Below are 60948 nucleotides of genomic sequence, written 5' to 3'. Positions count from 1 at the left end.
CTCTCCCTCTCCCCTGCCCCTCACCCCAGCTCATGCATGTGCACTCTCGTGCTCTCTCTTAAAAAAAAAAAAATACTATTGGAAACCTTAGTAAGTATCCTATGAAGAAAGATTTCTTCAACACATAAAAATTGGAGGAAACTTAAGAAAAATTCGAGGAACCTTTTCTGACTGAGGGGTTCCTACAGCTAAAGAGATCCGTGAGGTGCACATTGGCTCTCTCTGTTGAATGATGCGACCAAATAGGACTGCCACCTTCCCTAAAACCATCAAACAATCAGAGAGGAAGAGTCAATGTCAACTTCTTGGTTTCATAAGAAGTAACTAAATTTTGGCCGAGGTCTTCTTGGCTTCGCCATCTCTGAACATCCTCCTTCCACCAGCGGCACTGAAGTTTTTGTTTGGTTTACTCTTGATTTATTTTTCTTCTTGGGTGCTAGACATCCATAAGATCTGAGGGGAATTCTCAGCCCCAACCTTCCTACCCATACACCTGATACTCTTCTCCTATGATTGTTCATTTAAGCACAAAGTGTAATGGAGCCAGAGTCCCTAACACGTGGTGTCTTTGCTAGACTAGTTCACTTCAGTGTGACTCACCTTCCTCATTTTCAGATCAGGACTGTTACCTGCTCGGAAAGAGTTGCCGGGAGGGTTGCATGGATGATCCGCGTGGCATAGGTAGACAGTGTCTGGCAGGAGACACGCACTCAGCCACCCAGACCACTGTTGTTGTTATTAAGGAAATGACTCCATGAGATTCTCAGACATTCTCTTGCTCTGGGTTCAATCATCGCTGGTTTTATCTTGCGCTTTATCTTGTAACAATAATTTTTAATATGCATTATAGCACTTTTACATAGAAAAGCCTTTTTAAAAAATAGTTTTTAGTATTTCAGCAGCAATTGGGTTGGTGTTTGATGATTTTCCCTGGTACCTCAATTGTTTTCTATCCATATTTTTTAATTCAATAGTTCAAAGGTCTATTCTGTTTAACTTTTCTTTTGGAGAAAAACCTGCCCATATATTTTATACCCACTATGAATTCAGAATGTATTTACTAGTGAGTAAGGTCCAAATTTCGCTTTCCCTGTATTGCTGCCCTCATTTTACTCAGTGTAGGTTGTCAAGTTTTTTTCTGCAGGAAGGAGGTATAGATATACTTTTGAGTACAAGGGAAGGAAGATTAGGCCAATCTTCCCTTTCTCATTCTTAGCCGCACAAAGTAAAATCACTAAAGAAGTAATACAACTTCTAGTCAAATTCTAAACCAGCACAGCCACTATGCAGCATGGAGTTTCCTCAAAAAATTGAAAACAGAACTACCATATGATTCAGCAATTCCACTTCTGGGTATTTCCCAAAGAAAATGAAAACACTGACTGGGAAAGATATAAGTGCCCTTATGTTCATTGCAACATTATTTACAATAGCCAAGATATGGAAACAACCTAAGTGTCCATTGATGGATGAATGGATAAGAACAATGTGGTATATAAATACAATGGAATATTACTCAGCTATAGAAAAGAAGGAAATCTTGTCATTTGCAACAACATGGATGGACCTTGAGGGCATTCTGCTAAGCAAAATAAGTCAGACAGAGAAACGCAAATACCATATGTTCTCACTCATATGCGGAACCTGAAAAGAAAAACAAAAAAGAAAAAAAAAACCACTGAACTCATAGATAGAGAGAGCAGATTGGTGGCTTGTGGTTGCCAGTGGTGGGGCGTTGGGGGGATGGGCAAAACAGGTGAAGGCTGTCAACACGTACAAACTTCCAGTTAAAAAATAAATAAGCCTTGATCATGTCATGGACAATGTGGTGACTTTAGTTAATAATACTGTATTGTATATTTGAAAGTTGCTAAGAGAGTCGATCTTAAAAATTCTCATCACAAGAGAAACATACATCATAAATATAAATGTACAATTCACTAAAAACTACTTCCAAAAACTTGAGTCAACAGAAATTATAATAACCTTCAAAGTAGAATCTAGGAGACACACTGTTAAATCATTGCGGTTTCCTTAATCACTATCGTGAGACTACCAAAAATAAAAACAAAATTGAAATGACCAATGACATTTGCCAAACATTATGCTCTTTCCTGTCATTCTCACCAAATAATATCAAGAATGATAGAACTTTATGAGTTTTAATGGTCATATCTGTGAAGCTAAGGACAGTGTATAAATTGCTGGCTTGTGGAAAGAGAGAAAACGTGAAATATCAAAACAGCTTGCTTGCTCTCTGTGAAGCTCCAGGGCTCTGGTCTCCATTGCTAGCAAATTTTTCACCAACTGCCTTTTTCTTCAGTCAGCACCATATCCGACACGTATTATCCTTGCTACCTAATAAAACAAATTTCACCAAGTTATTTTTTCTTCATTTCATTTACCAATGCTCCCTTTTTACAAGTTGACCTTCTCTGCTTCACGGACAATGGTCCGTACACTCAATGTGACCAGCTGTGGAGTCTTTGAGCTGCTCCGGCATTTGGGGGGCAAGAATTTTTCTTTTTTTTAATGATTCCTGTCAGTCATCTATTGGGCAAGTTCATGTCCTACTCACATGTGTAAGATACACGGCATCTCAAAATTGGAGCCCTGAGAATGCAGCCTCCCCCTCTTGTCATTCCCTCTGCCCTCCCCTCAAACAACGCGGTCAAGTGAAAAGACTGAGTTTGAACATCTCCAGACCTGGGAGGCAGCAGATTCCACTTCAGAACATTGCAAATTGTCAACAGAGTTTTCTCATCGTTGGTCAAATGTGAAATATGCATCCCTCCCCACTGCTCTGATAGACACTTTTCCAAAGCAGCTCTGATCGACTGCTGTCCAAGGGCGCCATTCACATTCGTCCTGCCTTTGGAAATGACCACCCCTATGGAGCAGTGCTGGGCACTGCTGGTTCTCTGACCCTCGGGAGCCAGGCACATAACATCAATATAAGAAGTATGCTGGTCCCATGGATTGGGAGAGCCTGTGAAAACTGTCCATTCCACCAAAAGACACCGCATCTTCTAAAAACACTGAATGACCATGCTGGCCACTTCCTTCCATGTGTGATTCCAGGCCCGACCTCAGGCAGTCCATGAAAACTCATGCAGCTAATCATACCCGGGTCCGTCCAGAAAAGGGGGTAGATCCATATGAACAAAGTGATTGCTCTAGTGATGACAAGACAGAAGTGTCACCCCCTTGTGTTAAGCTCCACCATCCAGCCAGCCAGTACTTAGCACTTTGGTGCTTTGGGAGACGCTAAATAAATCAGTAACGTCTTAAAGAGCTCAGGAGTGTAAATGCCAGCGCCAAAACAAGGCATAGACAACGTTCCTTCCCTAGAGTCTCCAGGATCTCCTGCGGCTCCGGGAAGAAGTACCACCCAGCTGGTCTAGCATGAACCATGTAAACTAGCAAAGGCTGGTCCTCTGACAAAGCAGCCCCGGCTTCCTTCTCCTTACCTGGCAGAAGCTTCCTACCTGAACTTCCGATGCCCCCATCACCATCTCCAACCTCTTTCCTCATCATGGGAAAGGATTTGACATTATGCTCACAATAAATTATGTGGGTTATTACGGTATTGTCTTAAGAGCACCTACATTTTAGTAATGCTCGCAAATCATAAACTCCAGATGGTAACCCCTAATTTTAGAAATTATCCACATTTAAATAGTAAGATGGAGTTTTTAGGGCAAAAAGGGAGATTATTCTCAGCACCCCTGAAGTTATAGGACTGGGAAGTTACTTAATCAGCCCAATATAGAAAGCCAGCCTTGCGCACGCGACATTTAACTTGTTAGACCAGTTAAGCAACTTTGAAATCGCTCAACACAGTACGAATCACTGGGAGTCAGGCAGATTCTGTCCTCTGTGCCCCCTTAGGGCGCCCCTAGCCCACAAGGTTTTACCACCCCATTCCCTGCCAGGGTCTCCTTCCAGAAGCACTGCACTATTATTATACCATACTCTTGTCACTTCCCACAATCGAAGTTAACCTAGTCTCAATCCAGTTCTTATAAAACATTTCTAATATAATTAATTCACAATAAATTGTTAACGGTTGAAAAATGCTCAATATGGGTTCTCTTCCCCCAAATACTAATGTGTTAGCAGGGGGCATCCAAGGAGAAAACAACTTAGCTCACAGAATAAATCTCTCATGGGCTGGAAGTCCAACTGTGCAGAACTTGGGTCCTAGCCTGTTTTAGTTACTAACACTTACCGACAACTGAATATTAACCATTCGGTGGGCACTGCCTGGGGAGATGTGGTAACCAGTAAGGCAGGCTACTGAATTCTTTGTCAAGAGCAACTAAAATGCAAAATCCACAAAGCCTTACAGTCAGAGCTTACCCCTGCGGTCCCACATGCAACTAAAATTAAATCGTGCGTGTGGGAAGCAGGGCATGCACCAGGGACCCTGGTAGAGGGGGAGGGGAGAGCAGTAACATCCTTTTGGTATTCAGCTTAGAAACTCTAATAGCCAATTGAAAAAAGGAACCACGTCTATGTGTCTCTCTCTCCCATACCTGTAATGATTATGTTGCCTTTATAGTTGAAAGCACATGAAAAGATCTCATCCGTGTGCCCTTCAAGAACCTGGAGGCACTGACCGGTCTGAACATCCCAGATTCTAGCTGTTTTGTCAGCGCTGCCAGTCAGAAGGCGATTCCCTTGGGGATTGAAAGAAATCTACAAGAGAGAAAGGAAAACGACAGGTTTGTGTAATTTGATTCCTGACGTATTTTTAATTGGCTAAAAGGGGACATGACTAAGCACCTGTCATCTTCCCAGCTTGGCATTTATTCTTACATAGAACAGTTCCTCCCTGAGGGGGGAAATTGTAGGGACTAATACATGAAGATTCAAGTCTAGACAGAAAAGTATAACTGGCCACCCCATCCCCACCCCACATTCTAAGAATCAAGACCAAACCTCCCTTCTAATTCAGGTATTCCCCACCTAGCTTCTTTCCAAAGACTCAAGATGCATACAAACAAATAGGCAGAGCCCTGGTGAGGATGAGTCCAGCTCCTTCAAACCCAAATCCCCATGTCGGGGCACCTGGGTGGCTCAATCGATTAAGAATCTGCCTTTGGCTCAGGTCATGATCCCAGCCAGGATCCTGGGATAGAGCCGGGAGTCAAGCTCCCTACTCAGTGGGGAGCCTGCTTCTCCCTCTCCTCCCTGCTCGTGCTGGCTCTCACTCTCTCTCTCAAATAAATGAATAAAATCTTAAAATATATATATATAATCCCTATAATCCAACTTTCTGTAATCAAAAGCATATAGATCCTCCTTCAATCTGTGAATGTCAGGGAGGACTTTCGTTCTACTGCCACGCAAAGTAAATTACGTTGTATAAATACGTCCTGAGTGCCTCCTATGTGCCAAGCATCGTCAAATGGTATCTGAGCGACTGTCAAAGGAAACAGTTCACTATTCCTTTGGGCGCCATGCTTACAACCCTCTCTAAATCATCATACGTAAGACAACAATTTGGGTCACGTCCTCTTTGACTGAAGGTTGGATGAAGGCAAGGCTCAAGGGCGTGGCTTTTTTTGTCCCTGTGTCCCTAGTACAATACCTAGCACAGGGAAAGCTCTCAAAAAGCATTTGCTGAATGAACGAATGAGTGAATGAATACCTTCACTTTGTATCCCATAGAAACGCCATTGCTGAATGGCAATTCAATAAGTAATGTATCACATAAGCCTAAAATGCAATAATGGAGTGTGCGAACTCTTTATATTCACACATACACAAAAATACGTGCGTTTGTTGCATGGACCACATCATGCATGTCAATGGTGATCAGATCCGTCACTCAGCAACATGGCCTGGGCTCTCTTCCCAGACTGTCTCCCACAGCCACACTTCCCTGTCTCCCTTCCTGCCAGGCCCTAGAGGCTCCTAGCCTACGGAAGAGAAGTGCTCTGTGCAGTCTCAGAGACCAACCTTGAAGGGCAGGGGCTCCTGACCACTAGCAGCAGGTGCAGAGGAGGGAGGGGGAGGGGGAGCACAGCAGGGGGTGGTTCCAGGGTCCAGGGCAGCCTTCCCGGACCTGAAGCCATCAAACTGTTCCTTTAAAAGCAAGGAGCAAATCTGATCTCAGGTATGAGACCAAGGAACTGGACTGCGCTGGGTGGGAGCTGAGAGTCACCAAGTCCCAGCCTTTGCGGAGCTTTTGGAGGACACAGCTAAACGTCAGATTACTGATCGGAAGGCCTGGCTCCGTGAATCAGCTTGTGGGAGGAGCTTAGCCAAAATCCTAAACTACAGCTTTGAAGTTTCAAAGTAGGTCATTTTAAGCTCTGTTAAGTGTTAAATATTTCCAGGAAATACTTTCTCAATTGCATCTAATTTACAAAACACTTGATACTTGCTGCACAGCGTGTTTTTTGCATAATATATACTTGTGTGTCTGCTAGGACCAGGAAAAGCACTTCATAAGTTTCTTAAAGAGCTTTAATAGGTATTTTCAGCTAACTCAGTCTTTTGCTGATGGCTGAGGAAAATGCTGTTTTATACTTTTTAAGAGGTTTTAGGAAGCATTTATTATGCTAAGTTTGAGGTCACACTTAAAAATATTGTTTTTAGGTAGCTGATTTCTAGAAAGAGCGAGATAATTGGACAAACCCTAGTGCCAACAGACCTATTTACACTAAGCATGCTATGTTTTTAAAACTAGATAAACTGCTCCAAATGAGAAAGCAACTCACCTTTGAAATTTCGCCTTCATGGCCTTCCAATGTGGTAATGCATTTTCTTGTGGCTGCACTGAAAACTCTTGCTGTCCCTTTTTGAAAGAGTGGAAATACATATAAATTCATCTGAAATACAGAACTTCGAGCCATGTGCCCTGAATTATGTAGTACCTATCCCTGTGACATAGGGACTCTGTGCTGCTTGTCTTCTTGCCTGCGGTGAGAGCCATCACCTAAAACTGCAAATGAAATCTGGCGCCACTGCAGGAGGAGAGGGGGAACAGGTGCCTCCCTAGCCCCGAGCTGATCAGAAGAAATGATGGGTTCCGAGGTAGAAAAGGTGGGGGAAAGAATCCAGAAAGAAAAAGTATTTTAGTGGGAAAAGGGAAAATCAAAACAAGTTTTGAGAGGCTGGTGATGAAATAAGCAGCCAGACCGGCATCACACACCAAATAGGAGTCTCAGGTTACAGAAGGTTCGAGAGGCCTTCCTGAAAAGGAGCAACAGCCACTACTCACTGGGCAAAGAACAGGCACCAGGGAAGCCTTTCTACAGAAAGAGCTGGTAGAACGGTTTGTTCCCCGTTGTATCTCCAGGGTCCAGAAATGCAAAGCTCCCAGGAGACACTCAATAGTGGATGATGGATGGATGGAGAGAGGGTGGGTGGAAGGAAGGAAGAAGTGGTATATGTATTTCCTTAGAATTAAGGAATGGAGGAGTTAAATAAATGTAAAAGGAGAAGAACAGCAGTAGTAAAATTGTCAGAAAAAAAGTTAAAATTTTTCCGGCCTGGTAGGGGTAAAGGCTGCTCTGTTATTGCAATTACAAAATTACATGGAGGCAAAATAGCAACAATAGGGAATTTGGGTTACTTAATTTTCATTGACAAGAGCAAAACATCTTAGTAAATTTTTTACTCGCCTTTCTGACAATGTCAACTTCAGGAAGAAGTAGATGAAAATTGCTATTTTACGATTAATATGACTAAAAATATAAAACTTGTTAGTAGGACATTTCAAAAGCCTTAAAGTGACCAATGTGCTTTAAGAATGTGTTAATAGGGCGCCTGGTGCCTCAGTAGGTTAAGCGTCTTCCTTCAGCTCAGGTCATGATCCTGGGGTCCTAGGATCGAGCCCCACGTCGGGCTCCCTGCTCAGCGGGGACCTTGTTTCTCCCCCTCCCTCTGCCGCTCCCCCTGCTCATGCTCTCTCTCTCAAATAAATAAAATCTTTTTTAAAATATGTGTTACTATCAGGGTCCCTGGGTGGTTCAGTCAGTTGAGCGTCCAACTCTTGATTTTGGCTCGGGTCATGATCTCAGGTCATGAGATCGAACCCCATGTTGGGCTCCATGCTCAGCAGGGAGTCTGCTTGGGATTCTCTCCCTCCGCCCCTCCCCCCACATGCTTGCTCTCTTTCTCTCTGTCTTTCAAATAAATAAATGAATCTTTAAAAAAAAAAAGAATGCGTCAATACAACAAAAACAAATATCTTGCATCCTGTAATTCTCCAAATTTCTCAAAAGCATTTTTAAACTTCAGAAAACACAGAAATAATATAGCCTGAAACAATACTTTTTAAAAGATAGAAATATGAATAAGACACCAAAAAATACTTCAGCCTTGAGCGTAATTCCACTGAGGAAGTAAAAGGTGATAAATATGAAGAAACAGGTGCAGCTTCACAGCTTCAACTAACCCTGTTGAATGGATCCAACTTTAAGGGAATAAGGGCAAGAACCAGAGTTAAGTATACACGATTTCTCTAAGCAGCAAGACTTCGTAGAGGGCGCAGAATGAGACGAGGTTTATAAAACACACCAAAAGGAAAAAAAAAAATTTTTTTTGAAGTAGTGTCTTATTATACAAGGAAAGAATGGAATCACTGCTAGGGGACATAAGAGAGCATAAAGAAAACAGAGGAATCATTGACCTTGCAGTTAATTCTCATCCATCCCTCAGGATCCTGATCCCCAACCCTGCTTGTTTCTCCCTCCATAGTGCTGACAATCTCCTAATATCTGACATTCTCTATATTCTAACATTCTATGGAAAACACATAACATGGTATTCTTCATTGTCTCCCTCTCCAAAATATAGCTCCCGGAGGAAAGGGATTCCTCTCTCTTTTGTTCATTGATATATCCCATGTTCCTAAAACAATTCCTGGCACAAAGTAGGTTCCCTATTCTCGTTGAATGGATTTCTTTTGGATAAGTGAGAATGATATTTAAAATGAAAAGGGTAGATTAATTACAGTTGAGGGATGATTTTAAAAAGCCAAGCTCTGTGAGAAGATGAAAAAGTAAGTAGTTACTTTGAAACATAGAGTTCTCCAAATTCAGGGCGTTTATATTCCAGGATATAGAAAGAACTTTATGTATGATCAAAGGATCACCTTTGAAAAGTCCTAGGCAGTAAAAGAACAGCATGCAAATGTAATTTTGAAAAGGGAGACGAAGGTGGAATAAAGACTCTGTAATTAAAATGAATCACTGGCAAAATTCTACAACTGATTATAACACAAAGGATAGGTGACTACTTAACAGTATGTTAGTCACAAGGAGCAAATTCAGGCAAACAAAGAACAAGTCATGTCTGAAAAAAGCATCCCATTTTGGCTAGAATTTCTTAAATGGCTGTTAAGAAGTTTACATGGACATTGAAGGAATTAGACATAATGAAACATCACGTGAGATTATCAAAGGTGTGACTTAGACACAGGGTAGGCTGATGTGTGCTGCCGCGGTGATGATATAATCATAGTACAGCATGATATGCACTCGTGGGGAGGTTCCGCGGATAGAATAGAGTGTCACAGGTGGTCATCACAGAGATGATGCAGACAGAACAGAGCATGATGTGTGGTTGTCAAGGAGATGAAAACACACAGCGTAGCATCATACATGACATCAAACCGATAATGGAGATGTTGTGTAGAGTCATCTGTGGACTACGGGAAGATGGCACATACCCAGTGTAGCAACATATGGGGTCACCAACAGATGGCACAGATAGATTGTAGCATCATATAAGGCATGATGGATATGACATATACTGTATCATCACACACAGTGGTCTGGGAGATGAGGTCACATGGTGCAGCACTCCACAGGGTCATCACAGAGATGACGTAAACACAGTAGAACATATACAGCATATATCCCTAGGACGTGGTCAAAGACATGAATAATGGCACGCCAGTATGTATCAATAGAAACATTCAGCAGTAATGACATACCATGACACATACTTAAAAGTTGATACAGAATGTGGCTTCATATGTTTTTGTCAAGGATATGACGCAGACATCTTGAAGCATCCTTCACTGTCATCAGGGAGCTTACCCATAGGACAGCATCATCCCTGGCTATCAGGACAGGGGGAAGTCACAGCGTAGCATCAGATAGAGCAGGTTAAAAGATGACACATAGTGTAGCGTGATATGCGGTTGTCAGAAAGATGATCTTAGCATAGATTCACATATGATTATCAGAGGCATGGCTCAGACATGTCACATCCTGGGATTTGCAAAGACAGAAGTCTTCAGGCAGAAGATGCAAACATGCTGTGGGTCATACATGGTGTTATGCACCAGGTTGTATCCCCCACCAAACTCCTGTGTTGAATTCCTAACCCCGAGTACCTTACACGTTGACTTACTTGGAGAGTGAGGCTTTAAAGAAGAAATAGGTTAACATGAAGTCATTAGAGTGGGCCCTCACCCAACATAGCCGGTGCCCTTATAAGAAGAAGAGATGAGGATACAGACACATGTGGAGGGAAGACCACGTGAAGACACAGGGAGAAAACTGCCACCTGCAGGCCTCAGAAGAAACCAAGGCTGCCAACACCTTGATCTCAAACTCGTAGCTTCCAGAATTGTGAGAAAAGAAAGTCCTGTTGTTTAAGTCGCTTAGTCTGTTGTACTGTTATGGCAAATGAATACAGTTATCCAGGAGATGATGCAGCCACGGTATAGCATTACATGTGTTGGCCACAGACACACTGTAGCATCGTACATGGTGGACCAGATGGCACAGACACTCACAGCATCACACGTGACTGCCAGGAGACCACCCATAATAGAGCATCATACAGGATTATCAGAAAAACATGCACACATAGCATCTAGTTTCCTCCGTTGTCAGAGACACGATGAGACGTAGTATAATTTCATACGTGGTTGCCAAGGAGATGACCCAGAAAGAGTGTAGCATCACTTTGGTTGTCAGGGAAATGATGCAAATATAGCACAGTGACATACATCATCAGGGAGATGACACCTAGTGTAGTGTCACACGTGGTCATCAGAGTGATGACATAGACATAATTTGTGTCAGATGTGGATATAATGGACTTGACACAGACATATGTCATAGGTGCTTATCAGGAATATGAGACAGATTGATTTCAGCATAAAAAAATAGGAAAATAACACAGAAATAATGTGTCATCATACTGTTTCCAAATGGCGCAGACATGGTGTGGAGTCCTACATGATTATCATGGACATGACACAGAAGTCGTCTAGTCACATCGACAGCATCTCTGAAACGTCTGGAACATTTCACATAACGTAGCACGGTTTTCTAGGATATGACGCATAAATTATGTGGCCTCGTGTGTGGGAATCGAGGAAACGCTCACAGTAGAGAGCATCATACGTGGTTTCAAGAAGAGGATGTAGGTGTTGTGAAGAACACGACACAGACATGGTGTAACACCGTACGTGTTTTTAAGGAGATAACACAGAAATAGCATAGCATCCTAATGATTGTCGGGGCGAGGATGTGGTTATCAGGATATGATACATGGTGTGGCATCATGAACGGCGGCCAGAGAGGTGAGGCAATCAGAGCATAGCATCATAAACGGAGGTCCGTGAAGTGACACACTTTAACATCACATGACCTCATTAATTGTGAGCACAGACAGCACAACATCTGAGCCCACCCTGGAGATGACACCCACTACAATATCACACATAGCACTCAAGGAGGTGACGTTAAAGGACTGTGGTAAGCAGACTTCAAAGATAGAATCCAGATATAATATGGAATCTTGTAGTTTCATAGATGAAGGGATCCAGACATAGCAGACCTTGAAGACGTGTTCGTCAAGGTGATGGGTTAGAAATATTACAGCGTCACACATACATTTCTAGGAAATGCTGAAGGTATGGTAGAGTATCATACATGCTTATAAAGGATTAGACGAAGGTACAGTGTAGCATCGTCCGTGATTTCAAGGAGAATGACGAGGACTGTAAATTAGAACACAGCAGTCAGGTCTATGACACAGACACAATACAGCATCATACATGGGCATTAGAGGGATAACGCAGACTCAGCGCAGCTCCGTACGTGACCATCAGGTGGATGACACAGGGCAGCCTTCAGGAAGAGGACACGCAGCATCATACTCTGCCATCAAGGACAGGACAGCATCGCACACGGTAGCTGTGCGTGCCAAGGAGATGGGGAGATAGAGCAGACATAGTATCACATGCGGTTGTCATGGATGTGACATAATGACATAATGACAGGGTGGCCAGCAAACGATGCAGAAGTTGCATAGCACCTTACATACTTGTCAGGAATACGAGGTTCCCGTGAAGATGACCTGTTGTTTACTATCATAAATTATCATCCAGGACACAGTGTATGCGTAGTGTACCAACACAGATGGGTGTCAGTGAGATGCTACAGACATCACACAGCATCGTATGATGACCCAGAATATACCACGATATACAGTTACCAAGGGGATGTGAAGACCCAGTGTAACCTCAGGTGTGGTTGTCAAGGAGATGACGCAGACATTGTAACCTGCGGTTGCCAAGAATATGATGCCGACATAGCGTATTGACTGACATCACAGGGACGAGAAAGATGCAGCTTCTCTCACAGCAGGTCATCAGGTGGACGATCAACCGCATAGAATTATACATGTTTATCCAACCAGTTAAATGGATGAACAGGTGACCTACCATCAGCTGAAGCAGTTGCAATAAGTTTTCCAGTGTAATCAAAACAGCTGTCTAGTATTTCGTCATCGTGGCCTGTTAGCGTTGCCACACATTTTCCATTTGTGGCATCCCACAGCTACAATAAAAAAAGAAGGTGACTATGACTTCCCGTCTGAAGTGCGAAAATGGGAAGAAGTAGTCTTTATGGCATGCTATGGCTAGCTGAGTAACCGTGCAAGGCTGTGTGTATCGTTTTCACGGGTTCCGTTAAGTTTACCTGGATTCATGACAAGAGACCACAGCCAGCCCTAACACAAGGCACACTTTGGACAAAGAGAAGACCGGAGACAGACATTTAGAGCAGGTACTGCAAATCTGCCACTATATTAGGAAAAATCTCAAAGTGCATGCTTCACTGATTGGAGTGGAAATGTCCTCTTTTCATAAGAAGGTCATCGAATGATAAGGAGCTTGATCTGAAACTAGAATGCTAGAGAGTGAAAAGTACATTAAGGTTATAATACAGCGGGTATGTAATCAAAGATTAATCCCAGAGCATAAGCTCGTAGCAATAGAAATTTAGAGGCAGGGAGACATTGTGTTGAGCCTCCTTGAGATTCACTCTAATCAAAGTTTAACAAATGAAAAGAGAGACATTAGAGAAAAATAAAATGCCTTTTAAAAAAGATCTTGTAATAGATTTGATTCAACTAACATGGTTTTACTCTTATCATCCTTCCTTTAAACTTGGGGGATCAGAAACTTAACATTTAAAAATACCAATTATTTATAAATTAACATCCTAATTTTACAGCACCTTTGAAATGTGGTAATGTTGCAATGAATATCTGACACAGTAAGAAGTGCACACAGGAGAACTGTAAGCAAAGATATTTCTTGAGCTCACCATGCAGGTTTTGTCCATAGAGCCAGTTAATATCAGAGAGCAATCCCAGTTGAATAAAGCACTGCTAATCTCAGCACAATGCCCAATTAGGGTATGCACCTTCCTACAAAATGGAAAGGATTCACACTGGTGAAAGGATATGTGCACAAACAATGACGTCAAGTCTATTGGTGTGAGAGTCAAAATTGCGGTTTTTACAAAATAGTATCTTTGATGACAAAACAATGATGGTTCTAGTATAGCTCAAAAGCAGTCAACGAGGCTACTAATTTCATTTCTGCAAAAATATATTTACATTTGAAGCACTCAAAAATAACAGTACTTAAGACTTCAGTAAGCCATGGGTAAAAATAATACAGTTGGTCTGAAATTCTGGAAGTATTCTGACACCAGATCAGTGGACCCCTTGGTGGTTCAGAAGCTGCCCACCAAATGTCTGAAGGGCCCTTCCTTCTCCCTCCTTTGTTGGCATATCCACCTTGACCTGCTACCCCTGGTCATTAGCCCCTCTACCAAGATGCAGACAAGTCCAAGGCGGAGCTTTCCAATGCAAATAGTCTAATTTAGTTAACTTCTTAGCAACTAGAACCCAAAATAATTAGGAAGGAAATTGAAGTTGTTGGACTAAATTAAATTTGGAAAATTAGCCATGATTTTATTTACTCATGATATCCATGCCTGCCACAATGACAAGCCATTGAAATTTGATTACACAGTACAGGGAACAAATAACAGCCATACACCCACGCTATTGTAAACATTTTCCTTCTATGTTCCAGTGTGGCATTATGTGCTCAGAATTCCAAGAAAGCATACATTTTTTTTCTGGATCAGAAATATCATTAAATAATGAATTAATTCATTAGTAATTCATTAGGTTCATCCTATTCCTAGAGTCCAAAGCATAGTTTAAATAGATATGAGAGTAAACTAACGAACAGCAAAGACGATCTTACACTGATCCAGATTTAAAAATCCTTAAAGACAGAGAATACCTTCCAGTATCAGCTTCCCACACTGCAACAGTATGGTCAAAAGACCCCGTGATGATTCTGTTTCCCGAGGTGTTAAAGGACAAAGAGATGATTTCAGCTGAATGTCCCTAGAAAGAGAGTGGATATCGTCATGCATTACCTGCAGGAAAACAATCTCAACAAATGCACAATGTCGTAGTTTAAAAGAAAATGCTAGAAAACACAAAACTCGATAGCGCGAAAACGTGGTTGGCTGGAGGGTGGGAATAGGGAGAGACTGCAAATGGGCACAGGTATCTTTGGGGAAATTCTGAAAACTAGAGTTTGGTGAAGGTTGCACAATTCTGTAAATTTACTAAACGTTGACTTCTACACTTAAATCAAGTCCATTTAACTTAGTAAAAGTAAGGAAAACTGGGTTTTGTTTGTTTGTTTAATGGGCAGGAAGAAGATATGATTTGGGAAAACGGAGGGCTTCTTTCACATTGTCTTGAAAACACTTTTTAAAAGTCTAAAGAAAAAAGAAAGAAGAAAAGAAAAGAAAGAAAAGAAAGAAAGAGGGAGGAAAAAGAAAAGTTAAAAAAAAAAAGGCTGGGGCGCCTGGGTGGTTCGATCAGTTAAGGTTAAATGTCCGACTCTTGATTTTGGCTCAGGTCATGGTCTCAGGGTCCAGGGATCCAGCCCTGCTTAGGGCTCCCGGCTCAGCAGGGAGTCTTCTTGTCACTCTGTCTCTCCTTCTCTCTGACCCTCCCTCTTCTTGCTTTCTCTCTGTCTCCCTCTCGCTCTAAAACAAATAAATAAATCTTTAAAAAAAGAAAGGCTCTATGCTTTTTGGGTTAATAATAGGTGATAGGTAAGCTTGTGAAATAAAGTTAATAACTTAAAAAAGGATATTCTTATGATGATTTTTTTAAAGATTTTATTTATTTGAGAGAGAGAGAGAGAGAGAAAGCAAGAGCAGGGTGGGGAGGGACAAAGAGAAAGGGAGAAGCAGGCTCCGTGCTGTGCAGGGAGTCCAACACACCGGGCTGGATCCCAAGACCCTGAAATCATGACCTGAGCCAAAGGCAGTCACTTAAATGACCGAGCCACCCAGGCGCCCCTCTTATGATGATTTAACATAAAAGAGGTTAATAAATATCTGGCCTTGGCCTGTCACTTAGTCACTGTCTAGGGCCGATGTATCAAACATTGAGACAACAGGAAGTTGCCCCTTTCTACGGCAGACCCTGCATGCTGTATACCCCTTGTTTCCCTAATTATTTTGGCAAATGAACATAGTTTTTTCAAGAGTGAAAAAGTCCATTTACAAATCAAATTACTGGTTGATTCCAAATGGCAAACATTAAATGTAGCTGAACATGAAAATTCTAGACACACAAGACGAATGTGTTGTCCGGTGCAGACAGCTGCAGGTGTGCCGAAGGAGAGGCATCCTCTCGAAGACTGTTAGGCATCGGTCTGAAAGAGGAGGTAGGGCAGAGGCAGAGACCCGTAGAGATGATGAGAATAAAGATCAAAAGAATATACTTACATTAATGTTGGCACTCTGAATTCAGAAAATCCCTTGGTGTTGGTTAAAAAGAGTGTTTTTACTCTCTCTTTCTATCCCATTTTTTAACTTTCTTGGAAAAAGCTCTCCTAGGAAAGGGGGTCCTAATTTGAAATCCATTTATAATTTGAAAGGATAAATATTGGATTTCCCACCCCACTGTTCCCACTGACTGGCACAGAGAATCACCCTGTGTACGGTAGTTTGGGCTCGGGTGGAGGAAGCAAAGGAAACAGGTGGGAGGAAGGTGCTGGGCGCGTGGTGGTGATGGACAGAGGCCCCCGTGGAGACAAACCACCAGCTCTTGCTCTCTGGGCAGTGCCCTTTGGCCTTTCTCCTCCTGCCACTTATCCCTTGTCATTTCAGTCTTTGTAATACAGGAGGCTTCTGAGACCAGGCGGTAGTGGAGGACGGTGTGAACCGTTGTCGTTTTAAGGACTCTTCTGGCAAGTGTCTCCAGTTCTGCCTCTTCCAGAAAGTGCCATCCTCCACCTATTCAGCTTTAAGCCAGATAGATGGCGCTAGCTTTCAAGCTATTGTTGGTATGGCTTACAGACGGAAGCGAGTCAAAATTAAAAAAGCCCATGTGGCCTCCCCAGCATCACAAAGTCTTTGGGAATAGCCAGCAAACCAAATGGGACAACACTTTTCGCTACAGTCTGAAAACCAATAGCTCAAAAATATCCTCTGACGTAGAGCTCATTTTGTAATAAGAATATGAATAAGAACAAAGTCAAGTAATAGGCTCATGCTCGGCAATGGCCAAGGAAAATGCACAACCCTGGAAGCTGGTGACATGGTGCACATACCCTTAAAGTGAACACTTCCTCTCCATTCTGAATGTCCCACAGTTTGGCTGTTGTGTCCATGCTCCCAGTAGCCACCAGCGTGCTTTGAGGATTGAATGATAAACACACCTGAATTACAGGAAATGGAAGAGATTTTAGAAAGATAGAGTTTTGAATTGTGAATTTTGTATAGAAAAGCTTCAAGATGAACCGCCTTAGTTTCAGCCTAATTCTCTGTAAAACACGCCGTGAGATGCCGGGTGGCGTATGGGTGGCCTGCTTTCTGCAGGTTGAATCTTGAAGAAGAAGCTGCTTTGCTCTCAGGTGGGCAGGGGCACTGGCACGCCTTGCCACCTCCAGACCACAGGAGAACAAAAATACAAGCAAACCCATCTCCTTAGAGCTTCACGCTCTCTGGCTCCCACCTTCCTTGTTAATTTCACAGTCCTTTCCAATCTGCCCCCTCACCTGCCAACGACTTTGGCTATTGGCTCACGGTCTCAATTCCAAGTCCTCGGTGGCCTTCATGTGAGCCATCAATCCAGGAGCCCAGACCCATGACCCCGCACTCCCTTTCATAATCACTCCTGTGGCCACACCCTGGACCTCAAGGTCACTTTTTCTAGAAAATTCACTACCGATACATCCATCTCTCAGGACAATTTCCCAAAGCTTCCACTTTCTTCCTTACCAAGCCACCCCCAGGATATCTTCCATCTCATTGAGTCCCCTGCCTCTTGCTGCCCCCCCCATTCAACTGACACCCAGGAAGCATCACTCCTGCCAGCATCCCAGTACCTTCACTCCTTGTCTTTCCCCAGCACCATCCATAAGACTCCTAACAACTGTATCAAGCTGGCATTTCACCCACTCAGTGGCCCTCCGCCATCACTCAGCTTGAGAAAACCGCCTGGCAGATTACAGGTGCCGCTCATTCGTGCCTTCTGTCCTCAGCTGCACCCTCAGCACCGTTGCGTCCCTACTGGAAGGTTCCTCTGGCTCCGTACTTTCTCCCTTCCCCCACTCTTGTCCCCAGTGTGTCCTCATCCCTCCCCCACAGATAACCTGGCCTCCTCCTACTTCCCTGAGAAAACTCGCCTAAGGGGGGACCTCCCTCACCTGGCCCTCACTTCCTTTCCCTTTGTTGTCAGGTGCAGAGGGATCCCTACACCCCTCTGAGACACCCTCTTCCCTGCAATCCTAGAGGAGACGTGCCCACTAATTTTTCCCTCCGTCTAGACTGGATGTCCCCCAGTAGCCTATAAACAGGCTTGAGCTCTTCCCACGTAAAGATAAACCCTCCTTTGACTCTAGGTACCCCTTTTTTTAGCTGCCTTTTTTTTCCTTTCACAACCAAAATCCTTGGAAAAATCGTGTACCATCACCACTGCCTGTCCATCCCCCGCTACTTCAACTCCCCTGGAACCACTCTGGTTAAATCATTGGAAGGCTCTGTGGGTCACCCCATTAAGCTCCCTGAGGCCTGCAGTGTTGACTCCTTTGTTCTCTGTATTTCCTTCCTTCTTAATGTTTTGACAGTGCTCTGCTTTTCTTCTTTTACCTCCTACATCTTTTTTTTTTTTTTAATCTTTTGGAGGATTCTTCTCTTCTCCAGCTCCTCAAGATGCCATCACACTTCTCCCCATGCTGACCCTCTTCCTTTCAGAAATTGCGATTCTCAGTGGTTCCCACGGCAAACCCCATTGCCAGTGACTCACACACCCACATCTCCTTCCCCGACCTTGTACTCAGTTCAGCCCCAAAGGGCCTCTGTGTGGACATCACACAGGGAGCTTGGATCAATCTAAGACACCCAAGTCATATGATCACAAACCTGCTTGTCCTTTTAGATAAAGAATTGGCGAATGGTCCTGCCATTGTTTGAAGTCAGGGAATGACCCTGGCGCCCTTCTTCTCCTTCACGCCTCACATCTTCCTGGTAACCCAGTCCTCCTCCTCCCCTCCAGCCTCTCTCGCATTCTCTTCACCTGCCTCATGACAGGCCTCCGTTGTCTTTGCTTGGACTGCAACGAGACAACCAGCTGGCCCCTACTTCTGATCGTACGTCACGCTGCCACAAGAAGGATCTTCCCAAAGAGTAAAAATGACCATGCTATCTCCCACCTAAAAAGTCTCAACAGTTATCCACAGGAAAAAGTCCAAATTCCTTAGCACGGCATATGAACCACTCCTATGGCCTTGCCAGCCTCCCGCACTCCAATCACACTCACCGTGTGACACGGCTTTGAACGGGTGCAGGTGCACAAGACATGGTGCCTTTACCCCAGGCAGCAGGGCAGCACCAGGCACCCTCGGCCGGCACCTCTGACCACGGGCAGCAGGCAGCTCCCCCCACCAGTGTGTTGACCTATTGTGCGCATGTCATCACGGGGGAAGGTTGGCAAGTGCCGCTCCGGCCACATGGAGCCCTCTGAGTCTGCAAGCACCCACCACTGTTGCACGCCTCCCCGGGCCTTGGCCAGTGCAGCTCCCGCTGCCCGGACAACGTGCTACCTCTCTGCACAGCCTTTCCTTAACACCCAACGCACCCCGCAGGGTGCGCCCCTCTATGACCGCACTAACCCTCCCAAACTGCTAGCACAGCTACAACAGCTACAACACGTGTCTGGACTTAGTTATTGATGCTTCTATTCCGTCCACTGAGCTACAGAATCCCTGCAGGACAAGAACCACGTGCGATTCTATTTGGTACGCCAAGCACACAGGCCAGGGCTTCACACACAGTCGATGTTTAGTAAATATTTATTGGATTGATGTTGTTGACTATGAAAAATGTCAAAGTCTTCCTCGGAACTATATATAAAGAGAACTTTCAAAATTCCAAGGGAGTACGAGAGTGAGGATAACGTCTTTCATACGACTTTGGACAAGTTACTTACTCTCTGCCTTGGCGTCTTCAACTGTAAAATGGGGAAAGATCTAGCTCTTAGGGTTGTGACGAGGTGCCACTAAGCTAATACATGTGAAGGGCTTATATATTAGCACAAAGTTGTCTTTTGTGCACATTGAGTGCCATTTAATGGGTCGGTTATAATTTTGCACTGCAGTATCCTCCAGTGTCTGGAAAATATTAAACATAGCATGAGCCCTTATTGGATGAATACACATGAATCCAAAGGATAAATATAAATAAATTTTACTCCTAAAATAAGCAGGCTGTTTATTTTTAAAAGCTATCATTTGTCCCATGGGGTGCCAATTATCTCACTAATTGTTATAAAATGTAACACAGAATTGGCCAAGGGCAAGGTCTTCCCAATAGCAAAAGCTATTTAGAGTATCAAACTATTTATGCAAATTTTGGTTCTAATGATATCCAGAAAACGACCAGCCTAAATATTTCACATGATATAAAAAAGTTACTTTAAAAGCTATTTTAAGAATTTTATCAACCCTCTTCAAGTCAGTCCTTTAAAAGTAAGTCAATGAAAAAGAAAAAGTGAAGGTGGATATTATACTCAAATGTTTATCATATTACACATCTTCTTAATCAATGTAGGATATGGGTCTTTGACAACTGCAAGATATAAAAACTCAGTTTATAAATTACACGAATGCTTCCATATAAAATACATACAAACTAAAAATACTGGTTATAATTACAAAATTAATCATAAAGTTAGAACCACTACTTGTATAATGGACTACCAAAAAGAAATAACAATAATGTGTTGACGTAGGTCCATCGATTGCAACAAATGTACAGGTTTGGTGGGGGATGTTGATAATGGGACATGCTTGGGGCAGAGCAGGGAGTAAATGGGGAATCACTATACCTTGCACTCAGTTTTGCTATGAATCTAAAATTGCTCTAAAAAATAAAGTCTATTTAAAAAAGAGAGAAAGAGAAAAGGAGAAAGAAAGAAAGAAAGAAAGAAAGAAAGAAAGAAAGAAAGAAAGAAAGAAAGAAAGAAAAGGAAGAAAGGAAGGAAGAAGAAAAACATAAAAATATAATGAAATAAATATACTCACTATTTCTGCTGTATGACCCCTAAAGGTATGGTAACATTTTCCCGTTTCCACACTCCATAGCTTACAAGTCTTATCGAAGGACCCAGTGGCAATTTTGTCACTAAGATTAAAAAAAAAAAAAATGTGGACTTTGGAAACAAATTCAAGCACAGTATATGATACACTGAATTAAGACAACAGATATTAATGCCTGGGTCTACCACTCAGGACTTTACTTTGTTTTTAAAACAATAGCAAACTGACATTTGTTTCAGTGGACAACAAAATTAAGGTCTAATTTTTCAATTGTATCAGTTTTAGTGTTTAATTTAAATATTTTACATTAAAAGCATACATTTATGCCTGGGATTACAATAAGTTTTTAAATTAGCACATTGAATATGGCACAAAATTTAGTTTAGAAAATTCTTACCCAATGTTAATGAATAATGTATGAGTTGCAGGGACATAGAAAAATTCTATTAGCAGGTCTACTGACAAGGATAATGTTGAATTTAAAAGAAGAGGAATGAAAAGATATAAATCCAATTTACCATATGGCTACATAAGGTTTTGAGAACTTAGTGTCTTCTTGGAAAAATAATGCCAATATTACTCTAACTGTAAGGTCTGTGAACAAGAGGAAAGGTCTAGAGTGGAAATATGGTAAAGACCAGTCCCTTTCAAACAAGAGGCTTCCCATATATACTGTGGGTCAGGGTCACTGTCAACACTCGATAGGTAAGAGTAGGTTGGCCTGTTTAACCTTTGATCATGGAACTAAATCTTTTCCTTTACCACTGACCCCCTTTTATAGCAAGTCATCAATTACAGTTCGAGTTCATTGTTCAAAAGCGTGAGGGGTCTTAAGACCCAAAATACATTTCCTAAAGCAAATTCTATGTGCTTGGCACAGCTGCAGAATTTATATTTTCTCCGAAGTAACACTGACGCTCTGCATCTCTCCTTTGTTCTCAGGCCACCCACGGTGTTTCTGTGGTCTCTGATACTAAAGGGAGTGGGGTCCTTTCTGTCCATGCTCCAGGGGCAGTTTGTTCTGGAGAATACCCACCCACCCTCCTAGAGCTTCCTAACACTCAAGGCTGGTTGTCAACTCAGAGTCTACACTGGCTCTCTCTCCATCCAGTCTAGGCATTCCTCATCAGCTGCTGATGTCCGCCAACCTCTGCTCAGACATGCCGAGAGCCCTGTGTGCTATCTATGCCTTCTCTCCCATCCCTCCTGCCCCTCAAACATACTGTCTCAAGTTGCTGCTGTTTCTCGATTAATTCCTGTTCTATCATACACTGCTCTTTATATCCATATGCCACCACATGATAAAAGATAATACTGATTACATATTTTTTTAGAATTACTTTATTGAATCAAAGCTTACTCCTGACCTAATGTATAGAACACATAAACACTAAACTGGCTGAAGTTCATCTCCCTCCCCCACCCCCCACCCCGCCTTTTCTCTATTTCTCCCTCTACTCTCTCTCTTTCTCTCTCTCACTCACACATATTCCCTCTCATTCTTTTGTGGCTACCTTGAACTCATTCTGCTGAAACCCCAATGCCCCAAAAATGCCATAGAAAATGCTGCTTTAATCCATACATAAATCATCAGACTATGTAATTGGACGAGTTCTTCATCGGGGGTCTTGGTAGAATCCAATAGAAGGGCCACAAGATGAAGCGTTCGTTCTTTACCTCTCTATCCTCAAAAAACTTTGCTCTCAGATAGGCATGCAAAAGTATCATATCTTTTAAGTAGACTTTATAGGATGTACTATTATAAAGAATATACTTTTAAAGTCCTTTAAATAACATTGCAATTAAAGTAGAAATTATGCTAGAAGTAAAACATTATCATTTATAATTTCAATAAAATCTTTCTCTCCCACAGGTTGGTGCAACAAGGTATTATAAAATTATCATTGTCTACCATGTAAAACTGCACACACCACAGTTAAGTTTTCGGTAATGCAATTGGAATATTTAATCATTTTAATGTACCAATTAAGTCTGACTGTACCATCACAATTACTGCGTTTTAAAAGTGTGTTACGTTTTAAAGAGATGTAATGACATTAGCAACCTACATGTTGAATTTTTAATATTTATGGTATAAAATTTTGACTCTAACTGCATCAAATTTCTATAAAAATTCCCTTTATAGCACCTGCCACTATCTCACACTGCTTTCATCATCTCCTGAATCTATCACTTTCTCTGCCTCCAACTAATCTCTTTGCCTCCTGTTTCATCCCACTCGAAACCCCCTGGCTCCTTGTCTCTGCCGGAGTAGCCCTCCGAAAATAGCACTTTCATTGAGTCCCTCCTTTGTTCACAAAGCGTTCATCACAACTCGGCCCTCCAGAACGGAGTTCGAACTCACGGAAGGCTCTGATCTCGCTCACTTTGTTTCTCACCGGGAAAGGTCCCCTAGAGAGCCGGGGGCGCTGAGCAAGCCAGACGAAGTCCCACCTAACCTCCGGAACGACAGGGTGCCCTCACCCAGGACGTCCCCCTCTTCCCTCTGTCTTCTACCTTCCACGCTTCTTCGTGAGCCTCCACCAGGAGAAATCACGTGGATCTTTCTCCTCTTAACTTTGAAACCATTTGCTGTTTTGTTCTAGTCATCAAAACACCTATATTTATTGAAACAGCTTGGCGAATGGAAAAAGTCAAAGTGAACCATCAAGAAAAAAGACATACATTAAAATTTTTTACTCAAATATGCAAGGTCAAGGCCTTTTCTTTGGCTAACCAGAGCTCATTCTTTGTCTTCCAGAAATCATATCCAACCTCTGCAACTTCCAATTTTTTTCTTAAAAATGGAATGAGAACATGAACATACTTGCAGAACCATCTGAATACAAAGGTTTTCTAAATGTTTCAATGTTTCCTCTAATTTTTACATTGATCACATCTACAACTTCATTTACTAGTAATTTTTTTGAAGATTTGCCTTATCTATGTTTTCACAAAAAAACAACAGCTTTATTTTCATACTCATATTTCATTAGTTTAAGCAATACTCAATTAAATTCCATAATTACAGCTGAAAGCACAGCCAATATAATCAGCCTGATGGACAAACACAACTCTTGGTAGGTTTATGCCTAACCAGTGGGACTAGAAGTGGGGCATACCAGTGGTATGCTGGGCATAACCAGCTACTGGGACTAGAAGTGGCCCAGTTGCTGCAAGCATTCAGGGAGCAGAAGGATAGCTAGAGAACTAACTTAATCTGTTGAATCATTTAACTACAGATTGGTTGAAAAATGAGATTATACTTCGTACCATTATGTAGCATGTTACTATACACATTTTTTTCCTGCTCAAGACTGTAAATGAACTTCTAAATGAGGTAAACCACATTATGTGGGTATACCACAGTCCCTCCCAAGTGAAGGGACTCAGCTCTGCTTGAACTTGGACTCTCGCTCTCCTCTTTAGTACTGTGTGATCCTGGGAAGGGGACTTGAACTTTATGTACTTCATATGAGAACAGTTATATCTGTCCCAAAACTCCTTTAAGCATTGGAGAATGTTTTTAGAAGGCTTCCGAAGCACACATCAGGCACTTGACAAATGTTAGTTCTCTTTTTCCTTTCCTCCCCCAATAAATGGAGGGAGACAAGAATAAACAAATTAATGGATTAATAAAGAATAAGCGAATGAGTGCATGTCTCTGTACCCATACGGATTGTTGAATGCTATGGCATAGACCACATTCCTGTGACCTTCCAGGGTGTGAAGCTCCTCTCCAGATGCGGTGTCCCAGACTTTACACGTCCGATCATAGCTCCCTGTGATAAAGCTAACACAAGGATTAGACGTGAATCACAAAGTGACAATAGCTATGCTTTAATAAAGACCTCTTTTTTTTTTTTTTACCTGCAAGACTGTAAGCCCATTTATCTTGCTTTTTACAATGGAAATTGTGGATATAAAACAGTTAAATTGGAAACAATATCTAAATCCTTTGATTAGAAATTTTCCAATTTATCCTTAACCCAAAAAGTAGTCACTAAATAAAGTAAGACTGCCAATAATAATTCTTATGATATAAATAATTAATAATTAAAGCATTGATCAGTAATATTTGCTGAAACTCTATCATATCTCGAAAAACAGCATCATTCTTCCCATTGGTCAGACCACAAAATCTTAACACCATCTTTGATTCCTCTCTTTCCCTCACATCCCACACACAATCTATTAGTAAATTCTGCTAGCCCAATCTCAAAACACACCCCTGGGGTGCCACTTCTCACCACGCTCCATTGCCTCCATCTCTTGCCTCAACAAATGAAACCATCTTCTAATGGGTCTTGGCTCACACAAGATCCTTACAGATCTATTTTCCACACTGAAACTGGAGTAAATTTTTTTTTTAACATTCTTTAGATGGCTTCCTAGCAATCTAGAGAAAGATCCAAACTTCTGCTCATGGCCCACAAGGCCAGCAGCACTGGCCGTCTCTGGAACTTCAGCTTTGCCCCAAAGCACACCCTGAGCCACCACACTGACCTCTTTGCTAGTCTCCGAAGAACTCGTTTTTGTTTTTCCTTTTAATACATGCTAGTTCTTCCGCCCATCTGGTTTATCCCCATCGTCCCCAGGACCTGGAACATGACTGGCACACTAGTAAGTGGAACATTTGCTTAAGATTCACAATCCTCTTACGTGACTATCCTACTACAGGAATAATTAGTATGTTGGCCTCTTAAATTTTAAAGAAAAATAATAGTATCTTAGTTATTCCTTAAATATTCCATTCAGAAAGATACTTCCTCAACACAGAAAAAAAATGCACAAAATTAGATAGCCAGTCTCTATGTCAAGTGGTAATGATAAAAGTTGAACACAAATCCTGAAATCAAAACTCAAATAAATGAAAGCGTTGACAAGGCAGTGTATCTTTGATTCTTCTCTTCTCTTGGCATTTCCTCTGAGCTTCCTCAGGGATGTAAACTGGCACAGTCGTGATGGAAAACAGGATGGTGGTTCCAAAAAAAATTTAAAAATAGAACTACCATATGATCCAGCAATCTCACTTCTGGGTACATATCCAAAAAACGAAATCAGAATCTCACAGAGCTCTCTGCACTCCCGTGTTCTTTGGAGCACTGATCACAGCAGCCAAGATATGGAAACAACATACATGTCCATCAAGGAATGAATGGAATATTAGTCACCCGTGAGAAAGAAGAAAATGCTGCCATTTGCAACAACGTGGATGAACTTGGAGGAGACTACGCTAAGTGAAATAAGCCAGACACAGAAAGACAAATATTGTCTGATCTCACTTGTATGTGGAATCTAAAAAAAAAAAAAGTCAAATTCATAGAAGCAGAGAGTAGAACGGTAGTCACCAGGGGCAGGGGGAGAAATGGAGAGACGTTGGTCAAAGAGTATAACGTTGCAGTTATGTGGGATGAGTAAGTCTAGAGATGCGATGTGCAGGCATGATGACTGTAGTTAATAAAACCGAACTAAATACTGGAAATATGCTGAAAGAATACATTTCAAGTGCTTTCTTCACACAAAAAAGTGGTAACTGTGAGGAGATAATATGTTAATTAGTCAATGGTAACAATTACTTCACGGTGTATACGTATGTCAAATCATGTCACCTTAAATATATACAAGTTTAATTTAAAAAAAGGAATTTTTACTCCATTGTTAAAAATTAGAAATAAAGAATAGAAATGGAAATAGAGAGATAAAGAGGCGGAGCGCAGAGGATTCTCAGGTCAGAGAAACTGCTCTGTGTGATACCTTAATGGCGGATCCCGGTCATTACACATTCATCAACCCCTAGATTGTATGGAAGCAAGAGTAACCCCTAATGTAAGCTATGAACTTTGAGTGACAATGATGTGTTTGTCAATGTAGGGCCATCAACTTTAAGAAATGCACAACTCTTTGGGGGAAGAAGACAAAGAGGGAATCTGACAGTGTTGGGGGGGAGGCCAGGTGTACATGGCAAATCTCTGTACCTTCTGCTCAATTTTGCTATAAACCTAAAACCACTATAAAAAATAAAGTCAAATAAATTTTCTAATAAATGTCTTTCATTTAAAATTTTTAAAATTTTAGAGGCACCCCAGGTGGTTTAGTCGGTTAAGTGCCTGCCTTCAGCTCAGGTCATGGTCCCGGAGTCCTGGGACTGGTCCCTGCACCCAGCTCCCCTTTCCAGGGAGAGTCTGCTTCTCCCTCTCCTTCTGCCCCTCCCCACCCCTGCCCTGCTCATGCTCTCTCTCTCTCTCGCTCTCTCAAATAAATAAATAAAATCTTTAAATAAATTAAAATTTTAAATTTTAAATAAATAAATTTGAGAATCTTACCAAGAGCCCGATTTATTAAGTGCAACATTAGTCAATGGCAGTATATGTGCTCTGAGAACCTTCAATGAAAGAAAACACAATTTGTTTTAAACTGAAAAAAATTAAGTTTAACTCATTAATTTTAACTTCAAACTAATGAAGACATTCAAGTGTGTCTTAATTATAAATAAATGGACAATAGTCACTATCTGAACAAATGAGAAAAAAATACATTGTGCCTTCAACCATTAAGACCAATAATACATTTGATAGTTACAAATAATTGCAAAAACATAAATGGATCTGTGTTTTCCATGAATTTGCTTTTAAGATAAATTACTGCTATTAAATAAGATATCAAATAACACTAATTTATAATATTTTCTTTTAAATACTGCACATGGTTTTGTACATATGCATGAATAGTATCCTAGAGCTCCTGTAGAGTCAGAATATGTCTTATTTTATTTATCTTACAATTCCTACATTGTCAAGCACATAGTGGATGCTTAATATTTATCAAATGAACATACGTAAACTGGATAGTCTGTTTATAGATAGAGTGATTGGCTAAGCTGGGGCAGTCCCTGTTATGTCTACTGTGGGAGTATAATTATTAATAGTGTCCCCTTTCACTATCAAAAATACTCCCTTTGGAGGATAAATTACAAGGTCATGGGAATTATGGAGCTCATATTTTAAGTTAAATAGTGCCACCTTCTGGAAAAAAAGAGATATTACAAGAAAATTTCTTCATCTTTGAATAATACATTGAAGGAATGACTACAAAAGATCGAATATTTTGTATCAAATAGAATATGTCAAGTATATAAATAATTATTACCTTTTCTTATAATTTTATTTAAATCATTAGAAGAAAACCAGTGTACTATGAAACAAGACTAAACTATTAAATATGGTTAAATAATTAACAAAAACTGTTTCTGAATAAGTGACTATATTTGTTATACTTTTACTTTAATCAGCAAAAACTATACAGAAAAATAGGTGTATTTACACTGCATTAAAATTATTACAGAAGTCATATCAATAAATAATTTGCTGAAATATAATTTAGTTCACCTGGAAGCAGAAAATATTAAGTATCGATATACTGTGAAATACAACTTCTTAATATTACTCCAACTGAAAAAAATAATTTTTCAATAAATTGAAACTACCTTAATGGTCATCCCTTAAATTTAACATTGTGAAGAAGAGCCAAACTTACTACAAATCATTCTTTAACTTCTCAAGAAATGAATGTTTGAATTTCACAGTCAGTCAATAAACAAACACTTGCTGAGACTTAGTCTCTGCAAATATATGCGGGAAAGAGGGAAGGAGAAAATATCATCTGTATTTTGTCTCAGATTGATAGGATACCAAGTATCTCACTGAAGTTCTTCTAGTTAGTTTAAAAAAAAAACCACACACACACACACATTACCTTAAAAAGATAAAATTTGTGGTTGCTGTGCTGTCTGAGTTTATCTTGTAATCTCTGTATTAAAAGCTTTACTTGGTCTGATTGTGAAGCTGTGATTAGAGGCTCTGCTTTCTGTATCTCTTCCACCAAGGCACTGACATCGGTGCTGAAATTCATACACACACAAAAAAGTTACTTTTTTCTATGTCGAAATTTGCATACAGACGCATTGCATGAAGACTTGCATTGCATTATGAAGCACATTTGTAAAATGTCAAAACACCATCAGCTTTACTAAGAAAATACAAATCAATAAAGAAATTGAGACCGTGGCTCATTTTCTTCAGAATGCCTCGTCATGAACCAAGACTTCTCCCACGGAAGATGTGCAAGGATTCAGATTTGCTCCCCTGAGAAGGCCAAGTGCATACTGGTTCTGAACGTGAGCTCTTTTATTTTCTTCCTCTTTCATCTCTTTCATGAACATATACAGAACGTTCCCAGTACCACTATACTTTTTATCTTACATACGCTCTCTTGTTTAATCCTGTAACAACCCACTGATTTAATGCTTTTATCATAATTACTTCAGAGATGAAGAAACTGAAGTTTGCAAAGGTGAAGTTTTATTTTTTAGGGAAAGAGAAAGTACCTAACCAAAAATGGACATTCAAAGAACAATGATGATTAATATTTCATATGGACTATCACATCGTCTTCTCCTAAAAAAATAAATCTCTTCTGAAAAGTACAGAGTCAAGGTTTCCCCCAGTATTCAACTAATCTGTAGCAATGCTGGTCAGTTTTGCTAGTCCAGAATAATGACTGTTCAAGACAGAGAATAACGTCTATAAACTAAAAGGCAGCCAACATAGGGTCATTTCGCAAACCATGTTGCAAACATGTACCAAGGATGCACTGCCCGTCCCGTCCCTTCAGGAACAGACTCATGGCCCTGCAGCGAGGGGGTTGCCGAGGCAGCCGACAGCCTCCAGCAGCAGCTCCTTCAGGACCCACCTCAGCACCGGAGCGCGGGGCACGTCCTCCTCCAGCAGCCCTCAGCCCGGGGCTGAACAGGTGCACAATGCGAGGGCCTGGTCATTCCAGCCTCGAGACGGACTCTCGCCAGGAGCTCTATCGGGAGCTCCCCTGTGGCCCAGCAGAGGCTTGTCGCATCTGCATCTTCATGGTCAATAGCTCCTCATGCCAGACTCTGCTTTGCGCCCTGTCACAGATGTCACTTCTCAATAACCTGTCACCCACCTACCTCTCCTCTCTCTGTCTGAACAGCTGCTTCCCAGAAATGCACACTCTGATAAGCAAGCCTCTCCTCTTCAGAAATAAACAGTTCCTGAGCCCCAGGCTGGGGGAAGCACTGAGCTAGAAGACTCCGCGTCCCACTAACATTTACCTTATTGTTGCTTAGGCACCAGGAGGGTGAGAGATACAGTCCCAGCTCTCAAGAAATACGATCTATTGGAATAGGAATGGATATTTAGAACAGAAATGAACCAGAGACAGTTTGGAATGATGACTTTGATAAATTCCAAGAGCGTCAGTTGTAGAAGGACTTACAGTTTCCTAAGACTTAAAAGGATGATAATGCCTCTTGGAAAGGTTTCCAACCATTGTTATAAATCAAAACAGATTGCCCAGCAAGATCTAAATCCACCAGCTATTTAATCTGTACGTCCCAGCCCTGTGGTATTCTAATTGCTCTTTTCCGATACGGTAACTCCAGTATGTCCCATATCATGCAAATGTTTCTATGTGCAGAATTTTTCCAGATTCTTGTGCACAAACAAAAGTAAGATCCATACGTTATTTTTTTTTTACTTGACATTTATAAACTACATAGTATGACTATATCTTAAGGATCCACACTTTTTAAAATATTAAATCTGTGTTTTTCTGCATCTCTAGCTGGAAGATATTCTCTCATATAAACATTCATCTGTGCCACTCATACGATGTTCTGTCTGGTATAAGTCATTTCTCAAACTAGACAACACATTCTCTGAGGTGGGGGTTAAGATTTTCTGTAGCCTCTCATCGACTCTAACCGAGAGCTCTGCGTGTCGAAGGTGCGAAAAACATCATTACGGACTCGATACATGAACGTCTAACAAAGGAACTTTCTCCATGCTGGCATCTTCAGTAATACGTGCCAGTTACAAAAACAACTGACAACGCTGACTTGATCCTAGACCTCGTCTTCACTGAAAATAAATAATACAATGACTTGTAGATGAAATCCAATGCCACTTTCTTTACCATTGTTTATTCTTTGATTAAAAAATAAACAATTGAGTACCTTCTTTTTTTAAAAGATTTTATTTATTTGAGAGAGAGAGAGCATGGGGGGGAGGAGGGTGAGAGGGAGAAGCAGACTCCCCGCTGAGCAGGGAGCCCCACACAGGACGTCCCAGGATCACGACCTGAGCTGAAGGCAGTCGCTCAATCAACTGAGCCACCCAGGTGCCCCAACTGAGTACCTTCTCTGTGTGGTCACTTGCAACAAGAAGAGGATTCAACCTTAACCACCACCATCCGAGCCACACTCTGTCCTCACCCTCAGACAAGCTCCAGACCTCTCGAGTGGCTGCAGCTCTGACGAGCCAGGAGGCTGTTGAGACTCATTCTAAAACTCGAGAGTGGCTCGTCTACTGTTTAACTGTGGTTATGTGAGAGGTCCCTTTGCTGTCAGTCTCTGCTCCCCTTCCCCCTAATCACGACAAAGGAGAAGGACAGTCACAATGGAAAGTCACTTATTTTGTTGGGTCAACAGCCCTGAAACACATATTGTAGTATTTTTGTTCAATTTTAAAACTTTCTTCCACTCAAAATACCTTTACCTTATCTGAAAATGGGCTTCTGCAGACTAATCTGATTCTGTCTCTGGAAGTGGAGCTTTGCCTAGGGTTTCTTTATTTAATTTAATTTTATTTTTTTCAGTTTTGCATAGGATTTCCTAAAGGGAATGAATTCTGGGCAGTACGATCTCACAAGAGGATTTCCTAACTCTGCCTCGTGACAATTAATGAGGAGGATGGAATGCAGTCAGCCCCATGAGGTGTTTATCTGCCAGGAAAGTAACAGGCTCAGTAGAATTCTTAAAACTCCAATAACCAGCATTCCTCAAAAATGTGAAGGTCATCAAAAAGTAGAAGTCTGAGAGCCCGTCTTCGCCACAAGGAGACGGAGGAGACTTGACAATGAACTGTAATGTGGGATCTTGGAAGAGGAAAAGATAATAGGCAAAAAACAAGGAAAATTAATAAGATACGGTCTTTCGTTAGTAAGAACGTTTCAGTACTGGTTCATTACTTAGGACCAATGTACCACACTAATCTATGATGTTAATAATAGGGGATGCAGGGCATGGAGCATGGGGAACTCCTTCTTCACAACTTTCTAGAACTATTCTAAAGTAAAAGATTAAAAACAACAACAGGTCTATTTAGGACGAAAAAAGGGCAGACTGATGATCCTTTTCCCATCTCCTCCTCACCCAGCAAGACGCTTAAGCGGAACTCACTGAAGCAAGCAGGAGATAAGACAGCACAGAACGTTGTTCTAGCAACGTATCGTCTGAGTTCATGCAGCTCATCCACACGTCACCTTGTGTCAGCGTTTTCCAGTAAAAAATCCGGGTATGAAACCCAGGTTGCATTGCGCAGCTAATTTTACCTGGAACTGAGGTTGAGCAAATCTATCGATTTGGTCTTCAATTCTCCACTCTTTTCATATTCCAACATAATTCCTATAAAAATAAGCAAACGTTATAAAACACTTAGGATGATAACCAATGTCAAAAGCTAATCCACTTTGCCATAATTTTTTTATTTCTGTTTCTTAATTTTTTTAAATTTCTCGGCATAAAACGTAGGCAGTGGTGTCTGATTCTAAAACAAGATTGTGTGAATTCACTTTCCCCTAGTCCTTCCTCTAAATACAGCTACATACCCTTGAAGTTATTCAACAAGCAAGGCTAAAATAATTGAAGGTTGGGTAGAGGGTAGACTGACTAGAGGCCTCAGGACTTGAGCAATGACAGTGTATTGAGTTCCCTGGGTTTTCTTTTTACCTCCCATATACCCCGAAACTGGAAACCAGAGCAACTTGCAGTCTGGAACCACCAAAAAGCATAGACAACAAAAACCAAGCAACAGCAAAGCTTGCTCTCTGTGGCCAAAGGACCAGACAAAGGAAAGTCAGACAAAGAACTAATGGAACCCTAAGCCCTGCTCCACAACTGGGGCTCCTTAGGCAGTCTGATTCCCCAGTGGAAGGAAGCCGTGGGCTGTCCCAGTCCCCCGCAAAACTGGGCCCCAGCAGTACTCTGATCTGCTTGCAGCAGCCCTGCAACAAAGCCGCAGACCTCTTCAGCACCCTCAGCTAAGGCCCCCAGGGGCCATCTAATCTGTCCACAGCAGCCACAGGGAAGTCCCAGGATCACTCAGACACCATTCCACACCCAAGTTATTGTGGGCAGCCTCATCCACCTGCAAAAGGGGCAGCAGTGAAGTCCTGGGATATCGCGGACCCCACTTCACAACCAGGCACCGAAGCAGTGTCTTCCTGCCTTTCAGCCAGTGGTGTCACCAGGCCTAGAGTCATGTTCCGTACATGCCCCTCCCCCAGAAGGTCACTCACCAGAGCAGGCATACTGAGAAGATGGAGACAAAGGAAGAAAAATGATAGACCACTGAGTTCCAGGCATGTGGATATCTCGCCTGTACCTCAAACAAGTCCAGGATCTTCCCCTTGATCCTGCTTCTCCTACAGAGCTTGTTTCCCAGTGTCAGACATCACCACTCATTCAACTGCACAGCTACAATCTCGGGAGGAATTCATCTCAACCCAGTCATGTCGTGTGACACGGCCTTGGCACAACCTAAGTAGGTAAACCCAAGCAGCCGTTAGGTAACAAAGTATAACGTTTTAGAACCAAAAAATCATTCCATCCACTTTTAATCACCAGGACACCAGGACATAGCAGGCAAATAACTGTAACTAAAAGGCTAGTTCGGTATAGTTTTATTTTGGTTCTTTTCCCCAAGAAGTGATCCTTTCATATCAAAGACTTTAAACCACACTCTAGTCTAAAAAGAAAACTTACAAAGAAAAAAAAGCAAGGATCAGTGGAGAGCCAACCACTGTAAGTACTGTTATTCCCTTAGAGTACAAATTGGCTTCTTGTTCCACATTAACCTTTTCAATAAAACATGTAAAAATCTTTTTAAAAAACTATTTAGATGCCACATGTTCTAGAAAGGATTTAAGAGGGCTTAGAAAAAGTAAATAGAATACAAAAAGCTATGATCAGAAGTATATAAGAATTAGATACATTGACAAGGGAAGATTCAAGTAAAGGAAAGATCACTTCTATGATTGCATTGAACACCTAAATATAAAATTAACAAGAAATGTGCAAGGTCTAGCTGTACTATGGGATGAAAAAGAAAATTGTGGTAAATGGAGACACACATTTCTAGATGAGAAAATGTAATATTATAAACATGTCAAATCTATCTATGAATTGAAATTATTATAATTAGTTTATTTTTTGGAATTTGAAAATTCACCATATATTATAACAAACTGTAAAACAATAAAATGTGACTTAAGTTTTAAAAATAAACTGACAGTAGGGGCACCTGGGTGGCTCAGTCGTTAAGTGTCTACCTTCGGCTCAGGGCGTGATCCCAGCGTTCTGGGATCGAGCCCCACATCAGGCTCCTCTGCTATGAGCCTGCTTCTTCCTCTCCCACTCCCCCTGCTTGTGTTCCCTCTCTCGCTGGCTGTCTCTATCTCTGTCAAATGAATAAATAAAATCTTTTAAAAATAAATTAATTAAATAAAATAAAAATAAAAATAAACCGACAGTAGTATTTTAAATTAATGGGGAAAAATAAATTATCCAATAAATAATGATGTAATAATCAGTTGGATTTTGGAAAAATTCATAATATTGGATTTCTACCACACAATATACAAAAATATATTCTAGGTTGATTAGAGATTTTAATATTAAAGTATAAAATGGTCAAAATAATAGAACATATTTACATCTTAGTGTAAGTACATGTTGTGAAACTCAACGCCTAAAAACAAAAATTGATGCATTTGTCTGAAATAAATTTGAAGCTTCTAAAAAGGAGAAGTTAGCATAGACTTAAAGACAAATGATAATCAGCAAAAAAAAAAAAGTTCAACTGTAAGTACAAAGCTCAAAGAACTTAATATAAAGAAGTCTAAAAATGATTTTCAAAAAGAAAATGGACAAAAGGCAGGAATAGTCAATTTACAAACAGAGAGGGACAATGGTCAATAAACAGACCAAAATAAAATGTTCCCAACTCCATTAAAAGAAAAACAAAACACGGGGCGCCTGGGTGGCACAGCGGTTAAGCGTCTGCCTTCGGCTCAGGGCATGATCCCAGTGTTATGGGATCGAGCCCCACATCAGGCTCCTCTGCTATGAGCCTGCTTCTTCCTCTCCCACTCCCCCTGCTTGTGTTCCCTCTCTCGCTGGCTGTCTCTATCTCTGTCGAATAAATAAATTAAATCTTTAAAAAAAAAGAAAAACAAAACACAACAAGGATATAATTTTGACTCATCAGAATAGCAAAGATGGCAGAGACTGATAATATTAAATATTAGCAAGGCTGAGGAAATAGGCATCCTCAGTGTTGGCAGACATGCAGGTGGCTCCTTTCCAGGAGCCATCACACCTTCAGTGGGTTGAGCATGATCTTAGCTGTCCTTTTATGTATTTTTCAGAATTTTTAAAAAAGTAAATATTACTTTTATGATAGAAAAACGTAAGAGAAAAATTAGAAGGTGGAGGCAAAGGAAGAAAAATGATAGAGATTAACATTATTAACATGTAAACTCCAGAAGATCAAGAGCAAGATCCCCATAAGGTTATTCAAACACTCAAATGACATACAAAGTTTCTATCAGCTTAAGGTATCGCCATCATTAAGGACTGCTTCTTTCCTGTCCTATAATTTTACGTATTTTGCATTATATAAAAGAGTACTCAATACGTACTATTTATTCCTGAAGAAAATAGGCATTCGATAAATAGTTGAGTAAATAAATGATGTGTAAACAATGAGTAAATTATATCATCCTAATCTGTAACTCAGAGGAAGGTGGGAAAGAATTAGCAATTGACAGCTCACATACCATAATCTAATATCCCAAGGAAATGCGCTAAATAACTTAAGCAAATTCACCAAATTCTGCGCTCTTTTTTCATAACTACCTTGTTTCTTATAAAACAAAAAACGTTAGAAGTCTTTAAGATGACTACCAAAAATTAGTTGGGTTGCTATACAAATGGATCTAGAAAACAAAGTACAAAATCTGAAACCTGTGCGTTGGACTGTTCCATTGTTACAAACATCAAGGTCCAATGCTCCCCCTTCCCATGAGCACCAAGCTGCAGTATGAGGCAGAGGCGGGGTCATGCACACGGAAGACCAGAAGCAGAAAATAGACAACGAGGCTCCCAGGAGCACATGCTGTTCTTCACTGACTCTTTCCCACAGTATCTTAATGTTCTCCATCTGCCCCGGTCGTGAATTTTTGTGCAGTAGGTATGATTCCCAAAAACACTTAAGTAAGAAGTTGCTCCCCCCCACCCCAAATTCTGCAATGTACTATAAGGCTAAGCTTCAAAAGATGTGAGTGTTCCATACTCTGATCACATTCAACCAACAGAGACCTTTAAAGTGCTCAAAATATTAACTAGTCTAATTAATGTTTATTTCACTCCTTCTCATGGCCCAAAAACCTAGAGGCTACACACGAGAAGTAAAAGACAAAGACTGTCATGCCTGAGTCAGTTGAAAAGCATGTATGCAACACCCACTCTTCACAAAGCGAAGAGCTTATGAATTAATGAATGAGATAAAAAGAGAATGTCCATGGTTGATTGACCCTATTACTGCCATGTACCTTTAGGAGGGAGAGGGACAATTCCATGGATGCCAACAGTGGAATGCTCCTTACCTAAATGCTACTCAAAAGAAAGGAGGAGGACTGAAATCTGGGGATTAAGAGATTAAACAAAACTTCAGAAGGGATAAAGGTAACACAAGAATGATTCAGTGGTGAGTGATTTTTTTCCTACTTGATAATGTTATTTTGACACCCACCTGCTATTCAGTGGTACCTTGGAAACTTCCATATAATGTATGGCTCACCAAAGACTAGAATTCAGAAATTAAGCGTCTAACATGCTAAGTGATATGACTTCATTATAAGATAAACATTAAGGCAAGTGTTAAGTCTAAAGCCTTATGGAACGAGAGGTTGCCGCTGGAACCCTGGGCTTTCAGAGCTGGAGCAAATCTTACAGATCATCTGTCTGACCTATTCCAATTTCAGGAGGAGCTCTGGGCGTTCTACTCAACACACATCATCTCATTAAACTCATTCGTTTATTCCACAAATATCTGAGTGCCTCCTTATTGACCAGTCTGTCTACTCTAAGTGCTAAAGACAGGGTAGTAAACAAAATAGACCAAGTCCAGAACTTCATGACGCTTTTATTCTAAGTGGGGGTGACTAAGCGAAATAAGTAAGTAAAATTGTGGTACGTTGAACTGAGGTAGTGCTAGGAAAAAACAAAGCAGCAGAGAATGCTATGAAATATCTTGAGGAGAAGTTGGAAATTGTAGAAATTCTAGAAAGGGAGGCTTGACTTTACTCGCTTTACTTACCTTTAAGTACAGAGCCAGAAAACGTGAGAATGCTGGCTATGCAGATGTCCAGGGAAGATTCTTCCAGGCGAAAAGAGTAGCAAGTGCAGAGACCCTGAGCGGAGGCATGCCCAGCCCATCCAAGCAAAACCAAGAACAGCAGTGTGGCTGGAGGGGAAGCAGGGTGAAGCACCCTGTAGGGCCTTGGAGATGAGGGCCTTGGAGATCATGGCCCTTTTGTTTTAAGTGAAATGAAAAGCCCCTGGAGAGCTCAAGCGTAAGAGTGACGTGATCAGATTTACGTTCTCGCAGTCATCCTGCTGCCATGTTGAAAATACACAGAAGGGGAACAAGGGTGGAAGCTCCAGCAATAGAAATCATGGTAGCCACTGCTGTGGGGGTGAAACTGCTGAATCCTGTGAGCTGGCGGGATCTGTTACTGGACCCAATGTGGTGTATGCAAGATGGGAGAAAAGGATGAGTCCAAGGTTCGGGCTTGGGCAAGTGAAGGAATGGAGCTGCTGTTGACTGAGACGAGAGACCATAGGATGCCCCGTATGAGACGCCCATTGCATATCCAAATGAACAATCAGGCGGGCCATGAGGTACTCGGGGCTACTCCCTCGGGTTTTTAAACCTGGAGAATGGATGAGATCACCTAACCGATGAGGATAGAGAAGTCCAAGGACAGAGCTCTGGGACACTCCAATATCGAAGATCAGAAGGAAGAGAAGCCAACAAGATGGATGAAGAAGGAGTGACCATAAAGCAGGATTAAAAAACAGTGCATCCTGGGAGCCAAAGGACAGAGCAGTGAAATCCATCAAACGCTGCTGTCAGGTCAGGAGAGGAAGGCTAGAGAGGCAGCCAGTGGATTGAGTGATGTTGAAGGTCATTGAGGATCTTGAAGAGTGCAGTTTCAGTGGAGCCATGAGGGTGAAAACAGGAGTGAGTCCAAGACAGAAGAGAGAAGAGAAATGGGGACACTGTTCTTCCAAGGAGGTTTGCTCTGAAGGGAAAGAGATAAATGGGAGAGTAGCTTCAAAGGGTCAGTAGATGGGCAAGATGGGGGTTAATATCACCATGTGACTTGATGATTGAAACGCCGTGATGGATTGAAACAAAATGTGTATACGGTGAGAGCCAGTTATTATGATCCCAGAGCTCATCTTCCTAACCTACACTGCACAGCAAAGGGATGAATGAAAGCCAGTCATTCACGTATCAGTCTATTTATGGGAACCACCACCAACCTACACCAAGCACAGCCAAAGTAAAGTTGTGAATGCTTCGAGAGAACAAGCTATTTACAATTTTCTATGTGCTACCTCTCACATCTAGAGCCTTTCATGCTATTTTAACTGTAATTCTAAGAGGGAGGAAATGCGTTATAATTTTACTACAAATGTTAACTTCACATTGATGAGAGTTGCTGCCAGGCCTTCCCTTGCAGGGAGGCCCAGACTTCTCATCCTGCAAGGATACTTGGTCATCTACTGCTTTGTGGCAAGTTGTGCAGACTTTTATATTTTATATTCTTCTTATTTTTATTTATTTTTCTTGAAGATTTTTAAAATTTATTTACTTGAGAGACAGAGAGAGCACAAGCAGGGGGAGCAGCAGGCAGAGGGAGAGATAGAAGCAGGCTCCTCGCTGAGCAGGGAGCCCCAGGTGGGGCTCCATCCCAGGACCCTGGGATCACGACCTGAGCCCAAGGCAGACACTTAACCGACTGAGCCACCCAGGCGCCCCTGTTCTTCTTATTTTTAAAGTGAGTTCTAAATTGGAACCAAGAGTTCCGTCCTTATTTCTGTACCTAATGAGCTGGGCGACCAGTGGGCTTCACTCATTCTTCAAAGGTGACCATGTCCTCACCTATGAAACGAGACAACTAGACAAGTTTACCCCACTCTAAAACCGCAGCGTTCTGTGGGCGTATTTTGAAATTCCTGAACTCATTGGAATCAAGGACTGTGACCTTCAAGCTTAGAGCCCGGGGCACAGAGCGCCTGGTGGCAGGCCCTCAATAAAGGGTGGGTCAACTGATATGCGTGGTCTGGAATGCGGACACTCAATTAATATGCTTTGTTGCATATGCATTTTCCTTTTCATACTCAACACATCTTGACGTTATCATTCTGTTATGTTTAAAATAAAAAGCAGTGTGGTCCTTGTCCTTCCGGAAACCAATCTCTTGGGACATCACCAATCACCACCTCTCCCTTCCCATCTGCCACATCCCTAACTAGTCAGAAAAGCATTATAACTCAGCAACTTCAACGTTTAAAGAATTCCTAAAAAAAAAAAATCACTTTGAATGTTTCGAGCAACAGTGTCCAGCAACCAAAGAAGCGAGGGCCCATGTTGGGAAGCACCCAGCTTCCTGCCCCCCACTGGATCACCCACTAGGGGACCCGCCCCCGCCCCGCCCACTCCGCACCTCGAGTCCCCGTACCCTCCTCCGTCCCGGAGCCTCCCAGGACCAGAGCCAAGAACCCCACGGCAGGACGGACGAGGCCCGGCCGGTACCTGGCGGGTAATACCGGAGCAGGAGGCTCTTGAGCTTCATTTTCTCCTTCCCAGACCCCTGGTCAACGCTCTTCGTAGCCATGGAAACGGCCAAACAGCAGTGGGGCTTTGGCGCGCATGCGCGGGCTTCCAGGGCGCGGAGCTGGGCGTGCAGGCTTGGCAGGGGCGGTCTGCGGCGGGGGCGACCCCGGGCGGGACTGGGGTGGGGGGGGGGCGTCGGTCCGGCGAGGCGGGCCCAGGGAGCGCGCCCTGCCCCTGCTGGCGTCCGCACCGGCCTGCTTGTTCCCAGGGGCGGACGGGGACTCCAGGGCGCGTCGCCGAAGAGAGCGCGGCCACCCCCACTCCCGCCACCCGAATCTGCCCGGTCGGTGCCTGGGCTGGGCAGGGACGGGGGGCCCTCGCGTCCCTATGTTGGGGTGACCTCCCAAGGGGCGAGGCGCGGCCGGGGAGCGCGAGGTGCGGGCCGCGCGTACTGTGGCCCTGGAGTTCCCAAGGAGGAGGGGCGGGAGAAAAAAACCCTCCGGGTTACCATTCCGGCCTCTCCCTGTGCCCGGTCCCTGTCCCTGTCCCCACAAAAGAATTAGGACCACAGCGTCAGAGGCTGTGCAGTAGCTGAGCTTGCCGGATACACCTGTAGCCATAGAGACTAACAGAGGCTTGAGTTGTGCACCATTTCTTCCCGCCCCTCTCATGGATGAGACAACCTAGAGTCAGAACAAGTGAGAACCCCCCCAGCTAGCCCCCCAGCTAGGGAGCCACGAGGCGGGATGGGAAGGCAGGTGTGTCAGAAGCCTGTCACCTGGAGCCCACACGGTACTGTCCGCCCAGGGTTGAAGGCTTTCCCGAGCTTTTTGTGGCCTGTTCTGCTTCTTGCCAGAATCAATTCTTTGCCTGCCAAGTCCAGTTCCCACGAGGAAGACTGGCCGGGAAGAATCCGTGGGGCCAGACTGTCCATTTCCTTTAAGGAATTTGGCCTAAATTCCTAAGTCGGAATTTCCCCAAAGGTAAACACTTCCTGTGTTGTCTTCGCAACTGTGGGCCACCTCTCGTAGCCTCCATGCCCCCATAAGGAAAAGTTTTCCTTAAGTTCTTACCATTTCTCCAAATCGACTCACTTATTTTACTTCACGTTTTTAAATGCAAACTTGAAAGAAAACTGTTGTTAATCTTGTATATTGGAATATTACCCAATTTTCAATGAGAAGCAGCAGGTAACTATAAAAATAAATGTGATTTTTTAAATGCTATGGCATGACCGTATGCTATTGCTTACCAGAGACTAAGAACCAAAGGCTTTACCTTTCTTTAAAAAAAAAAAAAAAATGACAGAAAAATCATCAACTATTTGACATTTTCAAGACAGCCCAGCTGTCTTGAAAGTAGAAAGAAAGCTGAACCTTTCTACTTTATGTGCTCAGAAGGTTGGAGAGATCACTGAAATGGGAGAGCCTTTGCTACTTACTATGTGATACAATTAAGCCTAATACAAATGGGAAGCACATAAAAATCATAGCATCCCACACTTGGGAAACAGAAAGATGAAATCTAAGATTCTTTCTAGCTCAAAGTTTCCCCGAAACATTAAGCCTCTGGAAAAGGTTTAAGTAGGGAAAGGCTAAGAGGTCATCTGTAGAAACAAGGAAGACTTGGGGCACCTGGGTGTCTCAGTCAGTTAAGCGTTGGACTCTTGGTTTCCGCTCAGGTCATGATCTCAGGGTCATGGGATGGAGCCCCACCTTGGGCTCCTGCTCCGCGTGAAGTTGGCTTGAGATTCTCCCTCCCTCCCTTTGTCCCTCCCCCAGCTCGCTCACTCTCTCTCAAATAAAATAAATAAAATCTTAAAAAAAATAAATAAGGAAGTCTTTAGCAGATTTTGTTCACCCATTTTTTGTTTATGCTTGTGACATTTTAAGCGAAGACTTCGGAAAAATAGTAATTTTACAATGGAGAAATCTGGTAGACACCATTTACTGTGGGATCGAAGCTAACATCCCAAACGTAGGGACAAACTGACATTCCTACCTCCTATTACAGGGCAATGACGAGGACACAGCAATTCTCTGGAATTCCTGCCTGCAAAGCATTATCAGTCTCCAATCATGAGGAAACATCAGGACAACCCAAATTGAAGAAATTATACAAAATAACTGTTAAGGTCGGGGAAGTAAAAGACTGAAAACTGCTTCAGATGAAAGGACACTAAAGACAAAGAACAATTAAATGCACTGAGTGATCCTGGGTCCTGAACCAGGAAGTAAATTAGCTATGAAGGACATGATTGGGACAATTGGATGAGACATTGTGGTTTAGATTATATTGATACTAGACCAATATTAAGTTTCCTGATTTTGGTCATTGTACCGTGGTTACATATGACAATGTCCTTGTTCTTAGTAAAAATACACTGATTTATTTAGAGATAAAGGGGTATGATATCTGCAATCAACTTTCAAATGGTTTTGAAAATTTTATATTTATGTGTAGATGTGTGTGTGTGTGTGTGTGTGTGTGTGTGTGTGTGTGTGTGTGTGTGTTTGGATAGGTGGGTGGATAAGAAACAATAAAGCCAGTGAGAAAAAAATGTTGAATCCAGCTAGGCAAAGGGCTCCCTTTGAGAAGTTCCTTATCCTACTCTTGCAACTTCTCCATAAGTTTGAAATTACTACAAAATGAAAAGTGGCCTTTGTTTTCCACAGAACAAGCCAAGCTTCAGAATGTTCCAGGATACAGATAACAACCACAGAACCAACTGGCTCCATGTTTGTTAAGAGAGCCCCAAGTTCAAGTTCACTCCCTGTTTCACCCCTAAGTCCACCTCCACCTTCCTCTAGTTATGAGACCAAGAGCCTCCACCACTGTTACCTATCCTTCACCACTCCCTCCGTTTCCAAGAGTTCCTGAGCTTCCTAAGTGGCTCTTGTCCTTCTGTTCCAGGTAAAGGATTTCTCCTACTCCCTTAAACCAAACTTTAACAGGTTGTCCTTTTGCTTCTTAAAAAACAATTCCAGCTCTGCAGCTTTTGACATCGTTCCCTTGGCTAGAAGAGTTTAAGCCAAGCTCTTCCACATAAGTTAGAGAACTTCCTCACTACCTCCATGTCACATCCAGAAGCCTCTTTACCAACTCTGGGGCACAGGCACTTGGGATTGAGGTCCCACCTTCCCACAGCCCATGCCCACCCGGGGTCAGCAGCCCTCACCTCTGTCTTTGCTTGGAAATCATTTGTCTGGATATTGAAGCACCTTGACTGTTCCAAAGTTCTCTCACACTTTCTCCCTAACACCTGGATACTCTCTGCTGATAGGATTCCTAGTGTTCCGACTTGACAGCCCAGAATCCTGTCACAAGCACCCAGTGTAAGTCCCCTCTCCCCCCTTTATGGGAGGCGGTAGACTTGCATGCAAATGAAGTGGTGATCCAAAGAGAAGTAAGCAGAGTTCAGGAGTGTAGGCAGATTTCTCTTCTGGCCTTGGCTTACACTGAGGTTAAAGCTATGCTTAATTGACTCACCATTTACTCATTCCTGGAACGTGCTGCATGAATCTCTCAACCTGAGTAAGTGTCTATTTCATGCTAACCCACCCCCAGGGCAGAGCCATTAGCCATGAATGATGTACAGAAATCTGCAAAAACAAAACTCCTACATTGCCCAAGTGATGGGTGCTCATCTCAGTGTCTGGCAGACTTGGTATGACTTCCTCGCAGGGCCCCTCTAGAGACCTTCCTAAAAGTCCTATCATACTTTCCATCAGTTCCTGCCATTCTGTGTTGATTTGACCATTGACTCACTAGAGCAACCATTCGTATGTATTTGTATATATAAATGGAACATTTAACTCTGGATTTCCTCCCACTGACACTTGCCTTGAACCACCAGAAACATAAAAAAAAATCAGTAGCATTAACTTTACTCTCCCGAACTAATTCTGTCTGGTGGATTGAAGCCACACCGCGTTTCCCGTTCAGTGTGTCCCAGGACCAGGAGCATCAGTACCACCTGGGAACTTGCTAGATATGTAAATTCTTGCCCCACCCTACCGCCTACAGGATCAGAAATGCTGGTAGTGAATGCCCGACAATCCATGTTTGAACAAGCTTTTCTGGAGATTCTGGTGAACAAGAAAGTTTGAAAACCACTCAGCTGGTGTAATATGTTACAATGGCTTGGTCAGGGCTGAGTGGATGTGGGCACTCTCTCTCTACTATTAGGCCTTTCATGTATTCTGAAGTCTTCCCTGCTCATCAGGGACAGTAAGCTGCTCACTCAGCCATATCCGAGGATGTGAGTAGGACCCAGAAACAGTGTGGGAAGAAACTGGTATTCTCTACCTAATTGGGTTTAGGAGGCTCCAATGCACGGAGAGACACCAATGAAATATCAGAGTGTGAAGGAAGGCTGGGGGTGGGGGAATCTCTACAAGTGGGAGAAGGAAAGGAGGGCAAGAAGGACCGAGGGACGGAGGCAGGAGTCAGCCTGGAGGCTCTGGCTCAGCACTGAGGCGAGACTGGTGGGTAAGAATGTGGTTCCAGCTCTAACAGGACATGTGGTTCCCATAGGACCCAGGTCCTCCTGGAAAGAGCCATGGCATCAGTGGAAGACTGTAATAATCCCTAGTCTTGGGGGCACCCATTGAAAGCAGTACATAGAAAAGAGAAGCACAGTTCCCTCCTGGAAAGAAAGTACAGAGAATGAGATCTGAATGTTCAGAGACTGGTAGGAGATGTCAACTGTGCCTCCCAGGTCATTGGGACTCTGGCACAGCAACCCCAGAGGGGCTGCATCCGGGCTTTTGAAACGTCTTCCCATTTCTGCTGCCACATCACTGAAGGGCTTGTGGAGTACCTGATCTTATCTGGGACCAGAAAACCAGCAGCGCCAGGGGCCACTAGCTGATTCACTAAGTACATATAGAGGGCCTACCAGTACTAGGTACAAAGGTTTCAGGTACAAAGGATCTAATTCTGAAAACAGTGTTTGGGGGGAAGTCATTCCTAGAGTGTATCAGACTTCAGGTGGGTTTGAAACTATTGCGTTTATGGAGGGGATCACGTCCCTAGGTAGAACTGCGTTTACATTCAGTGAGGGACTGCTGCTGGGACAAGCAGGCCACATGAACAGGGCTGGTCCACAGTAGTTTCTGCCGCTAAGAGCAGCATGCCTGACCCGAGACCTCGCTCTGCCATCTACCAGCTGTGTGCTCTTGGGCAAGGTCCCTAACCCCTAAGGCTTCAGTTCCCTCATCAGAAAGATAAGAATGATCCCAGCATCCAGTTAACGGGGTTGTTATTTCTGAGTCTGGCTTGTGCAGAAATGCTCTGTAAGTATCAGGGTTGGTGATGACCGTGATAAGCACTGATTTTCCTAAGGGTGTTTTTTTGAAATTGGGGAAGGGTGTGTGCATATGGCTCCCATTTAAATCGATAATCTAGATCAACAGCTATGAGGATAACCCCGTACATGCAATTTGGAGTCCTTTGTATAATGTCTGACAATAGATACACCTTTCTAGCTATGCTTGTATTAGTATAATTAGTCTAAATATTAAAACGAGTTTACATTCCTTAAGACGTAACTACTTGGTCTATAGATCCAAATAGGTTTGTCCTCTTAAAGAAATGGCCCGTGAGGATTTAGAAGGGGGAAGGTCATAGATCTTAACAACTCTAGAGATTATCCAGAGAAGAATAAAGGTGTGTAGGGACCTGAGAATGTTCGAATGAGGGGAGCTGCCACGGGCATCACACTACCTTCCGTGCCTGGCACACAGTGGGTCCTCCTTTAGCGTTTGATGCTTAAGAACTTGGAGGATCCATGTGGAAGAGGAAGGAACTGAGTATGTGCAGGTCGAGAGCAGGGTTGAGAGAGGTGGGTCCCCAGAGACAGATTTCAGCTCGATACAAAGAACTTTGTGCCAGTGTGTCCAGTAATGGGCTAGGCTGTCTCAAAAAGTACTGAGGATTTCCCAGCATGGGAAGTGTTTTAGCTGAGGCCATTTGACCAGCTGCCAGGATGAATGCAGAACACAGTGTTAACTGGAGGAAAGCCAAAACTAGATAAGAGGTCTAGTTTCCCTTGTGATGCTGCAGGTCCTTGATTTTGTGCCGCCTGTGTGTTTTCACAAGAGAGTAAGTGTGGGCAGGTGAATGACGGTGGACTGGGAGTTGGAAGTTCCAATCCTGGCCCTCCCATCAGTGACCTTTGAGCAAGTCACTTGTCCTCACCCGGAGTTACTCATCGGCAAATCACCTTTCATTCCATTCGGCTCCGCAAACATGGCCAACTTATTCACGCTCTGGGCTTTCATTCTGTCATTCCTTCCACCTGCTGGGACTCCCACTTCATCTGCTCTACAGTCGTACCAGGCTCCAATCACCCTCGCCACATGCTCAGTTAAACTGTACGGGGTGGGTGTGGGTTTCGCATCAGGACTAAGGCGATTCCGGCCTCAAGCCCCCATTCACAAGACTGCACCTGGCCACTTTCTGGCAAATCCAGATGACACCAGGGTTTCCTCTGGAAGCCAATTTGTGTTTAAAACCTCATCGCATTCAGAACTGTTATTTGCTTCGTCCTCCTCAAATAGAGTGTATTCTGAACTCCTCATAGCTACTTAGCATGGCTTGTGGAGAAAGGCCCAGAATTCTCAGTCATCCTGGGTCCTGCCCTCCTACTTGTGTTTGCAACCCCTCCCCCCACTTGCCAGGTTCCTTCCTGCCACCTCACTGCGGCCAGTGTCAAGATGTGACTGTGTCTTTCTCTGGACCCCAGCTGGACAATCTGTGCATCACATCTGCATTTTCTCCTCTAGGCCAGCAGACCCTGGAAGGCTCTCTAGCTCTTTCTTTGTTACCTCCCATGCCCCAGTCATGGGTCCCGAGAATTTTCAAATATCTAGACTCACCAATTTGACCATGAGAAATGAGAGGCCTCTCTCTAATCCACATTGGACTGCCATTCCCACCCAATTTCCACCCATTGCAGTAACGTGGGAAGGCTCCTTTGCGAGGCTTGTTGGATTCTAGCATCATCTCAGAGAAGGGTAGTATCACTCTTCTTCTTCCTGGATCCCAAAACACTAAAGGGGTTCTCTGTCACCCTTCCACATCTTGTAACAAACGGTCTCCATCTTTCCTCCGTCTACCCAGATGAAAGGGTCACTTTCCGAACATGCGGGTGAAAGGGGTTGGTTTGGAGTCAGTGCGCTGGTACCCTTGGCCCGCAGATTTGTGAAACTCCCACGGGCAGGAACACCCATCTGTGCTTTATGCATGACCACCACCCGTACACGTCATGCCTTTGTGCAGATTATAAAAAGGTGTCATCTCTCGGTTGGAGAACTACAAATGATGCCCCTTCGCCACCCTTGGGCTCCAGAGCCAGGCCTAACGGGGGGCCTCCCACAGCCGGCTGATCCAGGGGCTCCGTGTGCGGCCCAGACTGCCCACAGTCTCCACACGTGCCCCAGGGAGGGCTGATCCTTACAACGCTGCTCACACAAAAGCCGTGACCCACCTAAATTTTCCCGTGCGGCTCATACTCGACTGAGTGCATTTGCCAGCAAGTTGCTTTTCGATGCAGAAGTGGCAGGTGCGGGCGGAGAGATAGCGTAACCTGATTAGGTGAGACTTGCCAAAGCGTCAAACTGCTGATGCTGTGGGCGACCGTGTCCTCTTAGAGAGGCATCCTGGCCTAGAAAGGACACAAACGGAGTCACAGGAGTTTGAAGCTGAATGCCAGTGCTGACGCTTAGAACAGGGTCACTTTCAGAACCTCTAGCTTCCTTCACTTACGGCGGGGACAATAATAGTATCTGTCTCGTGGGTTCTTGTGCAGAATAATGACAGAAATACACGGAGCGCACTGTAGACCCCTTTAAATCTCTAGGCACCTAAAAGCGTTTTCCCTTAAATATCATCATCCTGCAGTGATCTGCTTCTGCAACTGAGTTATCTAACTTTACAATGCTCACATGCACAGTGTATCTAACCAGGTGTTCGAAATATATATCACTTTGAGGGATTTTTACAGCCCAGTTATGGCTATTTAGCTGCCCTGCCGGCAGTAGGGGGCAGCAGTGCACACACGTGCCTTAGGGGCAGGAACTCCTGCGGCCTTTCAAAGCCCAGAGCCCATGTCCTTGGCAAAGGAGTGAGGACACACTCTTACAGAGCACGTTCCTTTCTTCTGGCTTCCAGAAACCCGTCTTTGAAGGCCATTCTCTGGATATACCAAACAGTGCACAAGACTGATTCTTGTTTATCTTTTTGTAATATTGGATTTATTTGTTGAGATTTTGTAATTGAAATGTGTTTCTCAAAAAAATAAAAAATAAAATAAATGTGTTCCTCTTTGCTTTGAAAGATGTTCAATATTGGTGAGCGACATGTGTTGTTTTCTATTGCATTTAACTTTACTTATGTGTTAGTGCTATATTCTTAGCCACAATTTAATATATTTAAGAGAAACAAAAATCAATTATTGAATATATAATAAGACAATGGTCGTGCTACCTGACATAGCTGTAAGAAATCAAAGCATGTGGTTTGCACGGCCCTGCTAATGACATGCGAATATGCTAGCTATGGTAACAATAAAAATAATGAACATTGACCGAGTGCTTTCTTTGTGCCAGACGCTGGGTTAAGTGTATTACACAGATCATGACCTGATTCAGTCTTCACAAAACCTCTAGAAAGTGAGGACCACTGTCCCCATTTTACAGATGAGAAACTGAGACTCTGAGAGGATAAGGTAGATTAAGCCTCCTTCTCCGGGTATACGGCCATTTTATTTATTTATTTTTTTAAGATTTATTTATTTATTTTAGTGGGGGTTAGGGTAGAGGGGCAGAGGGACAAAGAGATAGCGTAACTCCCCACTGACCGGGGCTCGATCTCACGACCCTGAGATCACGACCTGAGCCAAAACCAAGAGTTGGGCTTAACCAACTGCGTCACCCAGGCACCCCTGTGTGCACCCATTTTAAATAGTTATCTTATTTAACCAACTGTTTTGCTTGTCTTTTTAGTCTACATTTTTATTTAAAAAGAAAACTGAAATTCCATTTTCTCCTGCCTTTCCTTTGAAGAATGTAGCACCTTCCCCACGAAGGAAGAGCTACTTCCTGGAGATGAGTCTGTGCGGACTCAAGAGCCACGGGACAGTGATGTCTGGCACACTCTAAGATGACAACGGTGTGGCTCTCTGTCAGCCAGGACTGTGACTTCAGGTGGGCCAACTACACTCCGTGAGTGGTCGCTGACAGGTGGTATTTCAAAATAGAGGGGGGAGAAAATCAGACTGCCCTCACTGTGTCTTGTTTGCTGTGGGAATATACACAAAAATATCTCCATCAATAAAGAACTGGAGACTCATGGTGCTATTGGCATTGCTGTTGTCATTCTCCTCGGAGCTTGAATCCCCTGGACCGCTGACATCTCCAAGTAGAAATATTTGTGGGTAATGATGGGAAGGTGTAGTGGGGCCGACCTCGCTGCTCTACCATAAGCAGGGGTCCCCCTTGTCCCCGTCCCTTCTCTTTCTGTGACCCCATCGGCACTCCCTCTTCTTTCAAAGCTGCTTCTGTTTTCTCCTGCCTTTCCCATCTACTTCGCTCTCTCGTTTCAGTCCCACACTGCTGTCTCCAACTAGACCTCTGTGACAGCATCCTTCTCCCACACCAGCGCCTCTTCAGACACTTGAAAGACTCCCCTTCCTCTTCGTCCTCACGTTCAATCAGCTGATGAGCCTTTTTATTTCCCGGACTCTTACATGGCCACCTGGGCAGTGCCGGCAGGAAGGCTCACCCAGCTCTGTTTCATCCCCCTGGTGCGTGGCCTCAGCGCCTGCTGGAAACTGCAGATCACCTCCAAGGCGAGGCGGCTTCCACGGGGGGGGCCTGACCGCCACCAAACAGGGGGCACCTGTGGCATCTGGGAGCAGTCAGTGCCCTCCTCTGGTGCCGGGGCATGTGCTGCAGCTGCCAAGCTCAGCAAATCAGTCGCGGAAGCGGCAGAGTTCTTCTGCAGCAACTTTAACAGAGTTTCCCACACCGGGTCTCTAGCTTCATGGGTGTTGGAAAGCAGAGTACAGACCGTCCAGAATGCCCATGGTACTGTGTCCCCCGCGGCCACCGGCTGTATGCTGGTGTCCCGAGTCCCTGCTTTCTGACTATGTCACAGCTGGCCACACGCTTGCTTCGCTGGCTCTGCAATGCTGTCTTGATTGACCTACTTGAAGTCTCCGCTCAAAATCTGTTCTTCTAGCCCTCCAGTGACCTGGAAAACATCTTATCCCCCCTTTTAATGACTTGTGTTCAAAATAAAGTCCTGCCCGATCATTAATTGGTAAGAGAAGTGACTGGAGGCAACACACCCTCAAAGGTAGGCCTCTGGGAGGGGCTGTCCGACCTGGTTGGGGCCAGTAACCACTGTGGGATGAAATATTGACAGTCCATATCACGGAGGGACTTTGGCCATCCCACTGGCCCACAAAATCGTGCTGGTTCACTAGGTAATGACACCACGCTGATAAGACGGGACGAGCAAGAAGTAGCAGAATACCCTGCTATGACCCATCGATACAAGTGGTTCAAAGATAAATTCTGTTAAATGCAAGCATCTGGCACCTTACAGATGTTTATAATGCCAGTATTCTCAAGCTTGTTGGGATATATGCTTCAAAGAGAAAAATAAGATGTTGCACCCTGCCCCTTACCCGATTAAAAGGCGAAGAGCCTGGTGGGACTCTTAGGACACTTTGAGTTGAAAGTCTCAACTCATTTACGGAGTAACGTCTAAAGCAGCTAACTGAGCGGGACTGAGCAAAGGAGGGTTCTCAATTCCTCCAGGCTGTACTGGAAACAGCGCCACCTCTTGGTGCATAAGGGTGAAAGCATGCTCAGGATGACCTAGAGGAAAAATAGCGGGGTTTCGAAGCCAACCATGTCCTCTTCTTTAAGGACGTCTTTAGAAAAATAGTGCTTGACTTGCTATGGAGCTCTAGTAGAGACTAAACCCCTGACCAAAAGACCAGTTGGCCTTGTACATGGAGATGCCCATCGTGAACTGGAGGTTTTCTAGCTGATCAAGCTATAAGTTCAGGTGGAACCAGGAGCACGTTCTCAGCAAGAGGGAGCTCACTTATGGGGTCAAGCGGGAGCAGATCCTGAAGGTATAAATCAGTTGTGTGAACAACGTTTATACCCCTGGGGTGTCTATACTCCTACACGGACATCTTTTCTTCTGCCCACACCTCTAGCCACGTAAGGAGCCCATCAGTAAACCGAGGAAGACAAAAAGTTAAACATCATTTAAATGTGGCTTCATAAGTTAGAAGCTGACGGCTGCCAAGTCACAGTCCCAGTTAGAAGGAACTCACAAGGACGGGGGAATGAAAACCCGTGCTCGGGACAGAACTTGAAACAGCACATCTCAAATCCACTTTGCAGGGAGTGGGAAGGAGGGCCTGGTGTGTAGCAACTGCTATCATCTGGGGAAATGTTCAGGGAATTGGAAAGAAAGAGCTGGAATGTGGTAACAAGGAAGTTTAGAGAAGAGGAAGGTGGAGGAGAGGGGCGTCTCAGAATGGGGTCAGAATGTGAGAATACTTGTTATGTCCATGTGAGTGCTTAGCAAAGACACCGCCCACGCCCCAGAGAGAAGGTTCTCGATGATGAAGAAAGAAAAAAGTAAACGCAACCCCGGGGCTGTCAGGCAGTCTCCTGTCCACCAACCCCACTTTTTGCTTCATGGACTATAAGTGAAGTGGCTGTAGAGGCAGGGATGAGGTAAGGCATGGCCCTGACAGGATTTCTTCTCACCACTGGGCTGGCCTGCCTACGCCAATGCTGAGTGTCCAAATCGTCCACTGCAGCAACCAACCTTGAATCCCACTCTTGTACCATGCCCCGAGGACCAGGCTGACACCCTCAGAACGTTGATTATAGTGAAACTTGTTATCACAGAGGGCAGGAAATTGCCCTCAGTGGAAAAGACACTTATGCTGGATAAGCATTCTTCTCTGGCTCCCACGCTCCTTCCTGCAACGCCATGTGCCTTATGCATTGCTGTAGGTGGAACAGGAGCCTCTCCCACCACCACCAAATTCATAGGCTGAAATCCCAATGCCCAATATGATGGTATTAGGACAGGAGACCTTTGGGAGGTGATTAGGTCATGAGGGTGGAACCCTGTGCATGAGATTAATGCACTTACAAAAAGAGGCCCGAGAGAGAGCTCCTTAACCCCTTGCCCCATGTGAGGACACAGCAAGAGGTCCTCTGTGACCTGAAAGAGGGCCCTCATCTGACCACGTAGGCACTCTGATCTCGGACTTCCAGCCTCCAGAAATAATTAATAAGAGAAATAAATGAGAAACCAATTTTTACTGGGTACGAGCTGCCCAGTTGTGGTATTTTGTTATTGTAGCCTGAACAGGCTAAGATAGCATCACAGCATCTAACAGCTTTGCTTCTGAGCCAAAAATTCATATCCATGAGCAAAAATTGAGGCAGTCAGAGCATTCCCTGCTCATACCACAACCTCACCACCTGGAAGCAACTGGCCCTTGGAGCCCTCAGTTCCAGCAACACTTGGTTAGATCAGGGTGTTTTGTTCCTGACATGGTTATTTGCTCTGAACCAACAACTATACTTGGTACTGATTCTCCCCTAGTCAGAACATATTATTCTGAGATCCAAAGGATGGAAATGAGAGTGGCATCTCCTAACTTCTCATCTAATAATTCACTCATAAAAGTTCCCTTATACTCGTTTTAACTGTTGTTCTACTGGTTTAGAAGTCTGAGACCCCAAGGACAAAATATTCCACCATTGGACAAAACTGGGTTCCCATGGCCAAGAACTGTCCTTTGCCCCTTTTGGGTTCCTTGTGTCCTTGGATAAACAGGTTAGAGAAAAAGAGGGTCACCACAATGACTGAGGGGATTAGACTGGTTATCAAGGGGAAATGGAGTTCCTGTTAAATTAGGCAAATGATGGGAGAACATCCCACAAAGCAGGCAATCCTGTGGAAAGGCTCTCTATCGTGCCCTGTCAAGTGGTAACAGTCAATGGATGACCATGAGAACCCACATAACAAAGACCTCCCCAAGATTCACTCCCTTCAAGAATGAAGTTTCAGTTACCACCTGAAAAAAGGCGGAACCCTAACCTGCTGAGGGGCTGGCTGGAGGCAAAGAGAGCACAGAACTGGCAGTGGAGTTCGGAAGATAGAAATAACCAATAACGAATAAAGCCGCACGATCGGTTGCAGAAGCGCACACTGCGGCAGCTGGCGTGCTCCTGCTCTCCACACTGTGTCCTAGCTTCCCCCTCCCACCCTTTTCTGACTATTTTACATAGGGCTTGGTTATAATTTTGCCAGGAGGTGATAGTAAAACAACCAAGGCTGAAGTTGAACTAAAAGAGGAAAGACACTCACCCAGAGGTGATTGCTGTTGCTGGGTAACATTGGGGTCTCCATTTTGGGGAATGGTTTCATGACAATAATGAGGGCACTTTTTGTTGCTGTTGTTGTGGTTTGAAAGTTTACGTGTGGGAAGAAGGGTATTCATGGATGTTGAGTGGCCAAAGGTGTGGCCTGTGGCAAGCACTGGATATGGGCTTCTTCTAGTCCATTGCAAACCCTTTGAGTTGGATCAGGCCCTACTGCAAGCTGGAGGCTGTTCTAGAAACCAAGACTGCATCTCCCAGACATCCTTCTAGCGCACATTTCCCATGTGACCTTGCCACCCTAGCCCTCTCTCAAAAAGAATGGGAGAAGGAGTTTTTAAACCCTGATGTGGGCTATGTTTTCAGCTGCAATAGAAAGTTCAGGGGTGTTAGAGTCAGAGGACTGGGAGCTTGAATCCCTGCTCGACTCCCCAAACCTGACCTTCCCAGAGCTGAGCCTCAGCATCCCGTGTGTCTAATGATAACCCCTCCCTGGAAGGATTATCGTGAGAAGTAAGTGAGGTCATGAGTGTAAACCACCTAATATAGTACCTGGCACACATCACCGACTATGGTTCCTCATCCCTTAACAATTGACAGATCTGTGTGGCAGTTTGGCAACTGGTCATATCTTTTCCAGAAATATGATGAGTAAAAAAATGTGCAGCATTATAGGAACGGTAAGCAAAGAATTAATGATATTATCTAACAGGGCATAGAGCCAGGGGAAATATCACAGCAATCTGATTTCTTTTTAGAGGTAGAAAGCTATCTGGGCAAAAGCCCCCTTTAGAACGCAGGGTTAATATCCCATTAAAACTTCTGGACTACATCACGGCTTCAACCAGATAGGTTCGTTAAGTAGTTTACAGATGGTAGAACTGTGTTCTTGTGTGGCCCCCTGCTTCCTCTACCACCTTACTTTATTTCTCTCTTGGAGCAGAAAGTGCTATTTAATACTTAGCAATTGCCGAGAGTGATCTTTTTTTAGTCCTTTCCAAGTGAAAGTTCCTAAAATATGTTGTTACGTGGCCTCCACTTTCATGTTAAAGCAGGACTATTTGAAATGCTTGTTCTCGGAATTCACTCACAATGTTAACCTCCAGAGGTGAAAAGAATAAAAATTCAAACTGTGTTTCTTCACAGTGGAAACCACCTCTTTAGAGACAATGAAGTGAAGTTAGCTTTCAGGCCTGGCTGTCCCACTGATGTTATTGTTCTAGAAATGTTGGTACCTGATAAACCAGAGCAGAACAAGAAAGCTATTCATTAACGAGTAACAAAACATACAATATGTGATATATTGATGGTATAACCTGCTCAGTACTTCCCATACCCAAGGTGGAGAAAGGAAGTTCACCCTTGACAATTGGCTTAGGGGACAGAAGAAATCTATTTTCTCTTTTATTTAAATATTTTGATTCTTCTAATTTAAACAAAAATATAAAAACAATGAGCAGATATTTTGATATATGCCTATATAAACATAGTACTTAGATATTGTTTAATATAGGTACTAACTCCACCCATTTATCAGTGGGTGATAGGAAGGAGGTAAAGAGAAGGACAGCGGATAAAAGAGAAAAGTCACAGAGACCGATGGTTAATGACAAGGAAAGAGGAGGCATTAAAAATAGACAAAGAGGGGAGAATATATAGGGCATATGAACAAAGGGAGAGAAAGAAGGAAAGGGAAGGAGAGAGAGAGGTCGGCTCTAAAATATAAAAGGAAATATCATGCTGAGTAATCTGAATCCGAATTCTAGGTCCCAGGAGCAGTGATCATGAGTATACACAAGGCTGTCCACATCTCTTGCCTCCCTACTTGCCAACACTGTGTGTTTACCACTGTGTCCCTCATGCCCAGCCCAAGGACAGTAGACCCTTGTTCACTAATTGAATGAGGATCAGGAATCATCACAGAAGGTCACTTGCAAAGACCTTGACAGGTACCGCTGTCCCCAGGCATGGGTCCGCCTGTCTTGGTTCTTTCCAGGGATAAAGAATTCACTTCTCAAGGTGGTTAGAGATAGCTTTGTTCTAATGGGATAAACCCTTAGTCTGTACCCACCTGCAGTCCAGCCCCAGAGACCAGATTCAGCGGGCCTAATCAATCTTCTACGACACAGCCCACTGCAACTGGCCCTTGGTGCCCTTCAAGCTCACCTTGAAACGTTGCTCGTTCCTCACACCTTCTTCTCATCTCCTTTTTCAAGGATGGCTCATTGTCTGCGTGTGGTGTGAACAACACAAAGGAAAGGGGCTGCTACCTCCTTCATTCTAGGGACCCCGAGTCTAATGCTGTACCTTCAATTCCAATGATTTTCTTTGGCCAGCCACGTGGTAATAGGAAGAGTTCACCGTGGAAGAGCCGTCTAGTTCACATGCCTTACACTACATAACAGTTTCCTTCCCCTTCTGTAGGTACAAAGCTCAGGAAAATTATTCAAACACGGTAAGGACATTTGTCTTTGTCTCAGCTTCAACTGCCTTCATGCACCAGTTCTCTTTCCCACCGGGGATGCTCCCAAGCGTTCTCTTCCCGCCGTGTCTGCCCTTCGCAAGGGTCCCCCTGGGCTCGTGCTAGTTGCCAAGGTATTACAAACCTTGACAATAGCTGCCCTCTGTAGCCATCTTCCCCCAAACCATTTCCCTGCCGAACTTCCTCCTCCTGCAGAGCATTCTGGGGAAGAGAGCAAGTGCAGAGCCACACGGCCTCATGACTCAGCTGCGTGCACCCAGGCAACTGAATTAACCCTCATCCTCCCTCTTGTAAAATAAGGAAAATAATAGTGTCAACCTCCTGGCATCCTTGAGATATAGCAAGACATGCAAACCCCTAGAACAGGACTGGGCACTCAGGAAGTGCTCAGAAAGCATAGGCTTCTATTACAAGGCTTACTCTGGTTCTGTCTCCTAAAAAAAGCCACGTGATTTATAAAGTCACACTAAGGAGTGTCTGACTATTGGCTACAAGTGTCATGTGTGGGCTTCCTTAATTTTGGGCTCGTGAAATGGTATGCAAAACTACGTGGATACAAGCATTTTTTCCCCTGTTATTCTCAACTCTGGTTAGCACCTTGGAATCATCTGGAAGGCTTTTAAAAACTACAGATGCCCAGGCTCCCTCCTGCACTAGGTACTCTGATATAAGTAGTCTGGGGTAGGGCTCAGGCATTGCTCCCTACGTAAGTATACTTATGGGTATCAGTGAGAACCATTGATCCCTAGTAACGTCCTTATTTAGAATGGGTACCAGATCATTTTGTGGTTTAAAAATCAACAACAAAACAAAACCGTATGTCAAACATATCCTTTCCAAAAACTTTGATCCCATGGGTCTGAAGTGGAACCAAGTGCCTGAATGTTTCTAAGACTGTAGAGGTGGTTCTGGTACGCTCTGCAGAACCATTGGCCAGCAAATTTTCATCAGATTTCCAAATGTCATGAGGAAAGGTTAGCTCCCAAACAGAAGTCTGAGATGTGGTTTCTGTCGGGGATGAGGTTTTCCCCTGTCCAGACCTCTATCTGGACCCAGATGCTTGCATTCAGCTCCCTGGCAGCCAGCCCGGGGTGGAAGTGGTCACTAGGAAGGGAGGGAACCCTGGAGTGTCTGGCTTTTTCTTTCCCAAGCGGGCAAATCACCAAGCCGAGCCACTTTCATCACTGAGAATGAGAAACATCAGGAGAAATGTGTGGAGCCATGAGGTCCTTTCTTTATCTTTATCCAGGATATTTTAGACAGAGAGAAATCGCCTGAAGAAAGTTGTTTCTATTTCCGTCAACATATGCATCTGAGAACAGATTTGCAGCAATAACTGATAAACATTAAATCCAGGAAGAAGTAGGATATTGTCACCTCACTTCACACCACTTCAAATATAAATGTGCAAATTGACAAGCTTGTATAAAAGAAAAAGACACTCAAATAAAGTATAAAATTTCGTGTTGTTCCTTATTTTTATGTATCTACGTGCTTTAATATATTCTCTTTTCAAAGACACATTTAGGTATTGACAGGACTTTATCCCCTGTGCTTTCTTAAGATGAGTTTACACTACTCTGGAATTATTCTGCCCATCTTTACGATGTGAAAATGTCCCTTTTAAAATGAAATTTTGGCATGTTTACTTGTTCATTAGTCTATAATGATTTTGCTTTGAAAAATAAAGAATTGATAACTCTGTTAGTCAACACCCCTTCCCTGTGAATCCCCCACATTTTTTTAAAACCAATCTGTGAAATCCCAGAGTCTGGAGAATCAGTGGTTTCTACAAAGTGCTCCGTGCTCTTCAAAGTTCTTAAACAATATTCAAATTTACAAAGTATACAGAGTACTGAAACAATACACAAATAGTAGATATGGGGTGGGGCTCGTAACAAGTGTCCCAGATGGTTTTTGCCTATGGAAATCTGACAAACAAACAAAAGATATTGCATTTTTATTCTATTTTTCTTAAGATTTATTCATTTATTTTAGAGAAAGACAGAGAATGCCTGCTAGCTGGGGAGGTGGGGGGAGAGGGAGAGGGAATCTCAAGCAGACTCCCCACTGAGCGTGGAGCCCAACAAGGAGCTCAATTCCCACAACCCTGAGATCATGACCAGAGTCAACATCAAGAGTCAGACACTTAAGTCACCCAAGCTTCCTTGAGACATTGCATTTTTAAAAGGGAAATTTCTTTACCCAAACAGATCTATAATTAATGACACACCATACTGAAAGGAGGGACAAATGATTAAATTTGGGGGGCGGGTAGTGAGGACTAGTGAATTTGAAAAGTGCTCCTTTGGAATAATGAACGAACAAAACAGGGAAGACTATGTTGAATAAATGATAGATGGATGAATGGATGGATGGATGGATGGATGGATGGATGGATGGATGGATGATGGAGAAAAGAATGGGAGCTAGAAACAGAAGAGTAGAAAGATTTTGGAAGAGGGAGACAATGAGATGAAGAGGAGGAGGAAGAGGAGGAGAAATATAAAAGACTGTGTAGATAGTGTGGAGGAAAGAACACTGAGACTACTCTCCAAGTAAATTAAATGGTCCTCATGTCCCCAGTTTCCTCATCTGAAAACAAGCAAATTAGTCCCAGTCATCACTAATATCCTCTCCAGTGTTGGCAGTCTCTGTGTCTAAGGGGTAGACAAGGAAGGCGGAAGAGGAAGAAAAACAGAGAAAAAGAGGTTCAGTAGTTCCAAAGTGTCAGGCTACGTATTAATTCCTGTAACAAATTACCACAACCCTAGTGACTTAAAACATAAATTTGCTTCCTTGCCATTCTGGAAGCCAGAATCCTAAAATCAAAGCAGCCCGCCTGTGCAGTTCTCATGCAAGCTTTGATTCGGAGACATGGGCTCCTTTCGTGTTTTGGCTCTACCTTCTGTTTGTGACTCCCAAGACTGCCTTGGGGATACGGTGGTCAGATTTAGCAAATAAAAATACAAGATGTTTTATTAATTTTGAATGTCAGATAAACAGCATATAATATTTTTAGTGTAAGTATGCTCCAAATATTGCCTGGAACATAATAATACTTAAAAAAAATATATGTTTCTTCTCCAAAATTCAAAATTAACTGGTTGGCCTCTATTTTATCTGGCAACCTTCCTTGGGCAATCAGACTGTTTCAAACAGACAGACGGGGAAATGAGCATGGATAGTCATGTTCCCGGGGGAGTTTATGGTCCAGGCCAAGATGAGTTTTTTCATCAGTGAACAACTTCCCACACCAGACCTACACTCAGACTAATTTCTTCCCCGTCATTCCACCAGAGGCTCTGGTCCCTTCTAACCTGTTTCAAATGTCAAATCTGAGCATGTCACAGTTTTGTATAATCCTCACAAACTCCGTGTTGCCCAGGAGTCCTTGCCCCCAATCCATTCTGCAGCTTCAGTTAGCACTCACTACTCCTCAATTCCCTAACTCCGGCCACACGGTCTTCCTCCAGCCCCTCATAGAAATCTCTGAGCCCAAATGAGGTTTATCTGCGCTTCCAAGATCACTCAGAGAAGGAGAAATATCACCATCGAAATGAGCTGAATGTTTTCTAAGCTAACATCCGGGACCAAGCGAGGAGGGGCTGCACGTAAGTCCTGTTACTATCTTGTGAATTTCCAGTTTCTTTCCAATTCCCTGTGTATTCAGAGTCCAGGGTCTCCATCTGGCTCAAGTGGTTTTCATGAGCATCTCCAAAAAGTTAGAAAAGAAACTGAATATGAAAAATAGTGCAAAATATGAATTCGTTGAAGGGAGGGTGGTTTTTTAGGCTTCCGCTAAAAAGAAAAAAAAAATAGTATGACCCAGTTTTCAACTAGGTCAAGACGTGGTAGACTGAGTTAAATCATGAAAGGCACAAATTACCCTAGAGCAGAGGACGATTTTTGTGAGGTCACTTCCTAGCTGCTCCTGTAGCTCAGTGGAACCTGCCTTTCCAGTTGAGGAAGTGATTCATGCCCCCAGGAAAAGTGAACTCATGATTCTCCCACCCTCCTCCCAATGGTGACCTGACCACGATCCGATCCCCATTCCTTCTGCTTTTAATGACTTGGAGTGACCCCAAATGGTTGGCTTTGTGGTGTGTGTCATCTCTCTTCTTTTCTGTCTCCATTTTCCTTATCAAAGTAAGAAGTCAGGACACCAGAAACTTAGAAAAATCTAACTATTTTCATTCTTTTTTCCTTCTATGTCTTCTCTAGTATCATAACTTATAAATACTTTTTGTCCCGTTTGATCGTTTCCCTCAGCATCTACAAAGGAGTAAATTAATTAGACTTTTTTTTTTCTTAGATTTTATTTATTTAACAGAGAGAGACAGCCAGCCAGAGAGGGAACACAAGCAGGGGGAGTGGGAGAGGAAGAAGCAGGCTCCCAGCAGAAGAGCCTGACGTGGGGCTCGATCCCACAACGCTGGGATGACGCCCTGAGCCGAAGGCAGACGCTGAACGACTGCGCCACCAAGGCGCCCCAAATTAATTAGACTTTTATGACCATTCTTGGTTTGTTTGATCTTTGAAATATGAGCCCTCTCGATTTCCTGTAAATGTTTGTTCTTTTAAAAAATAAGCCTCATTTTATTCTTGCTCTGTGAACTTTTAACTTGCTCATTCCCATTAGAGAGGTCTGATCAATTTCTCTTCTTTTCTGTTAAAACTTTGTTTCTGGATTCTCTTTCATGTATCTTTCCCCTTCCTTCAGCTGAGAGCCAATGGGGCTTAACCAACCCTCCTTCCTCTCACTGTAGCCCTCCTTATACTTATAGATTTTATTCCCTGATTTCCTCCTGACTCATTCCCTATCCTCTTTTCTCCTCTGTGTCTATGCCTCAATTTTCCCTTCTAAGTTTTCCTTAGTTTCCTCTTTCTTTTTTCTTTAGGTCTTTCTGTTCTTGCTTCATAACAAGAATGCCCTCGCTTCAACAAATACCTCCAGTAAATCTCCTAAACACAGGCGGGACATCTGACCTCTGACCTGCCTTGCCAGCCCCTTTCTTATGCTCTGACACACAAACCTGGAGTCCCGGCCCATCACTTACTCTCCAGGGCAGTTTTACCTCTGTCCAGAATGCTTTCTTCTTTTCTCTAAGTATCTCC

The 60948-nt window shown here is 43.2% G+C and overlaps 1 protein-coding gene across 1 annotated transcript; it reads right to left on the bottom strand.

The window, feature by feature from the left end:
* Window positions 1–2323: 2323 nt before the first annotated feature.
* On the bottom strand, window positions 2324–39988 carry DAW1 (dynein assembly factor with WD repeats 1). Its single transcript, XM_045775325.2, has 13 exons — window positions 39895–39988; window positions 32339–32411; window positions 28670–28814; window positions 27241–27299; window positions 24585–24707; window positions 20900–20999; window positions 16928–17035; window positions 14588–14694; window positions 13593–13695; window positions 12707–12821; window positions 6732–6808; window positions 4539–4701; window positions 2324–2358 (listed from the first exon to the last, which is right to left on the bottom strand). The coding sequence occupies exons 1-13, from the start codon at window positions 39974–39976 to the stop codon at window positions 2324–2326; spliced, it is 1290 nt and encodes a 429-aa protein (XP_045631281.2). The 5' UTR covers window positions 39977–39988.
* Between the last annotated feature and the right edge of the window lie 20960 nt (window positions 39989–60948).

Source organism: Ursus americanus, chromosome 1 (assembly GCF_024610735.1).
Source record: "Ursus americanus isolate L20-20 chromosome 1, mUrsAme1.1.p, whole genome shotgun sequence".
Taxonomy (NCBI): Eukaryota; Metazoa; Chordata; class Mammalia; order Carnivora; family Ursidae; genus Ursus; species Ursus americanus.
The sequence above is the reverse complement of the archived record's forward strand: the minus strand, read 5'-3'. Positions and strand labels throughout refer to the sequence as shown.

What these genes read in the sequence shown, in the direction of transcription:
- DAW1 (XM_045775325.2), bottom strand. Translation starts at nt 39,976, where the DNA reads ATGGCTACGAAGAGCGTTGACCAGGGGTCTGGGAAGGAGAAAATGAAG. An exon ending in AGGAAGTGTTCACTTTAAGG is followed by an intron (nt 14,695 to 16,927) that starts GTATGTGCACCA and finishes CTCTCTTTCTAG; the next exon opens with GGACATTCAGCTGAAATCAT. An exon ending in CTATGGACAAAACCTGCATG is followed by an intron (nt 12,822 to 13,592) that starts GTGAGCTCAAGA and finishes TTTTTATTGTAG; the next exon opens with CTGTGGGATGCCACAAATGG.